The sequence below is a fragment of the Cherax quadricarinatus genome, chromosome 20 (assembly GCF_038502225.1).
Source record: "Cherax quadricarinatus isolate ZL_2023a chromosome 20, ASM3850222v1, whole genome shotgun sequence".
NCBI lineage: Eukaryota > Metazoa > Arthropoda > Malacostraca > Decapoda > Parastacidae > Cherax > Cherax quadricarinatus.
The window spans coordinates 14250678-14322766 of record NC_091311.1 but is presented as its reverse complement, the minus strand read 5'-3'; the positions used below and the strand labels follow the sequence as shown (position 1 = coordinate 14322766).

Below are 72089 nucleotides of genomic sequence, written 5' to 3'. Positions count from 1 at the left end.
TACGAGGAGAGGTTAAGAGAAATCGACCTGACGACACTGGTGGACAGGAGAGATAGAGGGGACATGATAACGACATATAAAATGCTGAGAGGAATTGACAAGGTGGACAAAGACAGGATGTTCCAGAGATGTGACACAGCAACAAGGGGACGCTGTGACACAGATGAATCACAGGGATGTTAGGAAGTATTTCTTCAGTCACAGAGTAGTCAGGAAGTGGAATTGTTTGGGAAGCGATGTAGTGGAGGCAGGATCCATACATAGCTTTAAGCAGAGGTATAATAAAGCTCATGATTCAGGAAGAGTGACCCAGTAGCGGCCAGTGAAGAGGCGGGGCCAGGATCTATGACTCGATCCTTGCAATCACAACTAGGTGAGTATACACACACACACACACAATACACTCTTTGAGGGCTGCCTGTGGTACATTCCCTATCTCAGATCCCGATTTCAGATAAAGATGTCAGATCATCCCAATGAAGCGCCTGAGGCCATGACCTGCACTCTACTGCCACACCCTCACCTCAGTTAATTTTGTTCGTTCCATTGATAAGCAATTTCGTAGGAATCCTCATGTAATACTGGCATAGAGAGAATTAAAGCCTAGATACTGTAAAATATACACACTCATCCCATTCACACACGATCCGAATTTTCATTAAAATTTACACAAAATCCTCATTATTTCATTAAAATTCACACAAAATCCCACATTTATTTTGCTGAGCGAATTTTAGTTACATTCTCTGGACTTAATGAGCATACCTCATCCCAGGAGGAGGCCATCACATCTTCTCAGAACACAAAATCGTGTTCACCAACACCATGTTACATTCACCAACTCCATTTCATGATTATCATTATCTAAGAACACTTATGACAAGACACTAAGATCACCAGAAACTAAGATCATCATCAACTAACACATTTTTTACACATTCCTTCAAAACATTATAACCAAGATGATTAGCAAATTCCATTATCACTCATCTCAAAAACCACTAAGATCACAGAGCACACTCGTTTTTATAAACATTTCTTTCCCAAGTCACATTGAAACATTTCCGAATTACATTGGAACATTTCCAAATTACATTGGAACACTTCCAAACAACATTGGAACATTTCCAAATTCCATTGGAATATTTCCAAATTACATTGGAACACCTCTAACTCATCCACCAAATTACATTCTCAATCACACTTACACATTTTTATTAACTGGAAATTACAAATCATCCACCAAACTACACACTCATAATAAAGTTTACGCACTCATTCTCCAGACTTTACAACATAAACACAAAAAAACTAAGACATACGCATATGACATGAGCTCACGATCATCATTAACTAAAACATAACATGTACACAAAAAAAATCTAAGACAAAGTGTACATTTTGTAAATACCAGCTTGTCTATTTGGTGAAGGAAATAAAAGTCAAATACTGTTGTTAAGTTTTGATTGCTCCACTTTGATCCAAGTACGACCAGGTGTGCAGGCCATACTACACCTGTTTTCGTAATGTGGGGGCTTTGTCCGGGAGCTGGAGCTAGTCTTAGTATCGTGCAGATTGTCTCTTGCGTCGCATTCGGCAGTACATATCAACCTTATCACTTTCAGCATTGTGCGTATTCTGCAAGTCGTACTGTGCTGTTGCTGCGTGTTACGTGTATTGCAAACAACGTTTTCGCTAAAGTGGGTTATTCCATCAGCACGTGTTAGGCGACTGGTGTCTGAGTATACCCTACAAAATTTGCCCAGACTATCTGTGCAGCGCTGCTGGTGAATTGCTCGTTCCATTGGCATAGAATATCAACGAACTCGGACTGCTGCACAGCTTCGTGAAAGTATTCAAAACAAATTAAAGGCTGAAGCAAGTAACATAGCGTACCAAAACGAGATCTCTACTGCTACAGGGGCTATTAATCGCCGATCCCCACTTCGGTTCCTTTGTAATATGGGAGGGTTAACTCAGACCAGCAATTTCGTGAAGCAGGTGGGGAATCAGGTTTGTCTCAGGGCGATTAATTAAGCTTCGTTGGCGCTCGAATTGGCCAAACTCAACTTTGAAACGACCAGAGAACAACGCGCATCTGCCGAAAAGGAAAGGATGCAGTTTCAGTAGAATGCTATTGGCAAGTTTAATGTGCAAAAAGAGGTGCCGCTGATACCTCGTTTTGTTGACACTGAGCGTGAATAATTTTTCGAAGCTTTCGAAAATCAAACTCGTGCATTAAGTGGAGCATTAGGCAGCACTTGTACACACAGTGTTGTATGGAAAAGCGAAGGAATTCACAGCTGGTTTGCATGGTAAGGATTTCGCTAATTACAACATTATCAAAACTGTTCTTGTTGCATATCAGTATTCCCACCAAGTATTGGAGAGAATTCAAATTTTGCAAGAGTCAGCTCTGTCAGTCTCATGTAAGGTTTGTTTGCGAGCAGGCAAAGAATTTCACAAAGTAGTATGAGGCCGGTGGTGTCACTAACTCTAGTGAGTTAGTGCAGCATATCCTACTGGATAATTTATTCGAGTCTGTTGGACCAGAGGTTCGCATATTTTTGTAACGCCATTCATTGGCAACTGCATTAGAGGCAGCCAGGTTTGATGACACATTTGAGGCCAACCACTCCTTGTCCAAGTGGTCTAATCTTTCTTCCCAACAGACTGATATGAATAGAGATCGTCGTGGACGTCTCTCTGACAGGAGAACGAAGTGGGAGGCTGGAAGTGAACAACAACGACGCTAGTCACAAAAATAGAGTGAATGGCGTCAGTCACAAAGTCAACAGGGGTACGAAATTCAAAGATTTGTTTCCACTGCCTCAAAACTGGTCGTATAAAGCCCCATTGCTCCAAGTTAATTAACCTAGGTACGTTAAATAGGCCCCAACCTTAAGGAAAAATCAGTGTTATAAATAACCAGCAGAAGACCAATGGCCCCCTTTTATAGTAAGTGCTCTTAATGAGACTGACAGCAAAATTTGAGGTATCCACCTTCAGCGGTACTGGGGCTTATTGTTCCCTCTTAAGAGAGGGAGTACCTCTAATTTCTAAGGAAACCTCATTAAACTCCTCTGTGTCATTATAAGCTTTTGTGGGAGCTGTAGTCTCTTTCCCATCACTTAAAATTTTTGTTGGTAGTAAATATTACAGTAGATCGTTATTTAACACGGTGGTTACGTTCCTGAAAACACCGTGTTAGGTAAAAACCCGTGTAAGATGAACTAAAGAACTTAGGGGAAAAATAGGGTTACGTTCCTGAGAGCCCCAAGAAAGCAAAACAACTTTTTTTTATGTCTCCATATCTTACAAAAATAAAAGTGAATATGTAATTGCAGTTCATTGTTGTGATGTATTATGTTGTTTTTACTGCTAAGACTACAAATATAACAGAAATAATAGTAGTTCTTACCTTAAATTCTGGGTGCTGATGCTTGTGGATGATTGTGAAGAGAGTGGAGAGTTATGTTGTGGTCCTACTGGGCTGAGGTGGATGGTAGAGGTTCTGGTACTGAAGTTGATGGTTGTACTGGAGTGTTTAACTTTGTCATTCAGTCATTTAAGTCGTTCAGTAAGTCAATCAAGTGATTCATTAATCAGTCAAGTCGCTCAGAAAGTCAGTCAATTCATTCAGTAAGTCAGTCAAGTCATTCAGTAAGTCAGTCACTTCATTCAGTAAGTCAGTCAAGTCATTCAGTAAGTCAGTCAATTCATTCAGTAAGTCAGTCAAGTCATTCAGTAAGTCAGTCAAGTCACTCAGTAAGTCAGTCACTCAGTCATTCAGTAAGCAGTCAGTCAGTCAGTCAGTCAGTCAGTCAGTCACTAAATCAATCAGTCACTAATTCAATCAGTCACTAAGTCAGTCACACAAACTTATGTTTACCTTTTTTTATGTGTACAAAGTAACATTTCATTATGGCCACAGGATGTCTTGTCTAATATCTTTGTTTCCTTTGTTAATTCTAAAACTTAAATGTTTGCACTTTTTCTTGCCACTCTGAGCAACACTGGTATGCTTACTGGGTGTCATGATTGCTTAGTAGATACAAGATATAGCAATTAAAAGATCAAAACACAATTCACAATCACAAGCTTGAAGCAGAGAAGTTGGACTGGACACGTACGAAGTACGAATGCTAGGATGGTGGGGTGGTGTTGGGGTGGTGGCTGGAGATGGCGGGAGGTCTCCACCGCTGAACTACAACAAGGCGGCTGCTTGAAGAAAAGGGAAGTTTGTTTTTACCGTCCCGCAAACTGAACCGTGTTAAATTCATCATAAGATGTGTTACATAAAATTGTGCTACAATTCTTCAATCGTGCTATGCTCAAATCCTGCCAAATAAACTCATGCTAAATAATGGTCTACTGTATTCTGGTGGCCTGGTGGCTAATGCTCTTGCTTCACACGGCGAGGGTCTGGGTTCGATTCCCAGCCAGAATAGAAACATTAGGAGTGTTTTTTCCACCTTTTGTCTATATTTCCCATCAATAAAATGGGCACCTGGGTGTTAGTCGACTGGTGTGGGTCGCATCCTGGGACACTGACCTAATTTGCCCGAAATGCTCAGCGTAATAAGGGGCTTTCTATACAGTAGTATGTCATTGAAGCCAGCTAGGCCTGTATACCATGTACATGTACTTGTAGTAAAATAAAGATATTATTATTATTATTATTATTATTATTATTATTATTATTATTGTTGTTATTATTAGCACACTGGCCGATTCCCACCAAGACTCCATCACTGTCTTGCCAGAAGGGTGCTTTACACTACAGTTTTTAAGCTGCAACATTAACACCCCTCCTTCAGAGTGCAGGCACTGTATTTCCCATCTCCAGGACTCAAGTCTGGCCTGCCAGTTTCCCTGAATCTCTTCATAAATGTTACTTTGCTCACACTCCAACAGCACATCAAGTATTAAAAACCATTGTCTCCATTCACTCCTATCAAACACGCTCACGCATGCCCGCTGAAAGTCATAGCCCCTCGCACATAAAACCTCCTTTTGCCCCCTCCCTCCAAGTTTTCCTAGGCCGACCCCTACCCTGCCTTCCTTCCACTACTGACTGATACACTATTGAAGTCATTCTGCTTCGCTCCATTCTCTCTACATGTCCAAACCACCTCAACAACCCTTCCTGAGCCCTCTGGACAACAGTTTTGGTAATCCCGCACCTCCTCCTAACTTCCAAACTACGAATTCTCTGCATTATATTCACGCCACACATTGCCCTCAGACATGACATCTCCACTGCCTCCAGCCTTCTCCTCGCTGCAACAATCATCACCCATGCTTCACAACCATATAAGAGCATTGGTAAAACTATTCTCTCATACATTCCCCTCTTTAGCTCCAAGGACAAAGTTCTTGGTCTCCACAGACTCCTAAGTGCACCGCTCACCCTTTTCCCCTCATCAGTTCTATGATTCACCTCATCTTTCATAGACCCATCCGCTGACTCGTCCACTCCCAAATATCTGAATACATTCACCTCCTCCATACTCTCTCCCTCCAATCTGATATCCAATCTTTCATCACCTAATCTTTTTGTTATCCTCATAACCTTACTCTTTCCTGTATTCACTTTTAATTTTCTTCTTTTACATACCCTACCAAATTGCTCTGTGGCCTCATGACTCCAGTCTCTTCCAACCTTTTCTTGAAGCTCTTAATAATCTCGCCCCTTCCATTAAATTTAAAGCTGAATGGGAATCTAATTCCTTGCTTCCTTTCCTTGATGTCCATGTCCACCGCTCAGATACAGGTTTTTCCTTTTCCGTTTACCGAAAACCTATGCACAGTGGCATGTACATTCACTACTTTTCTTATCATGCTTCCCCTGTCAAGAAAAGTGTTCTTATCTCCCTCTTTCTCCGTGCCCTCCGCATCTGTGATCCTCAGTTCCTTCCAGCAGAAATTTTCACTCTTCATAACTCGTTTTCCCTTCTTGGCTACCCTTCCCATTTCATAGACTCTGCCCTCTCACGTGCTAAACGTAATTTCTTCTCTCCCAAACTCTCTACTCCTGGGAATTCTTCTATCCTCTGCCTTCCCTACATTTCCGGTCTTTCTAATCTCAACAGTTCTCTACGTCCCTTAGACATCAAGCTTACCTTCCGCCAGACTAACACTCTTCGCACTAATCTCGTTCATACCTCTCCTCCCTCTACAGATGTTCCTGGTGTCTACTCTATTTCTTGCTCCTCCTGTCCTCTTCAATACTTCGGAGAAACTGGTCGATCTCTTTCTGACAGACTTAGGGGGCACAAAAATAGTGTTAGGCTTGCCGACACTAACAATGCTCTTTTCTGTCACGTCAGAGATCATAGCCATCCTATTGACTGGTCTTCTGCTAAAACTGTCTTCCCTACTTCCAACTCGAACAGTCGCCGTCTAGTTGAATCCTCTCTAATACACAACTTTCCTTGTATGAATCTTAGCCCTGGCTTCGTCTCTGTAGATGCCTTCCACTCCCACTACATTGTAAAATGCACCAAACTTCAGAACACCCGTAACTTAACCTGACTCCTTATTTTTTTCTTTTTCTTTTTCTTCTCCCTCTTCCCCTTTCCTCTTTCCTTTTTCTCCTCTGGGTTGCCTTTCTTTCTTCTGTCTGGTGTTTCTGTTCCTTCTTCATTTATTTCACCACTTCCCCTTTCACGCACCTCTTTGCGCTTGCTCTCCCTCTGTGGGCACCTAGCTTCCTTGCAGTGCTCCCCTTCCTTTGTATTTGACTGGCTCGTCCTCCTTGTTCCCCACTTCTACCACTACCACTACTACTACCTCTTCTACTACTACTACTACTACTACTGATGAAATTAAGACACATGTGCGGCGTCTGGGTGTCTTTGTTGCGGACGTTTCGCCATCCAGTAGCTGGCTGGATGGCGAAACGTCTACAATAGGGGTGCCCGGGTGTTGCACATGTGTCTTAATTTCATCTTGTCGGTATTATATACCATTCTTGTATTACTACTACTACTACCACCACCTCTTCTTGCCTATATATAGCCGTCCTGCTCCACTTCTGGTTAGTGTGATTTTGTAAATGGTCCAAGTCGGACCGAAACGTCGTCGTAAGCTTCTCTCTTTTATGTGCGGGTTATTTGTGTATATTAATCAGATTAAAGCCTATACTCCCAATAATATCTTTGTCCCTCGCCTCTTTAGACGACCCTGATTCCTTGCACATAATTCTGGCGATTCAAATTTTAAGCTCTCTGACTCAGTCCTCCTCCAGGACACTGACTCCTTAATGTTGGGACTTTCTGAAGATCAAATAGAAACGTTAACTACTCTGCTACAAACTTATCCTGACATCTTTTTAGATGTTCCTGAAAAATGCACCCTGGGATATTATGATGTTGGAACTACTAAGCCTATTAAACTCTCTCCCTGCAGAGTTAATCCTGAAAAAACAGAGGATTAGAAGAGGAAGAGTCCAGTACGCAAGCGTCACCCTGCATACTTGTTAAGAAGTCTGATAGAGGATTCAGGATGTGTACAGTGAATGAGGTCACTGTTCTATATGCTTGTCCTCTGCCACGTTTGGATGATGTAGTGGACCCTGTGGGTGAGGCCCCTTTTTATTGGCAAACTAGACCTCCTTATAGGTTATTGGGTACCTTTAACTGATTAAGCAAAGGAGATCTCTGCCTTCATAATTCTAGGATGACATAATTTATATACTGTGACCCCATTCAGAATTCAGAACTCGTCTGCCATGTTCCAAAAGCTGATCCATCAGGTTATTAAAGGAAAGGAATTGAAGGCAAGACAGCTTATCTGAACGATATAGTTGTAGTTTCTGACATTTGGAATCAACATGTTTCCCGACTTAAAGCTCTCTTTGAGAAGTTCAGAAACTTTCAGCTAACAGTTAACCTGTTTAAATCATTTTTTGGCCAGTCCATTATTACTTTCTTGGGCCTTGAAGTGAGTAATGGTAAAGTCGCTGCCGAATTTGCTGAACTCCAAACTATTAAGCATTACCCAGTACCTAATGATAGGAAATCCTTACAAAGATTTTTAGGAATGACAAGTTTTTACAGGTACATGTAGGAACTTTGCAGATGTAGCAGCTTCCCCTCATCTCACTAATAAAACGACAAATATTTTTGTAGACCCCAGATTGCCTAGAGGCATTTAATCATGCTAAACGTTTATTATGTACTGCACCCAGTATTCTGTCTCTGGATTTTTCAAAACCTTTTATGTTGTAGGTTGATGCCTGTGAGTCAGGAGTAGGACAGTATTATTACAAGCATCTGAGAAGGAATGTTTGCAGCCTGTGGTATGGGGAATTTACCCAGCTAAGTCTATTTAAAGACAGAATGAAATATACAGAGCTTCAGTGATGATTCGATCTTCTTGCAGCTGCATCCAAGAAGGCCCGTTCACTGTGAATCATTGTATCTTTACAACGAAGTTGTAGAATGTCGAATAATAATATTCGGCGTTTCCATTATTGTTCAATGCCATGGTGGCACACTACCCATGGAAGGGAGTCCTAGTCCCGGATATTATAAGAGCCCTTTAAGGGTGAGGGTGTGGCATGCTACAAGTATGTTTAATTTTATTTGGCGTATGTCACACTCCCATATAGGCTGCCTCCTGACCAGGAAACCAGGTGCTATGGTTTTAACGATCAATAGCGGCCTCGTCGTTATATTAGCAGTTTGGTTCATCAGCCAATCACAGACAAGCCTGCCAAAGCTGGGAAGCAATGTGGTTCACTTGTGAAGCTAGCATTGGCAGACATGACTGAACTACTGGTCTAACACGGTGCATTCTCTAGCTCTTGCATTTTGCTTCCTTTGTTCAGTGTTGTACACTTATTCCTTCATTACTGTACATAGTGTAAATAGTGTATTTTTTGGAAATACCATCTTGTCTATTTGGTGAAGAAAATAAGTCATTTACTGTTGTTAAGTTTTGATTACTCCACTTTGATCCCATTACGACCAGGTTCACAGGCCATACTACACCTGTGTTTGTAATAAAATGCAGACAGGAGAGATACATGATTATACTATAAACTTGCACGATAAAATCACTCCCTGTGAAAGCAAAAGACTCGGCAGACGATGCAACATTCCCCCAACGAAAAGCAGGGGTGCCACCAGCATGATAAGAGACAACACAATAAGTGTCAGGGTCCCAAGACTGTTCAACTGCCTTCCAGCATACATAAGAGGGATTATCCTGGCTTTCTTCAAGAAGGCACCAGACAGGCACCTAAAGTCAGTACCTGACCAGCCGGGCTGTGGTTCGTTCGTCGGATTGCGTGCGGCCAACAGTAACAGCTTGGTTGATCAGGTCCTGATCCACCATGAGGCCTGGTCACAGACCGAGCCGCGGAAGCGATGACCCCCGGAACCTTCTCCATGTATACTCCAGGTATAGCTTACAGTCAGGCAGGCTGCCTATTGTTATGAGGCGTCTGTCGTACTGTAGATTTATGTTAAGAATTGTAGTGTTATATTAATATACATCCGAAAGATATAATTATCTTATTGAATAATACAATACATATTAGTCCTGAATGGTACATGCAACACCAGTATGGAACCCACACCTTAAAATTAATGTTATAAAACTGTGGAGAGTTCATTAGTATGCAACAAGACTTGTTCCTGAGCAAAACGCCGTGAGCTACGATGAGAGGCTAATGACATTGGACCTGACGAAATTGGTGGACAGAAAATTCAGGTAGGACATGATAACAACATACAAAATATACAAGGGGAATTGATAAGGTAGGATAGGCTGTTTTAGATGCGAAAAATGGGAACTCGGGAACACCGCTGGAAGTTGAAGGCCTAGATAAGCCACTGGAATGGTAGGAAGTATTTTTTTTGTCTCGGCGGTGGGAAGTGGAATAACCTTGGTAAGAAAGTGGTGGAAACTGACTCCATACATGCCTTTAAGAGCAGATGTGACAGGGAACACGAGGCTAAGAGGGAGTGGCATGCTAAGAGGCGGGGCCGGGAGCTGAGAATAGGCCCTTGTAATTACAAATAAATGAACGCACACACACTCCTGCATAACATACACTCACTGGGCCAACTCTTGAAGATTATAATAGTAAAGTTTTTCATAATTCTTGCCAAAAATTAATGATATAACAAAGGTCCAGTGAGTATCCGAGAAAAGCTTTTGCTTATTAACAAACCTCTCCAGATGTGTATCAAGTTTTTCTTGCATTTTACAGTCCGTATTATCAACACTAGCATTGATCAGCCAACACATATTGTCTGTCGTAGAACACGATTTGCTTTTCTTGCATTCTAATCTCGGTCTACCTGGAGGGCATTCCGGGGATCAACGCCCCCGCGGCCCGGCCCACGACCAGGCCTCCCGGTGGATCAGGGCCTGATCAACCTGGCTGTTAGTGCTGGCCACACGTAGTCCAATGTACGAACCACAGCCCGGCTGATCCGGCACCGACTTTAGGTATCTGTCCAGCTCCCTCTTGGAGACAACCAGGGGTCTATTGGCAATACCCTGTCTGGCTAGTGGCTGGCTGTTGAAGAGTCTTGGGCCCTGGACATTTATTGTGTTTTCTCATAGTGTTCCAGTGGCGCCCCTACTTTTCACTGGGGGTATGTTCCATCGCCTGCCAAGTCTTTTGCTCTCGTAGGGAGTGATTTCTGTGTGCAGATTAGGAACCAATCCCTCTAGAATCTTCCAGGTGTAGATTACGATATATCTCTCTCGCCTACGCTCCAGTGAGTACAGGTCAAGTGTATCCAGGCGTTCCCAGTAGTTAAGGTGTTTGGTGGAATTTACACGTGCAGAAAAGATTCTCTGTACACTATCTAGATCTGCAATTTCACCTGCCTTGATGGGGATTTTAATATACAGCAGTATTCCAGCCTAGAGAGAACAAGTGATTTAAAAAGGATCATCATTAGTTTAGCATCTCTTGTCTTGAATGTCCTCAATGGATGACACTCTCATGCAGATCCTAGTATCGTCTGCAAAGGATGACACAGTGCCATGGTTTACATCTGTCTATGTCTGATATGAGAATGAGGAACAGGATAGGGACGAGTACTGTGCCTTGTGGAACAGAGATCTTCACTATGGCAGCTTCCGATTTAACTCTCTCTACCACTACTCTTTGTGTTCGATTGTTTAGAAAGTTAAAGATCTATCTGCCTACTTTGCCACACATTTTGTGTTCTGTTACACCATGATTGCACTTGTCAAAGGCTTTTGCAAAATCTGTGTATATTACCTCTGCATTATGTTGCTTTCCAGTGCATCTAAGACCATATCATAATGGTTCAATAGTTGTGAGAGGCAGAAGCGACCTGTTCTGAAACCATTTTGCCCTGGATTGTGCAATTTTTGGGAGTCCAAGTAGTTTGCTATCCTGCTTCTTAGTACTCTTTCAAAGATTTTTATGATGAAGGACATTAAAACTATTAGTTCTTAGCTACTGCTTTGGTGCCACCATTATAGAGTGGGGCTATATCCATTGTTTTTAGTAACTGGGGAAAATATTGTATATTTTCTGAAAATACAGTGTATTTTGCATGTAAATTAGTGAAATACATTGTAGTTAATAAAAATTAATTTGTAAATAAAAAGGAACCAGCGACAGTGTTAGCGTCGCTTGGGGAGAGACGCCATGTTTTGAATGGGGCTAGAAGGAACCCTAGTGAATGGGAAGAATTTTCGTTGCTCTGAAGGTTAAAATGTGGTTGAAAACTCTCAAATAGGAGCAGAAATTGTTGGAGTTGCAGTCCTGCAGAATGTGAGAAACCAACGACTGGACAAAACTCTGAAATTAGAAGGGAAAAGAAATAAGAATTACACCATCCCTGGATAAGTAATGTCTTTATATGTTGAAATTTCTGGCCAGTAATTTCTTCAAAATTTAGGCAGGGGGTTTTGGTTTTGGAAGACACACCAAGTAATCTCCAGACAAATTGGTGAGTGTTATTAATATAAATTCTCCTTCTGATATATAAATGTGTATATGTAATCATTAACTCAATTTAATATACTGTCCATATAATTTATATTAATAGTTTACCAGAATTACTGGTGATGTATTTCATTTGGAATTAATATAGGTCCAGAGTGACTTGTGGAAGTATGAGAGTAGTAGGTATTCAAAGGGGGACATTTTTTGCGACCTAGAATGTTTCAAAATTCCAACATGTCTATAACATTTGATAAGGAATAATTATCCATGTTACCAGTTACTGGTATGTATCTAATGAGATTCATCCAGGTAATTTTAATATTCCACAGTTGTCTGTTGGTCCGTCGAACCGGATGTAATTTGTGAAGTCATTAATTAGTGAATTAATTACTTAATTACAGTGGACCCCCGCATAGCGACCTTAATCCGTGCAAGACGGCTGGTTGTTATGCGAAATGTTCGGTATGCGAATGAATTTTCCCCATAAGAAATAATGGAAATCAAATTAATCCGTGCCAGACACCCAAAAGTATGAAAAAAAAATTTTTTTACCACATGAAATGTTAATTTTAATACACACAAACTGAAAAAGGCATGCACAATTACATGACACTTACCTTTATTGAAGATCTGGTGATGATTGATGGAATGGGAGGAGGGGAGAGTGTGTGTTAGTGTTTAGAAGGGGAATCCCCTTCCATTAAGACTTGAGGTGTCGAGTCCTTTTCTGGGGTTACTTCCCTTCTTCTTTTAATGCCACTAGGACCAGCTTCAGAGTCACTGGACTTCTTTCGCACAACATATCTGTCCATAGTGGCCTGTACCTCTCGTTCCTTTATGACTTCCCTAAAGTGTTTCACAACATTGTCAGTGTACAGGTTGCCAACACGGCTTGCAATAGCTGTGTGAGGGTGATTTTCATCCATGAAGGTTTGCACTTCAAGCCACTTTGCACAGATTTCCTTAATCTTTGTAGTAGGCAACTTCTTCAATTTCTCTCTCCCCTCCTCTGAACCAGTTTCCATAGGTCTGGCCTCTTGCTGTTGAAGTTGATCTATCAGCTCATCAGTGGTTAGTTCTTCATTGTCCTCCTCCACCAACTCTTCCACATCATCCCCACTAACCTCCAACCCTAAGGACTTTCCCAATGCCACAATGGATTCCTCAACTGGCATAATCCTCTCAGGGTTAGCCTCAAATCCTTCAAAATCCCTTTTGTCTACACATTCTGGCCACAGTTTCTTCCAAGCAGAGTTCAAGGTCTTCTTAGTCACTCCCTCCCAAGCCTTACCTATAAGGTGTACACAATTGAGGATATTAAAGTGATCTCTCCAAAAGTCTCTTAGAGTCAGTTGAGTTTCTGAGGTCACTACAAAGCACCTTTCAAACAGAGCTTTTGTGTACAGTTTTTTGAAGTTTGCAATAACCTGCTGGTCCATGGGCTGCAGGAGAGGAGTGGTATTAGGAGGCAAAAACTTCACCTTAATGAATTTCATGTCCCCATAAAGTCGCTCTGCCACGTCTGTAGGATGACCAGGGGCATTGTCTAACACCAGGAGGCACTTAAGTTCTAATTTCTTTTCAGTTAGGTAATCTTTCACATTGGGGGCAAATGCATGGTGTAACCAGTCATAGAAAAAGTCCCTAGTGACCCATGCCTTACTGTTTGCCCTCCACAGCACACACAAATTCTCCTTGAGGACATTCTTTTGCCTGAACGGTCTGGGAGTTTCAGAGTGATGCACTAATAAAGGCTTCACTTTGCAATCACCAGTAGCATTGGAACACATCAACAAAGTAAGCCTGTCTTTCATAGGCTTATGTCCTGGGAGTGCCTTTTCCTCCTGAGTAATGTAGGTCCTGCTTGGCATTTTCTTCCAAAACAGGCCTGTTTCATCACAATTAAACACTTGTTCAGGTTTCAGTCCTTCACTTTCTATGTACTCCTTGAATTCCTGCACATATTTTTCAGCTGCTTTGTGGTCCGAACTGGCAGCCTCACCATGCCTTATCACACTATGTATGCCACTACGCTTCTTAAATCTCTCAAACCAACCTTTGCTGGCCTTAAATTCACTCACATCATCACTAGTTGCAGGCATTTTTGTAATTAAATCCTCATGCAACTTCCTAGCCTTTTCGCTTATGATCGCTTGAGAGACGCTATCTCCTGCTAGCTGTTTTTCATTTATCCACACCAATAAGAGTCTCTCAACATCTTCCATCACTTGCGATCTCTGTTTCGAAAACACAGTTAAACCTTTGGCAAGAACAGCTTCCTTGATTGCCTTTCTGTTGCCCACAATAGTAGAGATGGTTGATTTGGGTTTCTTGTACAACCTGACCAGGTCGGCGACACGCACTCCACTTTCTTCACCCTTATTGCTGTAGGGTTGGAACTAGAAGCTTTCTTGGGGCCCATGGTCACTTATTTTCCAGATAAAGCAGCGAAAACACTGTAATAATACGAAATATTCCGATTGTATGCTTGGATGTTACCGCGGAGGCTGGCTGGTAAACAATGCCACCGGCGGAACATATGAGGCTGGCTCAGGCCGCACATTGGACGCGTCTCGGACGAAGGGCGGTGAGCGGGTTTTTGGGCGGTATGCGAGGCAAAATTTTTGCGATCAAAGTGACCGGTATGCGGATTGTACGGTATGCGATGCGTACGGTATGCGGGGGTCCACTGTATAAGTGACATGACAGAAGGAGGTGGATGTTATGTCCACAAATTTACTTAATGTGTAGTGGATTATAATTACTATAATATTAATTTTGCTAAGCAAGTCTGGCTAAGATTTATATTAGTATGTATTTGTATAATATTAATTTTGTGAAGACAAGTCTGCCTAAGATTTATATCAGTGTGTACAATATTAGTTTTGCTAAGCCAAGTCTGGCTAAGATTTATATTAGTGTGAACAGTATTAATTTTGCTAAGCCAAGTTTGGCTAGGATTTATATTAGTGTGTATTTGTATAATATTAATTTTGCGAAGACAAGTCTGCCTAAGATTTATATCAGTGTGTACAATATTAGTTTTGCTTAGCCAAGTTTGGCTAGTATTTATATTAGTGTGAACAGCATTAATTTTGCTAAGCCAAGTTTGGCTAGGATTTATATTAGTGTGTTGTACAATATTAATTTTGCTAAGCCAAGTCTGGCTAAGATTTATATTAGTGTGTTGTGCAATATTAATTTTGCTAAGCCAAATCTGGCTAGGATTTATTCAAAGGTAAGCTGTAATATTTACCTTTATAAAGTTCATAATTAAGTACATAGTCATTGTTATTAATTAAGTTGAATTTAATATGTTGCACCATGAAGAAATTAATGTAGATGACAAGCCCATGGAATTTAGAGAAAAGAAAGCACCATTACAGGCTTGAAAGGGCCATGTAACAAAGGCATACAACAAATGTTTGAAATTAATGAACCAGAAAACTGTGAATACTGATGATTTAAAATTGTATTTAGATGCTTTAGGGAATAGATATGATTCATACAAATTATATTATAAAAAATATGAAGGAGATTTGTTAGTAAATTGTGCAGATGAGACAGAAATCGACATTATGATTTACCAGCATTATGAATTAGAAGAGAAAATTCTTGTAAAAGTCATTCTTTGAATAAATTAAAAGGTGCAAACCAGGCAGTTAGTCAACCTATACAAGTAAATAAGATGTCTTTGCCAAAACTCCCAGAATTATGTTTACCTGTATTTAATCCTGGAGAAAATTGGGAGGAGTTTTGGTCATTTTTTAAAGCAGCTCTGCATGATAGGAATGACATAACCAGGCAGTTAGTCAACCTATACAAGTAAATAAGATGTCTTTGCCAAAACTCCCAGAATTATTTTTATTATTATCACACTGGCCGATTCCCACCAAGGCAGGGTGGCCCGAAAAAGAAAAACTTTCACCATCATTCACTCCATCACTGTCTTGCCAGAAGGGTGCTTTACACTACAGTTTTTAAACTGCAACATTAACACCCCTCCTTCAGAGGGCAGACACTGTACTTCCCATCTCAAGGACTCAAGTCCGGCCTGCCGGTTTCCCTGAATCCCTTCATAAATGTTACTTTGCTCACACTCCAACAGCACGTCAAGTATTAAAAACCATTTGTCTCCATTCACTCCTATCAAACACGCTCATGCATGCCTGCTGGAAGTCCAAGCCCCTCGCACACAAAACCTCCTTTACCCCCTCCCTCCAACCTTTCCTAGGCCGATCCCTACCCCGCCTTCCTTCCACTACAGACTGATACACTCTTGAAGTCATTCTGTTTCGATCCATTCTCTCTACATGTCCGAACCACCTCAACAACCCTTCCTCAGCCCTCTGGACAACAGTTTTGGTAATCCCGCACCTCCTCCTAACTTCCAAACTACGAATTCTCTGCATTATATTCACACCACACATTGCCCTCAGACATGACATTTCCACTGCCTCCAGCCTTCTCCTCGCTGCAACATTCATCACCCACGCTTCACACCCATATAAGAGAGTTGGTAAAACTATACTCTCATACATTCCCCTCTTTGCCTCCAAGGACAAAGTTCTTTGTCTCCACAGACTCCTAAGTGCACCACTCACTCTTTTTCCCTCATCAATTCTATGATTCACCTCATCTTTCATAGACCCATCCGCTGACACGTCCACTCCCAAATATCTGAATACGTTCACCTCCTCCATACTCTCTCCCTCCAATCTGATATTCAATCTTTCATCACCTAATCTTTTTGTTATCCTCATAACCTTACTCTTTCCTGTATTCACCTTTAATTTTCTTCTTTTGCACACCCTACCAAATTCATCCACCAATCTCTGCAACTTCTCTTCAGAATCTCCCAAGAGCACAGTGTCATCAGCAAAGAGCAGCTGTGACAACTCCCACTTTGTGTGTGATTCTTTATCTTTTAACTCCACGCCTCTTGCCAAGACCCTCGCATTTACTTCTCTTACAACCCCATCTATAAATATATTAAACAACCACGGTGACATCACACATCCTTGTCTAAGGCCTACTTTTACTGGGAAAAAATTTCCCTCTTTCCTACATACTCTAACTTGAGCCTCACTATCCTCGTAAAAACTCTTCACTGCTTTCAGTAACCTACCTCCTACACCATACACTTGCAACATCTGCCACATTGCCCCCCTATCCACCCTGTCATACGCCTTTTCCAAATCCATAAGTGCCACAAAGACCTCTTTAGCCTTATCTAAATACTGTTCACTTATATGTTTCACTGTAAACACCTGGTCCACACACCCCCTACCTTTCCTAAAGCCTCCTTGTTCATCTGCTATCCTATTCTCCGTCTTACTCTTAATTCTTTCAATTATAACTCTACCATACACTTTACCAGGTACACTCAACAGACTTATCCCCCTATAATTTTTGCACTCTCTTTTATCCCCTTTGCCTTTATACAAAGGAACTATGCATGCTCTCTGCCAATCCCTAGGTACCTTACCCTCTTCCATACATTTATTAAATAATTGCACCAACCACTCCAAAACTATATCCCCACCTGCTTTTAACATTTCTATCTTTATCCCATCAATCCCGGCTGCCTTACCCCCTTTCATTTTACCTACTGCCTCACGAACTTCCCCCACACTCACAACTGGCTCTTCCTCACTCCTACAAGATGTTATTCCTCCTTGCCCTATACACGAAATCACAGCTTCCCTATCTTCATCAACATTTAACAATTCCTCAAAATATTCCCTCCATCTTCTCAATACCTCTAACTCTCCATTTAATAACTCTCCTCTCCTATTTTTAACTGACAAATCCATTTGTTCTCTAGGCTTTCTTAACTTGTTAATCTCACTCCAAAACTTTTTCTTATTTTCAACAAAATTTGTTGATAACATCTCACCCACTCTCTCATTTGCTCTCTTTTTACATTGCTTCACCACTCTCTTAACCTCTCTCTTTTTCTCCATATACTCTTCCCTCCTTGCATCACTTCTACTTTGTAAAAACTTCTCGTATGCTAACTTTTTCTCCCTTACTACTCTCTTTACACCATCATTCCACCAATCGCTCCTCTTCCCTCCTGCACCCACTTTCCTGTAACCACAAACTTCTGCTGAACACTCTAACACTACATTTTTAATCCTACCCCATACCTCTTCGACCCCATTGCCTATGCTCTCATTAGCCCATCTATCCTCCAATAGCTGTTTAATCCTGGAGAAAACTGGGAGGAGTTTTGGTCATTTTTTAAAGCAGCTCTGCATGATAGGAATGACATAACATGTGTTAATAAATTATTTTACCTCAAAGGGCAGATAAGAGGAGATGCTCACATGCTCATACAAGCCTTTCCCAATGTAGATGAACCTTACAAGGAAGCAGTTGACTTGTTGAAGGTCACTTATGCAATATAGAACAAATTAGGTTGGATCTAATGACTATCATTGTTAATTTAAAAACTCCAGATCACACAGTTTAGAGTTAAACTGGAGAGCACTCTCAAAACTTTAAGTAATAAATATAATTGGAATGAATCAGACTGGCTATTGAGTGCCATTCTACAGAATAAATTAAGCTGTAAAACGGTTGAATGACTCTCAAACAAATATCACAAAGGTTAGTTTTCTTAAGAAAATATGCCTTGAACATATTTCGGCTACCAGGGGATTGATAGTTTCAAAGTATTGGTTAGGATCCATGTAATTTAAGATATCTTCCCAACGTGTTTCATTTAGGGCATAGTTTACCTGATCCCAGTTGAAGTTGAATTTGGTAAAGGTACCCTAACAGCCGTATGCATTTTGCTGATCAGGACCCCTGTGTATGTAAGTCTGTACTTTGATTAGATTGTGATCAGAATTAGTTGTTTTTTATATTTTTTTTATTTCTTACCAGGTCCTCATTATTTGTGAAAATAAGGTCTAGTGTGTTCTCTAGTCTTGTTGGCTACACTATCTGCTGACTTAGTGTGTGTTTATTGAGGAAATTCAGCAGCTTATGTGTGTGTGTGACTGCTGCCTCCAGAGATTATTTCTGCTGCAACATTATTTGCTATATTCTTCCATTTTGTATGTCTTAGTTTGAAGTCACCAAGCAGCAAGATGTTTTGGGGAAGGGGCTGGAAGGTTTTCCAGACAGGAGCCAATTTTTGATAGCTGTTCTTCGAATTGTTGAGAAGTTGCATATGGCGGCTTGTATACAAGTACAATGACTAAGTTTTGGTTCTCGATTTTTATTGTTAGAAATTCAACTACATCATCTGTGATGTTCAGTATCTTCGTGTGAATGAGCAACTCTTTGACATACAGGCCAACCCCTCCTTGTTGCCTGTTCTTTCTGTCGCATCTGAAAAGGTTGCATCCAGGTATCCACATTTCACTGCCAAAGCAATCTTTTGTGTGGGTCTGTGTGAAGGCTGCAAACATTGCATTTGACTCCCCTAAAAGTCCACTAATGTAAGGTATTTTGTTGGTTGTGGATGGCTTATTAAGGCCCTGTATATTAGCAAATATAAATGAGGTTGTGGTGCATGTTTGTTGGGGGGACTTCATTGTTGGCATCAGTAGTTGTGAGTCCAGAGGGGTCACTGGTTGTGCCTTCAGTCCAACAAGACTCCAAGGTGGTGGACTATTTTGGTTATCTCTTTCCATTTTCTTTCTTTATTTCCTACCACTAAAAAATCACTTGGAGTGGAGTTGTCATAGCTACCAAAACTACTATGATTTATTATATGTGGTGTGTGCCTCCTGGTCCCTTTTAGGTGGTATGCCGGGCAGTTGGTATTGCAGCATTGTTTTTCAAGGACTGAAGAATGACACATCTCAGAGTGGGAAAATTTGCAAGAGGTAGAACGAGACACTCCTTTAGACAGCAGGTTGTGGCATTTTTTTGGGATGCTCAAAATCGCATGTCACATTTGTTTTCCCTGATATTCCATGCTCATAGATGCTCCAAACGTAGAATTTGCACCATTTTGTTTTTGGCTGGATACAGTTTGTACTGGATGTATTTCTAATCTGTGCAGATCCTAAAACTGCACTACAGTCCTCCATAGCCAAACCAGAGACACCACTATCCATTGTCAGGTAGCCAACATTTTCCCCAGAAGAGGACTCCTCAACCACATCTGTACTAGGGGCTATGGCTGTGGTGGCTGTAGCAGGGTCTTTAGCTGAATCTAGATTTGCACTTTGGCTGGGGACTGGGTCTGGGTTAGCCCTAGTGCTGGGGACTGAGGTAGCTGATGTTTTTGTTACCTGTGTGTTTTCCAATGGGTGTCTGTTTGTTTTTGGGTCTACTGCTGTAGACTGGGCATTCTGTGTGTTAAATTTTACTCCTCTCCTATCCTCCCATGTTCTTTATATTCTGGGTTGACTATCCAATAGTGCCTCTTTTTTTCATGTATATTGTTTATTAACGTCCTGAGTGCTTTCCTAATATCTGTCCATAGTTCCACATCCTTACTGCAGATCCAGGAACACCTTTCTAGATGGATGTCGTTTTTGATGCAGTGTTTATTCTTGCACAGGTAACATGACGTTTTGAAAAGCAAAGGTTGCATGTGATTCTGGATTTTTCCCAAGAGTCTTTTCACATGTCCCACAGGTATATACCTGCCCGACTCCTATTTGCAACTGGGTACCACAAGAACCTGATTTTCACTTTATCTTTCAGCTCTGCACTCAGGTGTGAGGTGTTAGAGGGTCAATGCATGAGTACGTGGGATGCAATTATTATGGAGACTTATTACACATTAAAAGCTTTTATGGTTTATAACATCATATATCATACAACCTACAACAGATCTTATTTCTGTCAAAATCACTGCTATTTATCTTATCCTAGGCAGTTTATGTGATGCTGTGGGTTGTTTTGGGCGGTGATTGAGCGATGGCTGGGTTTAAGTGATGAGAGGTGGGTCAGTGGTCATAGGGCATGGGTACCCGTGGGAGGGAGGACCATCATCCCCACTGTTTGGGGTGGTTGCAGGAGAGAAGTTTGGTGTGAGTGCAGGGGAGGGAGGGCCTTCCCACTGGGTGAGGGGATCGGTGGTAGGAGTTATGGGAAGGACACTGCACAGTAGGTCATTTGGCTTATGCCTTTTCCTCCATCTTATGTTCACTTTATGTTCACTGTTTCCCTGCACACCAATGCCACTATCACTTGCTTTATTACTTACAGTACAGATTAATTTAATATTTATCCAGTTGTGTATCTCCACTTCTCTGTCACATCTGGCAATAATTTGCTAGTGCCACTCGCCTGTAATTTCCATATGTTACACCATATATATACTCTATACTGGGGATTAATTAAGATTACTCTTAGCTGTAATTTTCGTTCATTATATCACTGTATATACATATCCTTATCACTCGCTGTATTACTTATATTACTTATACGATAGTTCAATATCTGTTTGTTTATTTTTCACTTCTCTGTCAACATCTGGCAATAATTCCCTAATGCTGGCTATATACATACATATATTACACTATGCACTGGGAATTTGCATGATTTTTGAAAGCTACAATTTAATATCACAATATCACTGAAGGCCAATACCCTCATCACTCGCTATATGACAATATGTGTAGCAATCCTTCGGTATACAATGACGTGACCCACTAAGGCCTATTCCCACAGTAACAGCCGTTATTCAAGGCCGGGCATTCTCCACTTGACACTATGATCCACATTTTTTCTCTTCTGCAGTCGCTGATTTTTCTTTCATGTTTGTTAAAATGAGTAAATGCACTTTATGGTTGCACACGCCTATTTTCCGCACTCTGTCCCCTCTGGGACTAGCAGGGAAACGCAGTTTTGACGGAGCTCAACCACACGAGACTTCCCCCTACGACGAGGGGAGGAAAGGCCCACGAACAATTTAATTATTGACATCTTGTAAGCACATTTTCACAGACAGCGCAGACTACATGTGTATCAGCTCAGTCAATGCAGACAGCATAATAATTTATATATATATATATATATATATATATATATATATATATATATATATATATATATATATATATATATATATATATATATATATATATATATATATATATATATATATATGTCGTGCTGAATAGGCAAAACTTGCGATCTTGGCTTAAATAGCAACGCTCATCTTGCCATATAACACAAGTGAAAATTGTTGTATGCAATAATTTCGCCAAAATCATTCTGAACCTAACGAAAAATATATATTTGAATATGTTTGTTTAGTACTAAATTATTGTAAACGTATTTAAAATGCATTTAGTTGGGTTAAGCTAAAATAAATTGCTATTGTTATAATAAGTTTTCTAAGATTCTTTTGGTGCAAAATTAAAAAATTTTACATTAACATTAATGAAAAAAATATATCTTTAAACGTATAAGAGAAAATTTTGGAAAGGACTTAATTTTAAATGAGTTCTTGCTAATTGACCATATATATTTATATATATATATATATATATATATATATATATATATATATATATATATATATATATATATATATATATATATATATATATATATATATATATATATATATATATATATATATGCAAAACAACCACTCTGAAAGAATAGAGAAATTCCAAGCGCTTTCGTGACTAAAATATGTTGGTTCTCCCTTACCATGAAAACTTGGTTGATATGCCTTCTCTTCTTAAGACTTTTAATATTAAAGTTGTATTCAAAAATCTTGATACAGTAAAAAAACTTTTGATTAAGAATTCCCCCCAAAATGCTGATGGATGTGTCTATAAGATTCCTTGTAAAATTTGCGATAAAGTTTATTACGGTCAAACTGGTAAAAATCTCGAACTAAGATTAAAACAACATAAATATAGCATTAGAACTGGACAAGATTCCAATGGTCTATTTATTCATGTAAGAGATTTTAACCATCCAATTGATTTTCAAAAAGTTGAGAAAGTAGTATCAAGCAAGTCCATGGTCGATAGGAATATAATTGAATCTTGTTTCATAAAAAGCAGTTTTGACAATAATATGAATATTTCCTTTGGTTTATATAAATTAGATCCATTTATAATTAATAGAATTTGGGTAGAATTTAATAATACACTGGACAAATAAATAGCTTGGGGGTGAGTTTTGCAAAGGACCTGTCCAAGTTGGCTCGCCGCGCGTCACGTGTTTAACCGTTGTGGGATCTGATAGTGAGGTGCTGGCCGACCCCTTATATAGCTTCCTTGGATGCTTCACTTTCATAGTTCCTTGATAATGTGAGTAGTCACGAAAGCGCTTGGAATTTCTCTATTCTTTCAGAGTGGTTGTTTTGCATAATTTGAAATCACCTGTTTACTGTGATCTTATTGCATATATATATATATATATATATATATATGTATATATATATATATATATATATATATATATATATATATATATATATATACATATGTATATGTCGTGCCGAATATGTAAAACTGGTCAATTAGCAAGAACTCATTTAAAATTAAGTCCTTTCTGAAATTTCCTCTTATACGTTTAAAGATATATTTTTTTCGTTAATGTTGATGCAAAAAATTATAATTTTGCACCAAAAGAATCTTAGAAAACTTACCTAACCTTATTATAACAAGAGCAATTTATTTTAGCCTAACCCAACTAAATACATTTTGATCTGTTTACAATAATTTAATACCAAACAAACACGGTGGAATATATTTTTTTCGTTAGGTTCAGAATGATTTTGGCGAAATTATTGCATACAAATTTTCGTTTGTCCTATATGGCAAGATGAGCGTTTCTATTATATATATATATATATATATATATATATATATATATATATATATATATATATATATATATATATATATATATATATATATATATATATATATATATATATATATATATATATATATATACATATATATATATATATATATATATATATATATATATATATATATATATGATGTATATATTAATATTATTATTATTATTATTATTATTATTATTAAAGATTCGCCGGTATTCTCCCGGCCCGGGCCTTGTCCAAGTGGTGGCCCGGCCTTGGCTCCCTCTTTAGGGAGTGTCTGAGACCTAAGTCTCCCATGGGAGGAGGCACAAGTACCTCCTCATCTTTGGGACCAACTGTCCCCAGGCCTAGCCACAAGCTAGGCCTCTCTGGTCTGCCATCCCCGCCCCAAGGGGGCAAATGGGAATGACAGTCTTATGAGCTAAAGGCTCGGGCTCAGGCACCTACCCTACCCTAGAAGGGTTAGGCATGGTGTCGATGTATATATATATATGAACATCAAAATGGTATACAATACCGACAGGTTGTTAGGTAAGACTGTTGCATATGTGTCTTATATATATATATATATATATATATATATATATATATATATATATATATATATATATATATATATATATATATATATATATATATATATGTCGTGCCGAATATGCAAAACTGGTCAATTAGCAGGAACTCATTTAAAATATATTTAGTTGGGTTAGGCTAAAATAAATTGTTCTTGTTATAATAAGGTTAGGTAAGTTTTTTAAGTTCCTTTTGGTGCAAAATTCTAAATTTTTACATTAACATTAATCAAAAAAATATATCTTTAAACGTATAAGAGAAAATTTTAGAAAGGACTTAATTTTAAATGAGTTCTTGCTAATTGACCAGTTTTGCATATTCGGCACGACATATATATATATATATATATATATATATATATATATATATATATATATATATATATATATATATATATATATATATATATATATATATATATATATATGGTGCAACGTAGCAACATTTGGGAAACTTTATTCTGGAAACGTTTCGCCAGCTAGTGGTTTCTTCAGTTCAGTGCAGAGAAAGGTGGAAGATGAGGAGTCTGATGTGATCAGTCCATCAATCTTGATAAAAGTGCAGCATATCCGTGGAGATGGAGCTTATATACTGATGACAGATGAGGTGGAGCAGTTGTAGACGGCGTCACCAGCGGATAAAACCGCTAGTGGAAGTAGATCGTGTCCTCCTCGTCTTCCACCTTTCTCCTCATTGGACTGAAGAAGTCACTGGCTGGCGAAACGTTTCCAGAATAAAGATACTCAAATGTTGCACAAATGTCTCCTTTATCATACTAGATTATCCTATAATTTGAAATAATCCCACATTTAAACAAGATTTTCTCCATGTGCCAAAATTACTTTCCTAAAGAACAATAAAATGATGTCACCTCATAATAAAGCTTGAATCGTAGCTACAAGTGCAAAAGCGATAGCATCCCCTGGCTTCAGCTTTACTCCTGATCACTGATCCTAGCCGCGAGCTTGACTTTCTAAGATTAATGTGAAATTAAAGTATACACACACGTAGAGATATACACAGCTGTACACTTCTTGGTGCATATTCACATGCTGTCGAAAGATAATTGGGTTTAAAGTCTTTCTACTATACATGCATGACATCTATTCACAAATGGTCAAAATACTTTAATCCCTAAAATGAGGATTAAAATTAACTCAAGTGTACATACACTGAGAGAGGCACACACACTCTTCTCTCAGTGTATATATTCACTGTCGAGAGTATGGCTAGCATTCAAACAGAGAGAGTTGGCAACTGATAGCAGAGGAGAGTGACGGTGTTGTTCCAACCACACACCGCTGGAGACAGTTCTGATCGACAGTAACCTCGCTACCTTACTCCTCATACTTCTCTTGTTCTGTGTCGATTACTTCATCCCAGGTAAGCTAATTCTACACTGTATGTAAATAAGACACAAATGCGAGTTATGACATTTTATTGTGAAGACGTTTCGTCCACCAGGGACTCCGACAGTTCATGGTGCACACTACCATATTTTTCTACACAATCATTTACTAGCGTTAGCAATGCAAATTAATTAGTAACTGCCATCGTCAACGTCGTCTCTCAATATTTATCTTCATCCTCATCACGTCAAGTGTTATTAGAGATAAAGTTTAGGAACAATATGATAAAGTGAAGGTCAGCGTGAACTCGTACCCAAATGTTTTTTGGGAGTGAATAACTCACCTACTTCAAGGATGGGGAGAAGCGAGTCTCTAAATGCCGTCGAAGGCCTCGTGAATCAAATAATTGAGTTTCCCAGTTACCTTGATCAAATTTACTTGTCTCCCATTCCCCATGCGCTGTATGACCCATGATGCAGATAATAATGTATTATAAATATAAATATTACGTTGGAAATAAATGGTATAAAATACCGACACAATGGAAAAATAAACACATAAAGCTCACTGTGTGGGCGAAACGTTGTCAATAAAGCATCACATTATACTGTTTATGTGTTTATTTTTTCATATATATTACGTAAATATTATATAAAAATATTAATTATAATATAGAATTTAAATAAAACTTACATATAATGCTTTAATTGTACTAATCTCGCCATTTATAAATAGCCATAAACAAGTTATATAACTAAACAAACGTCATCTATGTTTAGGACATGTATCGGAAGACGTTTGTCCTGACGAATATTATAACAGTTTCCTCTCAAGGTGAACTTAAGAAGTTTACAAGACAACAATGGGTGGAATGAATGGTGGTGTTTATTACTGGTCAGGAAAAAAACATTGTCCTGACATGGATATTAATCATATGACGACCTGTCACAGGTTAACAATTCTCTACCATACACCCCCCCTCAAGGAAGGTTCCTTGATGTTGGTGAGGGGCTCTTGATTTAGGGAATTGGATCTGTGCTCCAGTTCCCCGAATTAAGCCTGAATGCCTTCCACATCCCCCCCAGGCGCTGTATAATCCTCCGGGTTTAGCGCTTCCCCCTTGATTATAATAATAATAATAATAATCTACCATACACCAGCTAGGTTTTATACTCCATTTTAAAAACAGGAATTAGTATAAGGTTGAGTATCCCAAGGTAAGATGACAGAGTGAAGTGAGAGTAGAGTGAGGATGGGTATTATTATTATAATCATGGGGGAGCACTAAACCCGTAGGATTATACAGCGCATGTAGGGGGGGATGAAAGGTATTCAGGAACAATTCAGGGAAATGGAGCACAGATCCAATTCCTTAGATTACGAGCCCCTCACCAGCGTCAAGGAACCTCCCTTGAGGGGTGAAGATTGGTAGACTACGTTAAGGTGACAGAAATGATGGAGGGAAGGTTAGCTGGCAAACACCAATTATTTTGATTAATGTTATTATTACCCTATAGTTTTATATATTTAACTGCTACTCGCTTATACTAAAGGCATGGTCTTCCGCATCAGTAATCCAGGATGTCATGTTCAGTCATCGACCCAGCTGTCACGCTCACAAATGGCTTGTTTACTGAAGTGTAAACTACACTAATTTTTTTGTTGCGACGCTCTATTGTCTTGTTAGTGCTTCGTCACGAGTGGTTCATATATGGCAGCAACCTTTGTCAGACGTGACTCCCGGGGTCCATGATGGCAGCACTTTCGCAAGTTTGTAACTCCTGGAGTCCATAGCAGAACATTTGAGTCAGGTTGACTCACGAGGTTCATAGATGACAGCTTCAAGATATATACGCCATAAGATGCATGACTCTCAGTGTATATAGGCTGAAGTTTACATTAATCCCTGTTTTAGGGATTAAAGCATTCGTGACTGGTGTTGAACAGGTTACATGCAGCCTTAATGACCATACGACGGGTGGGGATAGAACCCGCGATCAGAGTCTCTCATGTTGGCGGCTTTGAGGGGACTTGAGCTAGAGTTCGTCACGGCCACGCTAGCTGGAGATTCGTCTGTAAAAACTTGCATTTGTGGTCACAGTGGTGCCTATGCTAACCTTCCTATGGTATAGAAATAAACCTATTTGGATGAATCTTATTGTGGCTAGCTGGTCCAGTGGCTGACGCGACGGTCTGGAGTTTTGAGACTCTGATCGCGGGTTCTATCCCCACCCGTGATATGTTTGGTGGAAATCGTATCATTACGATCTCGTGAGCCTTAATGACCCTCGTGTAGTATTTTGCTAGTCAGGACAAGAGGAAAATTTCTTCTGATAGGACCCGTGTGGGGAATCTGTCCCTACACGGGTCCTAATATCATGATGGCCCATATATTATATTTCTTCTGATGCAGGCTTTGTCATATAGATGTCCACTCAGTAGGCCGTTCGGTCATTTAAATGAGGCGTTCATTAGCATATTGGTCAATCCCCAAAAAATATTAAATATCACATAGATGTGATATTAATTTTCTTCACATCACTTGAAGAAAAAATTGCACTTCTCAGTGTTTAATGATGTGTTGTTTGTCTGTCAGTCGTGTGAAAGGCGCAGAATGACGGAATATTCTTTTTTTCTCTTTTTTTTTTCTTTTTTTTAACACGAGTTCCAAGTTAAGACGAATAATTTTCTAGTCATATTTATGCACTTTATGAGGTAATTTACCACTATGTGCAAATTGTCTAACAAAATCCTTTTCAATATTTCCGGTGTACGGTCTCAAGAACAATGTATAATTTCTTCCCAGAGGTCGGATTTGACCAAAATATATCTCAAAATAAATTGATCCATAAGCCAAGTAACTGAAACCCCAGAATGCAAACAAATACTATATATATTTTTTTAATTTCTCGGTGGTGAGGTGCAGAAGATCAAAAAGTGTTAAAGATGTTGGTATTGGTGGTGGTGGTTCTGCTGGTCTGGTTCCTCTACCTGGCCTCCCGCAAACCTCGAGGCTTCCCTCCAGGTGAGTGTCTCATTGTTAGTGACATCTGCTGCCCAAGGTGAGTGCCTCATTGTTAATGACACCTGCTTCCTCTGGTCAGTACCTTATGTTAGTTACAACTGCTTCCTATAGTCAGTATTTCATATAATTGTAAAACATAATTGCTTGTTAACACGTGTTTCTACACAAATCTAACCCCTCGAGGAGTTGAAGGAGATCTTAATCTAAGGACTCAGACCTGTGCTTCATTTCTTTGTATAGTTCAACTTCGTAATTGCCCTCATATTGAAAAACTTATTTCGGCTAATTACGTGACACTCATCCGTCGTCGTCAAACGTCTTATGGTCAACTTCCAGCCACTAATTGATGTAAAATTTATTCCACCGGCTAAATACCTTCTACCCCTCCCTTGAGAAGAAGATGGTAATCCCGTAATCCCAGTAATCCCGTCTGTTTTTGTGCTGATGGTCACGGAATGACTTTGGATGCACAAGAAACTAGCCACATAGGCGACGTGAACAATGGTCACTTCCCTGTACTCATGTCCATGAGTAACAAGAACTACTAACCGTTTCCGGAGAAAAAAGTGTGGGGCCTGTGGGAGGTGGTGACGCAGGGGCGGGATCGGGAGGAGGGAGGTGCAGGGTCATGACAAAAACTGGACATGAGGGGATGGGGAGAGAGAACATCCACCCATAACAACAAGCTCTCCGACTGAGGTTGACTGAGGGATTATGAGTATTATAACCCTGACGGGCGCCTGTCATTGTTCTAAAATAATGTACTTAATCTTTCTTTCTGACACAGTGCTGGAGTGTGACTCCGAGAAGTCACACATTATAACTAGTCAAGTACAGTGGACCCTCGAATTTCATAACCCCTTTTCTGAATGTAAAAAAATTCTTCTGATAGGACCCGTGTGGGGAATCTGTCCCTACATAAGACTGATGTGTAAAAAAAATGAAAATCCCTGTACAGAATCAAGTAGTGGCGACTAATCGTTTTGCATATTCGTTATGAAAATGAATGCTCTCTCTCTCTCTCTCTCTCTCTCTCTCTCTCTCTCTCTCTCGCTCTCTCTCTCTCTCTCTCTCTCTCTCTCTCTCTCTCTCTCTCTCTCTCTCTCTCTCCTTTTTTTTACACAGGGTTTGACAAGGTTATGTTAAAGGATCCCTAGCTTTATTGACAAGCTAAGAGCTGTTACCTACATCAGCTAATTTGAAAGCATTTTTATTGTTATGAGACATGCAAATAAGGAACAGGATGAAGTTGGAGCCATCTGTGGGCAGCATTTTCATTTGATCAACTTTATCTCGTTGACATCATAATAACGTACGAATGTGTTCCATACCCGAGTCATCCTGGGGATAAATGATCTCAGATGAAGTGATGTTCTGGAGAAGGGTACAGCCAGAGTGAAGTTGCTGCTTTCTGCTCGTCTTGTGATATAGAAGCTTGCTTTACGCTGTCCTCGAAGTGGATCCAAGTGTGGTACTCCGACAATATTGGCCTTGTACGTAACAGTAAGGCCACCCACATCCCTCCTGTGTTGAAGGCTCTGCTGAAATGACAGACCTATCCAGGATTGGTCCAGGCGGGAGATGAGACGTCTTGCTCTGTTCTCTACTCCGTCAAACAGTCGCAGATGAGAGGGGGGCTCTCTCTCTCTCTCTCTCTCTCTCTCTCTCTCTCTCTCTCTCTCTCTCTTTCTCTCTTTCTCTCTCTTTCTCTCTCTCTGTTACACAGGGTTTTACAAGGTTAGGTTAAGGTTCCTAACTGTATTTATAGCTAAGAGCTCTTACCCATATCAGCTCATTTATATAAATAGAGAACGAGATGCAGATGCAACTATCTATAGGCCAGCGAATTCATTTGGTCAACTGACTTTATTTCCTTTATGTCATTTTCCTGTACGAACATGTTCTAGACACGAGTCACCCTAGGAATAAATGATCTCAGATGATGTGATGTTCTGGAGAAGAGTACAGAGTGAAGATGCTGCTTGCTGCCCGTCTTGTGTAGAAGCTCACTTCTCGTTATCCTTAGAATATACCAGGAGAGGGTTTCGGGGATCAACGCCCCCGCGGCCCGGCATGTGACCAGGCCTCGTGATGGATCAAAGCCTAATCAACCAGGCTGTTACTGTTGCCCTCACGCAGACCGACCTACAAACCACAGCCCAGCTGGTCAGGTACTGACTTTAGGTGCCAGTCCAGCGCCTTCTTGAAGACAGCCATGGGTCTATGTGTAATCTCCCTTATGTATGCTGGGAGACAGTTGAACAGTCTTGGGCCCCTGACACTTACTGTGTTGTTTCTTAGTGTACTCGTGGCGCCCCTGCTTTTCATTGAAGGGATGCTGAATCTTCTGCCCAGTCTTTTGCTTTCGTAGGGAGTGATTTTCGTGTGAAAATTTGGGACTAGTCCCTCTAGAATTCTCTAAGTATATATTATCATATATCTTTCTCGCCTGCATTCCAGAGAGTACAAATTAAGGGACTTCGACCGCTCCCAGTAATTCAGGTGCTTTATCATACTTGAAGATTGAGTCACTTCTGCAATATACGCGAATCTTCATTGAAGAAACGTTACGCCACACAGTGGCTTCATCAGTCCAATGCAAAGCAGAAAGATGTAAGGAGAGGAGGAGTTCGAGGGAATCAGACCCTCAGCCTGAAATCGATGCGTTCAATCCATCACTCTTGTAGAAAGTACAGCATAGGGCCAGAGAAGTGGTTTATATACTGTAATCTGGTGAGTCGAAGCAATATTTGCTATTTATCTGACCAATGCCTCCTTTCGTATTTCAGATATACTGAGCCCTTTCAGCAGCTCTGTGATTCTTCGTCTTTGTCTGTATAGGGAGCGTCTCTTTATAGTTAACATCTTCTCTTCATTTTTCTTACAGGAATGCGCCTTGAGCACACCTCAAGTGCCACACAGGTAATTCTATCTAGGCAAAGGTTCGGATCTGTGTTGTTTAGGATATCATCCCAGTTTATTTCATTTAGGACATGGTTGGCTTGTTCCCACTGTATATTTTTGTTATTGACGTTGAATTCCGTGAAGGTGCCTTTATAACTGGTCACCTCTATCTGTGCATACGTGTCTGCACCTCTGTGATGTTGTGGTCTTAGTGTATTGTCTTTGATGCTCTTATATTCCATATCAGATCATTGTTGAAGATGAGGTCTAGTGCATTTTCCAGTCTTGTTGGCTCTATTATTTGCTGGTTTACAGTGAATTTGTTGCAAAGATTTAATAGCTCATGTTTACATGGAGTTTACCTGGAGAGGGTTTCGGGGGTCAACGCCCCCGCGGTCCGGCCTGAGACCAGGAGAATGTTGCATCTCCTGCCAAGTCTTTTGCTTTCATATGGAGTGATTTTCGTGTGCAAGTTTGGTACCAATCCCTCCAGGACCTTCCAAGTGTATCATGTATCTCTTTCGCCTGCGTTCAAGGGAATACAGATCAAGGACCTTCAATCGTTCCCAGTAATTTAGGTGCCTTATCGCACTTATGTGTGCCGTGAAAGTTCTTTGTACACTCTCCAGGTCTGCAATGTCGCCAGCCTTGAAGGGGGCCGTTAGCGTACAGCAATATTCCAGCCTAGAGAGCACAAGCAATTTGAAGAGAATCATCATGGGCTTGGCGTCCCTAGTTTTGATGGTTCTTATTATCCATCCTCTCATTTTCCTAGCGGATGAGGTAGATACATTGTGATCTTTGAAGGCGAGATCCTCTGACATTATCACTCCCAGGTCTTTCACATTACTTTTCCGCTCTATTGTATAGTTAGAATTTGTGGTATACCCTGATACATTTTTAATTTCTTCAAGTTTCCCATATATGAGTAGTTGAAATTTCTCCTCGTTGAACTTCATATTGTTTTGAGTGGCCCATTCGAAGATTTGGTTAATGTGTGCTTGGAGTCTCGCGGTGTCTTCGATGGAGGTCACTGCCATGGTAATCCGGGTGTCATCCGCAAAGGAAGACACGGAGCTATGGCTTACATCTCTGTCTATGCCAGAAATGAGGATGAGGAATAGAATGGGAGCAAGAACTGTGCCTTGTGGAGCAGAGCTTTTTACCGTGGCTGCCTTGGACTTTACTCTGTTTACTATTACTCTGTGTGTTCTATTTGTCAGGAAGTTATAGATCCATCTGCCAACTTTTCCCGTATTCCTTTATCACGCATTTTATGTGCTATTACACCATGGTCACACTTGTCGAAAGCTGTGTATACTACATCTGTATTTTGTTTATCATCTACAGCATCCAGGACCTTGTCATAGTGGTAAGGTTGCTATGACAGGCAGAAGCGACCTGTTCTAAACCCGTGTTGCCCTGGGTTGTGTAATTGATGGGTATCTAGGTGGGTGGCGATCTTGCTTTATAAAACCTTCTCAAAGATTTTTATGATATGGGTAATTACCATTAGTGCTATCGGGCTGTAGTTCTTTGCAATTGCTTTACTGCCACCTTTGTGGAGTGGGCCTATGTCTGTTGTTTTTATAGTGTGTGGGATGACCTCTGTGTCCATGCTCCCTCTCCACAAAATGCTGAAGGCACGCAAGTGGGGCTTCTTGCAATTCTTGGTGAACACGGAGTTTCATGAGTCTAGGCGTGGGGCAGAGTGTATGGGCATGTCATTTATTGCCTCTTCAGTCTTATGGAGTTAGAATAATATCCGAGATTTTTGAGATGACCAAATTTTGGGTTTCGTTCATAAAGAATTCATTTGGATTGTCGACCCTTAGTCTGGGCAGCGGCTCGCTGAACACTGAGCCATATTGGGACTTTATTATCTCACTCATTTCTTGGCTGTCATCTGTGTATGTCCCATCCTACCTAAGCAAGGGCCCAATACTGAATGTTGTTTTTTCCTTAGATTTGGCATAAGAGAAGAAGTATTTTGAGTTTTTTCCAATTTCCTTTATGGCTTTTAGTTCTTCCTGTGATTCTTGTCTCCTGTAAGTTTCCTTAAGCTTAAGTTCGATATTTGCAATTTCATTGAATAGTGCTTCCCTTCGTATTTCAGATATTTAGGCCCCACTCAGTAGCTCTGTGACTCTTCATCTTCGTCTGTATAGGGAACATCTCTCTCTTTCACATCTTGTCTTTCTTTTTCTTAATGGATTGTGTCTTGAGCAGATCTCAGGAACTACAGAATTCATTTTTTTTTTCAAGGCAAATGTTCGGATCCGTGTTGTTTAGGATATCTTCCCAGCTTGTTTCATTTAGGACATGATTTACTTGATCCCACTGTATGTTGTTATTGAAATTGAATTTCGTGAGGAGACCTTTATGACTGTTCACATTTTGTTGGTCAGGAGCCCTGTACATACATGTCTGTACCTCTATTATGTTGTGATCTGAGTGTATTGTCTTTGATACAGTTATATTACGTATTAAATCGTCATTGTTAGTGAAGATGAGGTCCAGCGTATTTTCTAGTCTTGTAGGCTCTACTATTTGCTGGTTTAAGGTGAATTTGGTGCAGAGATTTAATAGTTCGTGTGTGTGTGAATTTTCATCTGAGCTGCCTCCCGGGGTGATCTCTGCTAAAACATTGTTTGCTGTATATACAAGTAGTAAGATGTTTGGGGCAGGAGCTGGGAGATTTCCAGACAGTGGTCAATTTTCTCAAGCTGCTCCTGGAATTGCTGGGAAGTTGCATCTGGAGGCTTGTGTACTGCCACAATGACAAGGTTTTGGTTTTCAGTCTTTACCGCCAAAACTTCAACTGCATCATTTGAGGTGTTTAGTAGTTCTGTACAAATGAGCGACTCTGTGACATACAGGCCAACCCCTCCATGTTGCCTGTTTAGTCTGTCACATCAGAATAGGTTATAATTTGGGATCCATATTTCGTTGTCATAATGATCCTTTATGTGGGTCTCTTTGAATGCTGCAAACATTGCATTTGACTCCATAAGCAGTCCCTTGATGTAAGGAATTTTGTTGTTTTTTGAGGGTTTTAAACCCTGTATGTTTACAAAGACAAATGTCGTTATATTGGTGGAATTTAGGGGGGTTTTATTTGCTGGCTCTAATATCTGTTGTTCTGGAGTAGAGGCCAACGTCCGTGCCTCTGCTCCAGAAGTGTTTTCAGTTGGTGTAGGATTATTTTCATTTCTTGCCAGTCTTTTTTTCCTCCTGGCCCTAAAAAACCTCTGTCCCTGAAGAGGTTGTGACTCCCCTCTTTTGTTTCCCATAGTCTGGTCTGGTTCTCTTTAGATGATGTGCCTGGCAGTATGCGTTGTAGCATTTTCTTTCATGGATTGATGAGTAACACATTTCTGGTTGAAATAAACTGCAAGAGAGGAAGTTGCAGTCTTCTGTTGTCATGTGGGTGTGGCATTTTTGGGATGGTCAAAGGTGCATATCTCACCTGTTTTACTAGATATACCGTGCCTGCAGATACCCAAGGCATAGTATTTACATAAATTGTGAGTCTGTTGCTAGGATTTATTGTAGCTGCGTTTGCTACTGGCGCATTTATTTTTCCTGTTTCCTCCCTATCTTTGACCCCTGTATGGACATCAGTGCTCCCACCAGGTTTTGCTGGTAATGTGGTGACACTATTCCCTGAGGTATCATCCCATTTTGATCCATCTGCAGCAGAATCTCTATTTTGAACCTCTGTGGACTGAATAACGTTGCTCTCACTGTCGTCCAGGACAACACTAGTACCCTCACGAGCACTATCTTCTAAGACATCACTAGAACCCTCTGGAGCACTTTCCTCCAGGACAGCACTAACACCCTCAGCACTGTCCTCCAGGACAGTAGTAGCTGTGTGAAATTTTATCTGAGCTGCCTCCTGGGTTGTCTATGCTAAAATATTATTTGCTACACTCTTCCACTTTAGGTGTCTTAAGTTGAAATCACCCAGCAGCAAGATGTTTGGGGCAGGAGTTGGGAGGTTTTCCAGGCAGTGGTCAGTTATGAAAAGTTGTTCCTGGAATTGTTGGGAAGTTGCATCCGGAGGCTTGTATACAGCCACGATGACAAGGTTTTGGTTTTTGATCTTTACTACCAAAACTTCAACTACATCATTTGGGGGTTTAACAGTTCCGACCAAATGAGCGACTCTGACATACAGGCCAACCCCCTTTTGTTGCCTGTTTACTCTATCGCATCTGAGTAGGTTTTAGCCTGGGATCCATATTTCGTTGTCAAAGTGATCGTTTATGTGGGTCTCTGTGAAAGTCTCAAACATTGCGTTTTCGTTGTCGATGGCTTTAGATCCTGTATGTTTACGAAGATAAATGTCGTATTATTCGTATGTAGGGGGAACTCTTTGTTTGCTGGCATTAATATCTGTTGTTCTGTGGTGGAGGCCAATGACTGTGCCTCCGCTCCAGAAGTGATGGAGTGGAGCCAAATGTGGTACTTTGACAATATTGGCCTTGTGCATTACAGTAAGGCCACCCACATCCCTCCTATGTTCAAAGATCTGCTTAAACAGCAAATCTATCCAGGCGAGAGATAAGCCATCTTGCTTTGTTCTCTATTCCGTCACCGAGTCAGATAAGACGGAGGGTAGGCCATCCATGACAGTAGAATGGTAGGTAAGACACATAGGCAACAGTTAGGCAACTTTATTCCGAAACGTTTCGCCTACACGGTAGGCTTCTTCAGTCGAATACTGTTCCTGCCTACTTTCTGTATTCGACTGAAGAAACCTACTGTGTAGGCGAAACGATTCGGAATAAAGTTGCCTAACTGTTGCCTATGTGTCTTACCTACCAACCTGTCGGTATTGTATACCATTTTGATGTTCATGATAGTAGAATACATTCAAGGTGTTAGCGTACTTGTGCCTCGTTCTTCAGTGTTAGTTTGGAGTCACATTTCACCTCAAAGATATCAGCTTCGTCCCCGGTTATCAACACTCTCCCATTCATTCTTACCACTGCTCCAGCATTACCATCATAGTGCCTAGAGACCATCATCATTCGTATTTTCTCAGGAGCAAATATGAATTGCCATCGTTTTCCCCAAGATGATATGGTTGTAAGCTGGTGATTGATGTAACTTTGGATAAGTAAGTGTCAGAGTACAGTCGTCTGCGTATGCATGGGATTCTGGGACGAGATGAAAAAGGGTCATTGAAGTAGACATTCCATAACAATGACCCAAGTACACTGCCCTGTGGAACACTTGCACTAATAGGAGGTCCTGCCGACTCGGTCTTGTTGAGAACTACGCTTAGTGATCTACCTTGAAGGTTATCGCTAAGGAGGCATAGTGTTGAGCTTGAGGTTCCCAGTGCTTGTAGTTTTGCCTAGAGTCCTTGGTGCCATACTCGATTGAAAGCACCAACAATGTCCAGTGCTACTACACAGCTAACTTAGGATTCATCCAGTGACTGGTGACACTTAGTGGAGAGGTTTAACAGCAAATCGGCAGAAGAGTAACCTTTTCTGAAGACATATTGACGGTCACAAAGAAATGAAAGGTAGTTGAAAAACGCTATAATCTGCCATAAGAACATAAGAACATAAGAAAGAAGGAACACTGCAACAGGCCTACTGACCCAAGCGGAGCAGGTCCATGTTTCACCCCCCGGATTAGACCAATGACCCACCCAGCCTGGTCATCTCCACTCATGGATGGAGCACTGCACCAGACCCAGCAGCACAAGCTAGTCAGGTCAACTCACACCCACTCATGTATTTATCTAACCTATTTTTAAAACTACACAACGTTTTAGTCTCAATAACTGTACTCGGGAGTTTGTTCCACTCATCCACAACTCTATTACCAATCCAGTGCTTTCCTATATCCCTCCTGAATCTGAATTTTTCCAACTTGAAACCATTGCTACGAGTCCTGTCATGGCTGGAAATTTTCAGCACGCTATTTACATCCCCTTTATTTATTCCTGTTTTCCATTTATACACCTAGATCAAATCACTCCTAATTCTAAGTCTTTCGAGAGAGTGCAGTTTCAGGGCCCTCAGTCTATCCTCATAGGGAAGATTTCTGATACATGGGATCATCTTTGTCATCCTCCTTTGTACGTTTTCCAGAGCATTTATATCCATTCTGTAATAGGGTGACCAGAACTGAGCAGCATAGTCTAAATGAGGCCTAACCAAGGATTATTGTCTCAAGAATCGTGCCAGTGACTGACAGGATTAACACTGGTCTGTGGTTGCTGATTTCCTCTCTGCTATTCTTTTTGTGAACAGGGACTACATTAGCCTCTTTCCACTTTGGAGGCCATTTACACTGGTAGGCAATAGTGTTAGCTGTTCTCTCTCTCTCTCTCTCTCTCTCTCTCTCTCTCTCTCTCTCTCTCTCTCTCTCTCTCTCTCTCTCTCTCTCTCTCTCTCTCTCTCTCTCTCTCTCTCTCTCTCTCTCTCTCTCTCTCTCACACACACACACACAATTCCGGTGTCAACCCTGTATGAGCCATAATCCATCTCTGTTATATACCGAGACTTTAAGGAAATTTACAAATTACTTATGAATTAAGTGTTGAACTAAGAATTTTTCAATGTCTTCATATTAAATACATTAGAAGTTTAAGTTAGGTTAGGATGACCATATACGCGCCACACATAACTTAATGAATATAACTGTTATATGCAAAATATTACTTGTATATAAATAAAAGAATCCTGTGTTTGTAAGAAAATTTTTAATGGTTTTGTAATTATTTTTTACTGGTTAACATTAAGTAAAAAATAGTTCTTATGAGAAAAAGAAGAGATAGAAGCCCTTGTGTTGCCAACCTAAACATTGCTTCTGTTTTTCTAGTTAGTGTTGCTTGTTATAATGAAATGTATTACCATCATCAGTCTTTGGTGACTCTTTTTTATAGGTCCATCTCGGCTTCCTCTGTTTGGGTTTCTACCATACATGGATGCTAAGAATCCTCACAAACAGCTGTGGAAACTCTCTTCCACCTTCGGCGACGTGGTCGGACTGTTCCTGGGCTCCCAGCCTACCGTCATCGTCAACGGCTGGGAAGCCGTCAAGGAGTCACTCCTCAACGATGACCTTAATGGCCGCGCAGAAAACTCCTTCATCAAACTTCGTGACGGTGGTGAATACCTAGGTACAGAAACGAAATGTGAAGAGCATTGTGCGGGTTTTCATATGAGTGTTTGTGAATACGTGTGCATTTATGTGTCTGCAATTATATATATTTAAAAATAATATATATATATTAATATATATATATATATATATATATATATATATATATATATATATATATATATATATATATATATATATATATATATATATATATATATATATATATATATGTCCAGAACTTTTGTGTTTGTCGTAATATTATTAAATTTACCAGTGCTTGTAACATTTACCACACTCTTGGCTACCACATTCCATTATTCTACCAATTAGTGTCATTTGAGAACAGCTTTTACTCAGTTTACAACTGTGGCTTCATGTTCGTCTGATGTCAAGAAATCTTTTTCTCGTATACATTAATGATCTTAATATGTGTGTGTGTGTGTGTGTGTGTGTGTGTGTGTGTGTGTGTGTGTGTGTGTGTGTGTGTGTGTGTATGTGTGTGTGTGTGTGTGTGTGTGTGTTGTGTGGATCAGTGTAATCTTAAGAACAGTGTACTCAAAGTAATAGACATTATAGCAATGGCCAACAGGTATTTACGAAGATAGTTTTTTTGTTTATTTGGACCATATACAATCACCATAAATTACCTCTGTGGCACTTAAGGTGAGTTCAAAACCCATTCCCCTAAGAGAAAAGAAGTGACGATGTACATCAGAAATAGAGAGACGCTCCGTCGACATGCGATGGCAAAGAAAGAGACGCTCCCCATACAGACAAAGAATCACAAAGCTGCTGTAAGGGGCCATTATATCTGAAATACGGAAAGAGGTACTGGCCAGAGAAGTAGAAAATATTTAACTTAAGCTTAAGGAAACATACAGGAGACAAAAAAACAGGAATAACTTAGAGCAATAAATGAAACAGAAAAAAAATCCTATGCCAAATCTAAGGCAAAAACCACATCCAGTATTGGGCTCCTGTTTAAACAAGCGGGACTTACACAGATGACAGCAAAGAAGTGAGTAAGATACTGAAGTCCCAATATGACTCAGAGTTTAGTGAGCCTTTAATCAAACTAAGGGTCGACAATTTAAATAATTTTTTTTATGACCGTGATCCAAAAATTGGTTAATTCAAGAATCTTAACACCACAGGACTCTGAAAAAAGCAATAAATGACATGCCATGCACTCTGCCCCAGGCTCGTGGAACTCAGTGTTCATTAACAACTGCTAGAAACCACTTTTACTTGCCTTAAATATTCTATGAAGCGAGAACATAAACACAAGGGTCAACTCAGTCACTACAAACAACAGATGTAGCCCCACTCCACAAAGGTGGTAGTAAAGCTATTGCAAGGAATTACAGACCGGTACCACTAAAGTCATACATCATAATTATCTTTGAAAGGATTCTAAGAAGTAGAATCGCCAATCGCTTGGATACCCATCAGTTGCACAACCAAGGACAGCATGGGTTTAAAACAGGTCCTTCCTGCCTCTCACAGCTACTGGATCAATATGACATGATCTTGGCTCCACTGGAGGACTATCAAAATGCAGATGTATTATACAAAGACTTTGGAAGCCTTCGACAAGTGCGATCATGGTGTAATATCACACAAAATGTGTGATAAAGGAATAACAGGAAAAGTTGGTAAATGGATCTATAACTTGTTAACAAACAGAACAAAGAGTAATAGTAAATAAAGTCAGAGGCGGCTACAGTGAAAAGCTCTGTTCCACAAGGCACAGTACTCGCTCCCATCCTTTTCCTTATCCTCATATCTGATATAGACCGAGATGTAAGCAACCACGACTAGGTGTGTATAACTAGGTGAGTACAGCACCGTGTCCTCCTTTGCTAATTATACCAGAATTTGTATGACAGTGTTTTTCATCGAATACACTGCAAATCGCCAAGCGAACATGAAGTCTTTAAACGGGCGTCAGAAAACAATACGAAGTTCGATAAAAACAAATTTCAATTACTCCGCTTAGGAAAACTCGAGGAGATAAATGCTGAATCGGAGTATAAAACAAATCTGAACCACACAATAGAGCGAACAACTAATATGAAGGACCTGCAGTGATAATGTCAGAAAATCTCACTTTCAAAGATTACAACAGTGTGTCTACCACATATGCTAGGAAAATAATTAGGTGGATAGTGAGATCTCTGAAAACTAAAGATGCCAAGCCACTGAGGATTCTCTTCATATCGCTTGTTCTCTCTAGGCTGGAATATTGCTGTACGCTAGTGGCCCCTAAGCGAAAGTTCAAACCGAGAGAATATACCGAGAACTTTCACAGCACATAAGTACAATAAAACTCACAAATTACAGGGAACGGTTGAAGTCCCTCGACCTATACTCCTTGGAACGCAGGTGAGAATGATGCATGATAATATACACTTGAAAAATCACTCCATACGAAAGCAAAAGACTCCGGAAGATCCCCCAATGAAAAGCAGGGGCGCCATGAGTACATTAAGAGACAACACAATAAATGTCATGGGTCCAAGACCATTCAGCTGCCGCCTGGCTGTCTTCAATAGGGAGCTGGACACTTAAAGTCAGCCGGGCTTTTGTTCTTACGTCGGTTTGCGTGCGGCTAGCAGTAACAGCCTGGTTGATCAGGTCTTGATCCAACGTGAGGCCCGGTCATGGACTGGGCCGCGGAGGCGTTGATCCTTGGAATACCCTCCAGGTATACCATCAGGTTATCATATCTTCACCTACGTCTTTACCAAAAAAAAAAAAAAAATAAGCTTGGGTTGCAGCCTTGTACCTTTTGAATATTTCTGTGAGCCGTTTAACTCCCTTACCTCTAACTTTCAATACATTGTAGTTTAACGAGTGTCGTTTCACTCGTTAGGGGTAATGTTCACGCAGAAAGACTACTGGAAGGAGCAACGTCGCTTCACCCTCCATCACCTGCGTAACCTGGGTATCGGCAGGCGCTCCCACGAGGCGGTCATCCATGAGGAAGCTCAAGATCTCATCTCCGAGATTCAGGAGACTGATGGAAGCGTAAGCCTCAAGGTAAGATTTTGTTTATACTATAGCCACAAAATATGCGCTGCCATCTTATCGATATTATTAATTCAAGGAAAATAGACACATCCGCAGTGCGAAGCTGCACTATTATGTGAGAGTTACATGGGAGCAATAGTTAGTTAGTGTACCATATATTCCATCACATGGAATCTATCATGAGCTGGGAGACTTTAGTAGAACGATGGGAATATTAAACATTCCTCTGTGGGTGCAGTACCTAGGTTAGGTTAGGTAAGGGTCGTCAGGAAACAGGACAAGTGTTTTCTGACGGGGGTTTTGGTCAGATGTTGGAGCTTCTGGTCATCTGACCGAGGCCTTCCTCCGGCTTACCAGTCCACTCCTTTCAAAATTATGGTCATAATTACAACCATTTAATGAGTGCAATATCTATGGCAGCTGTAGATGTATTGTTCTTGTAGTACTTAAGTCACTATTACTTGAAAATTACCATTTTTCTGGATAGTACTTGAGTTTGTTGAGAAAGGAACAATCTGTAGATGAGGTGATGCATATGTGATAAAAGTCAGTAGCTGCCTAAAATAAGCACAAATAACTCATAAGAAACTCTGTTGTTTACATACGTGAAAAGTTGTTAAAACATCTGTCATAATGTTATCAACACTACTTTCCCACAGGACATGTTAGGTGTGTCGAGCATCAACATCCTGTGGGCGGTGATGGGCGGCACCAGGTTTCCTCGCCACGATCCTGTCCTCCTGAACCTTGTGCAGAAACTCACCTTCATGTTCAGTGCTGGCGAGGTATTGTGTTTCTTCCTAGTGACCTCCGGTCATGTACTGTGTTGGTCAGGTAACCTTCCCTCCTCATATTCAGTACAGTTCACTTGAATCTCCATCTCATGTTTTGTGTTGACAACTGAGCGTCCACACATATAGGTAACGTATCAATACATATTAAATTATCGGAAATAAGGTAAATTCTGCTTTGATGAATTCTGACAGTGCAATCTTGGTAAACTCGATCATGTTACTATCACAGATGTTTACTGTCAGTATAAAATAAGAAGTGGATGGTAAAATAATAGTAATAATATTATTATTATTACAAAGTGCTAAACCCATAAGGGTCATTAAATACATTACATTCTCTGTATAATGTTCGCGGATGGTTCAGAAACTACGTCGACTGATACTCAAGTGCTGTGTTAATCTGGAGTTTGACAAATTTTATGTCGAAGAGGAAGTAAGTTGGCATTAACATTTTGCAAGCCGTTTAATACTGTTTACTTCTACATAATATATATCTCTGAAAGATCTAAGAAATTTATCCAATAACCTCACTATGAAGATTGACCTATCATGATTTAACATTACCCAGCCTATACATATTATCCTTCTTCCAAGTGTTCAAGTTTTGAGTGCCGAAATCTACGAATATTTACTGTTTTGTGATAGTTGAGTGAGAAAACCACATGTCTGAGGAGGCAGGAAAGCCTGCACTCACGTGTCATGACAGTCATACAGATTGTAAGTCTTCCAGCGTTATTTTATCAGTTAATATCTGCAGCAGACTATATCAATGTGCAGCCCTACAAATTTAATAGAATAGTAAGTGTAAGAAAGTGTCTTAGCAACAACAGATGTTATCTCTATTTTTACCTCTGCTCATATATATGAAGTGCTCATAAAAGTTGTTGACTGCACCACTCGAGGTGTGTCGCTGTAGGAACGTGTTGAGAGAAAAGTGGCTAAGTACTTTATCCCAAGTAGCTGCCAAAAATATTAGGTAACTACTTTTGACCACTGATCTCACGTCTACCACCAGTGATCTCACTTCTACCACCACTAATATCACTGGTATCACCACGTATCCCACTGTTGCTACCACCTATCGCGGACTCTCCGAGAAAGGTGTCTAGATACCTGGACTATACGTGGAGGGCATCCCGAGAGTCAACGCCCCCGCGGCCAGGCTGTTACTGCTGGCCGCAAGCAGACCGACATACGAACCACAACATGGCTGGTCAAGTACTGACTTTAGATGTCTGCTCAACTCCCTCTTGAAAACAACTACGGGTCTATTAGTAATCCCCCTTATGCATGCTGGGAGGCCGTTGAATAGTCTTGGGCCCCTGACACTTATTGAGTTGTCTCTTAGCGTACTCATGGCGCCCCTTCTTTTCAAGGGGGATATGTTGCACCGCTTGCCTAGTCTTTTGCTATCGTGGGGAGTGATTTCGGCGTGTAGATTTGGAACTAGTCGCTCTAGGATTTTGTAAGTGTATGTTTTCATGTATCTTTTTCTCCTGTGTTCCAATTTCAGTAATTTTCAGTAATTTAGGTGTTTTATGGTACTTATACATACAGTAAAGATTCTCTGTATATTCTCCAGGCCTGCAGTTTCGCCTGCTTTGAAAGGGACCTTTTGTGTGCAGCATTATTCCAGCCTAAAGAGAGCAATCGATTTGAAGAGAATTATCAATGGCTTGGCATCCATAGTTTAGAACGTTCTAATTATCCATCCTAACATTTTCCTAGCAGATTTGGTAGATACACTGCTGTGGTCTTTGACATTGAGATTTGCTGACATTACCACTCCCAAGCCGTTCACATTAGTTTTTCGTTCTATTGTGTGTTTGGAATTTGTTTTATACTTCGATACAGTTTTTATTTCCTCGAGTTCTCCATAGTGGAGTAATTGAAATTTGTCTTCACTGAATTTCATATTGATTTCTGGCTTCCATTTAAAGATTTGGTTAATGTCCGCTTGGAGACTTGCAGTATCCTCGATGGATTACATTGTCATGCAGATTCTGGTATCGTCAACAAAGAAGGTCATTCGTCTCTCAACCCGCTGGCTGGAAGGACGCACTCTGAGCTTGCTCCGGCTCACACCTGGTGGCGGCCTGAGTACTACAATTCACAAGATGGCGGACCGTCAAGGCCGGAGAGTAAACACGGTCTGTGTTGCATTCACACAAGGCTCCCTCAGTGGTTCTACAATGCATACATTAATGCCATGCATCATACGCGACGTCTACGGCTTCCCCAATGAAGAATTATTTGGCGTAGCTCTGAATGGGATGTCGAGGATATTTGTGAAATTCGTGAATGCCGGTTTCTACAACAAGATTGTGCAAACTTTTCAAGAAAGGAGAATGGTGGTGAATTCAGCTGTGGAGGTTTGTCTACCTGGGTCAAGGTGAGAAACGTGCCTTTCGTGGCTGAGGAGTACGATCTGCGGGATGTTTTTGGTCGATACGGAACGGTGCATGCAGCGACCAAGGGAGTGTGGAGAGAGGGCCCATACGAGGGGTTCCCGGAGGGCTCCTTCACCATCAAGATGACGCTCCGCCAGCCCATTCACTCTTACGTACGTCTAGAGAAATATAGGACCCAGGTGTTTATTCATTACGCTGGTCAAAGGAAAACATGCAGACTATGCAACTCTTATGAGCATATGGCTGCCCAGTGCCCACGTAGACTGGTTGTCCACTCCCGAGACCATTCACCTGTGGGCCTACGAGCTGAGGCCCTCGTGCCTGAGGCTGGTACCTCAGCTGGGCAAGGTCCCAAGCTTCGGAGTGACGAAATGCAACAGGAGGACACACAGTCTACAATGTGTGCCACCCTGTCAGTGGATGCATCGACCGTGCCCACGCTTTCTGTGGATCCTCTGAGGCCTGAGGATTTGACACAGGATAAGTTGCTGGAAGACGTGTTGTATGACCTTCTGGATGGAACAAAGCGTGGTCCTGTTGTTTCAACGGCGTGTCGTGAGTTAACGACCGAGGAATCCCCTAACATGGAGATGCAGGACAAAACCACGTTTGTACGGACGCATGAGGTGGTGGTGGAGGTTCGTCTAGCGAGGAGAAGTATGTGGATGGCAGCTCCCGCAAACGATCGGTGGGAGCGTCGGATATGGACGAGGTCTTGACACCAGGACAGTGCCCGGGGAGGAAATCGTGGGCAAAAGTGGCTAAGACACCTATCACAGAAGGGGTAGTTGCAAGGTCCCAGCATAAGGGTAGAGCACGGGGGAAGGGGGGTCTCGAGAAGCCGAATGACAAAGCCTAATGTACGTGTGGGAAAGGGAAAGACCCAAAAACATTGAAGTAAACCACCTTTTTTTGTAAATTCAAGTGTGTCACCATCAATGCCAATGGCCTAAGGACAGAAGTTAAAAGAGTGTGGATGGAGTGGTTTTTGCAACGTTACGATGTGGATGTATGTTTTATGCAAGAACACAATTACAAGTTTGGTAGAGTGTTACGGTTGAAAGGCTACCGAATGTATGTGAGTAATTCTTTAAACTTCAAGGGTGGGGTGGCTATAGCAGTGAAGGAGTCTAGCCCTTGGTGCGTCCTGGGATGGGAGGAGGGGGGAGGTGGGAGGGTGGTAAGGGTGGATGGGTATTGGGGTGGGGTTAGAGTTTGTTTTATCGGAATTTTTATGCCAGTGGACAGTAACTCTAAAGTTAAAATAGATTTTGTGAGGGAGACTTTAACGTTTCACTTTCGGGGTTTGCCTTTAATTTCGGTCTTGGGTGGGAATTGGAATTGCGTTGCCCGCCATGGTGATGTTGAGCCGAGGGGGGCGGGGTGCGTTTTACCTGTCCTAAGAAATTTGGTGGGGGATGCAGGGGTTTATGATGTGGTGGGGAGGGGTGGGTGGGGGGTGGAACATACGTTTGAGGCTACGCCGCCCATCTGGATAGGATTTATGTAACACAAGGAATTCGAGTTGGGCGCATACAGACCTTTGATATGGGGTTTTCCGACCACCGTGCAGTGCTAGCAGATTTGGACTGGGATGGAATGATATGGATTTATCCAGGTTATTGGAAACTAAATGTGCGGCTTCTGGAGGGGAAGGGGGATGGGTCTACTTTTCAGGTTTGGTGGAAGAAGCTCTGGGAAACTCGGAAGAATGGTGAATGTTTGTTGGATTGGTGGGAAATGTGCGCCAAACCCGGGATAGCGAATTATAGGAAATGGGGTAAGGAAGAAGCGCAGTGGAGGTATGGGCTACAAAATTACCTGGAGGGGCAACTGAATGATTATGTTGGGGGCGGAAGTAGTAGGTATGAAGACATTGAACATCTTCGCAAACAACTTGCCGAAATTCACAATGAGCGTTTCGATGCGGTTAGAATCAGGGCGGGTATGGAAGAGGTGCTATGGGGTGACAAACCTTCGGGTTGTGTCTTGCGGAAATTTAGGGTTAGACAACAAGCAACATCCCTCCTGCATTTGGAAGTATGCACGGGTTTGGGTGGATACCTGCGTGGTCAGATGCCCACTAATACGGACAGCATGAGTTTCTATTCTGATCTTTGGTTCGAGGAAAAGCTCCAGCGGAGAGCAGGGGGGGTTCACGAGGGTGTTCTGATGGGGGGGTATTCAAAAAGGTCATAAGTGAAAGGGATCGGAGGGTCCTCGAGGATAGGATTCATGTGGAGGAGGTCGAAGAGGCGATTTTTCAGATGAGTAAAGGGAAAGCACCAGGTATAGATGGCATATCGAATGAATTTTATAGGACGCATTGGGGAAGCATTAAACAATGCTTGGTTGAGGTATTGAATTGCATGCTCATGGAGGGGAGGTTAGGTACATCACAGAGTACAGGGGTGGTGGTGTTGGTACCCAAGAGGGGAGTGGGGGAGGGATCTGAGCGCATATAGGGCTATCTCTCTTATGTGTTCAGACTATAAAATATTTGCAAAGGTCCTAGGTAACAGGATGAGAACAGTCATGGAATCGGTTATTCATAGGGGACAGCTAGGCATACCTGGTAGGAGCATGAGGGAAGGACATGGACGTATTAGGGAGTTTTGGGGGGAATGTCAAGGGGGGGGGGGTGTCCTCGGGCTTGACTAGCAAAATGCTTACGACTGTGTTGACAGAGATTTATTAAGGCTTATTTTATTGAAGCAGGGTTTTGGGGAGGGAATAGTACGATGGGTTGACACTTTGTATGCCTCTGCAATGGTAAGAATACAGGTAAATGGTAAGTTAGGGCAGCCTGTACGCATGGAACGGGATCTGAAGCAAGGGTGCCCCCTCTCTCAACTGCTTTTTGCCTGTGTGCAAAATCCATTTTATGACCTGGTGGATGGCGGTTTGGGATATGGGGTACTGGGTAATATTCGTGCAGCGTGCATAGTCGGTTATGTGGATGATACTTCGATTTTGTTAAAAAGGGAGGAGGATTTGCAGATCCTAGGCAGGGTTGAGTTTTTTGGGGCAGCAACTGGTACATGCGTTAACAGAGCAAAATCAAAATTATTGGAGGTAGGTTCGTGGGTGGTGGGGGGTTTGGGTGAAAGGTATGGGTGGTCAGTCATGAAGCAGCTTAAAATATGTGGGATCGTGTACATGGCGGAAGAGATGGAAGGTCGAAGGGTAAATTCTGAATTGGTGGTAAAAAAAACTTTAGACCGTCTCAGAGGTTTAAGAGCTTGGGATGTCTCCTTGCAACAAAGGGCAGTGGTGGTTAAACTCTCTTGTTTACAGCAAGGTATGGGGAGTGGCTGAGGTATACCCATTACAGGACGTGGATATTCAGGAGCTGCAGAGAAGGGTCTTACGTTATGTATGGGGCTACGGGAGAGCTTGGTTGAGTTGGGAGGTTGTCATAACACACGTACGTCTTGGGGGTTTAGGTCTCTTGGCATTGGGGCCACGAGCTAAGGCTCTATAAGTAAAGCAGCGGTTCCTTAGGGAAGGCGGGGAGAAGGGAGTCCGGGTGGGTCGGGTTATGGTAGATATGCCCAAATGGTGGAGTGGCAGAGGATTAATAGAGTGTGAGGACATGTTGCGTTTATTGTTAAAGTTGAAAAATGTTCAAAGGATTAGGGCGGGACAGATGGTGCGGAGATGTTGTCATAGGGAAATTATGCAGGGAGTGTCTGTTTTTACGCTGTATAATTGGGAGAAAATATGGGACGGTTTTTGTAGGCTTAAGTTGGCGCCGAGGGTTCGCGAATTAGTGTATAGATTCATCATGGGTATTTTAGCATCAAAATCAGTTTTAAGTAGAATGGGTTTGGTAAGGGAGGCGAGTTGTTTAAGTTCTGGTATGGAAGAAACTGCGTTTCATGCGGTTTATTTTTGTGAAACATTGGGAGAAGTTCGTATGTGGCTGGGGAGGGTTTTAGGGTTTCTTAGTGGAAGACGTATCTCAATTATACGGGCCTTTACCTTGGAAGTTAGCGGAGTGTCAAGGGAGGTAAGAAGGGCAATACGGTAGGTGGTGGCTGATTTCCTATATATCTCATGGGGTATGAGGGAAACCGAGGGAGCAGTTAGGGTTAGGGCGATTGCAGCGGGTATTTATAGAATAGCTTGTAGGTATAAACTCCTTTACGGTGGGAGGTGGGGTACCGTTTTCCCTGCAAGGTATTGTAGAAGTCTTACAGTACAGGGGTTACTGCAACTGAGAGGCGGGTAAGGCAGCGAGGGGTTGGACTCATCCCGTGGTAACACCCTAAGGTATGTTAGGACTTTTAGGGTTGGAAGCGGGAGTTACTGAGTTGCGTGTTTGTAGTTAAGGTAAGTTACGTGTGCTTGAGGGTGTATGATGTGATGCGATGTGCGACTGAGATATTGATTTTTTTTTCTACTTCTTGGACATTACAGCCTAGCAAGACGGACAAAAAGTTTTTGTTCGGTAAATGTTTTTAACTTTTGTGCCATACTGGACTAGTTACCAGGCTATGGCCGAGTATGTATTTTTTGCTGATGTTTTTTGGTGATGCAGTGAAGTCTATGTGGGTCTTTCCCAGTGTCCTCTTAGGTATTTTTCGTGACATGTAGCACACAGTCAACGTGCTGATGTCACCACCAATAGTATAGTGGTTTAATAATTGCCTTTTTAGGGGTTATTTTAAGCATTATAAGTGGTGTGTAAATGAAATATTGTATTTTGGTTATCCTTTTGCAAAACGACCACCTCATAAGGTTTGTCGTTATTTTTTTCTGAAGGATGACATAATGTTACAACTTTCTACGATTTAGCATGTTAAGTTTATCACTAGACCCCCAATTAACGTTTTCATGGATACGATGACAGGTAACATGTGTATGGCGTGACCGTTGAACAGCATCCACTGGATCTATGCAGTTTTGATGCCTTACGTTAGGATTTTGTCATTTGTATGAGCTGTTCTTGCATATATAATGTTATCTTTTAATTGCGGGTTTTCCTGCTCAGTGTTAATGTGAGGGTTACACTGGGATATGTACCAATTGTAATGTTTATTGTAAGCTTTGGTTTGCCTAAGCTTTAAATTAATGTTCTGTATGATCAACTTTTGTATGTTGTATATATATTTACTGTGCACTTTGTGCACGGGATCTAATTGTACCAAGCGTGGGGGATTTGTGAGTTGCTAAATTATTGTGGTATGTCTTTGCACTTTTATTGTAGGTTTAGGTATGTCTTTTGTTTAATTATTGTAATGTTTAATTTTATCCTTGGTATGCTGTATAATATCTTCTGTGTACTTGGTGCAAGGGGCCTTATTGTATAGTGTTACAGGCATGAATTAAAGATTGGACTTTGTTAATGTATTTTCTAAGCAGGTTTATCCTGTTCTTTTCATTCTGTTAGGTGCGGGTATATCTTTTAATACATTATGAATGTAATACTTAGGGTATGCTATGGGGTTATTGGTACCTTTTTTTTTTGCACATGGTTAATTAATAAATTATTTTATTTATTTATATCTGTGCCTTTTAAATAAAAATAAAAACACAAAAACAAAAAAACAAAAAGGAGGACACAGTGCTGTGCTTACATTTCTGTCTATATCAGATATGAGGTTGAGGAAAAGGATGGGGGCGAGTACTGTAGGTTGTGGAACAGAGCTTTTCACTGGAGTCGCCTCTGACTTTACTCTGTTTACTATTACTATTTGTGTTCAGTTTGTTAAGAAGTTATATATCTCTCTACCCGCTTTTCCTGTTATTCCTTTATCACGCATTTAGTGTGCTACAACTCAATAAGGATGAAAAAAGGCTTACCACCTTTTGATTGGCTGAAGGCCTAGTGGCACTTATATATGAATATATGGATGGTTGAAGCTTGGCGCGCTCTTACCAGGAACAGGGTAGGGCGAGAGGTAATGTGTTGGGGTGGTAATGGAAGAGAAAGGGATGGATAGAGAGGTGTTGGGGTGGAGTGGTTATGTATCAGGAGGAGAATGGGATGGAGGAATAATTGGTGGGGGTGGTAGCGTGACGGGAGGGATCTAGGGTGCATGGATAATGGGTAATTATGGTGATGTGTACTAACTCTGGCTCTGGTGTGCAGGTCTCGGGTGGTCTCGTCAACTACTTTCCTCCACTGCGTCACATTCTACCCAAGAGTTCCAACTTTCATAGGTTCATGGACGCTTTATTCTCTGTCAAGAAGTTTATAAAGGTCGGTATTTTCATTTTAATTAATACAAATACAGTGTTATATTGTAAAAGATTATTGATTTTGGCATGAAAGAAAATCCATACTCTTCATGTTATGACTTGCCTCTGCAATTTTGAGTTCATTTACTATAGGCATTTCATATGTCTAATTTTGAAATCCCAGACACTTCTGCCAGTAAATGATCTAGCAGTTTCTTAAAGCATTTCGTGAAGTTCTTTCTTTGAAGTATTGAAGGTGTGTGTTCATACTGGAAATTTTCACATAAGTTTAAATGAGTCATTCTGAGTTACCAATGAAAAAAAATGTAAGCAAATAGAAAACTTCACCCAAAGGTGAAAATGGTTCACTGTTACTCTCTCAGGCCCTGAAAGTCAGGTTTACCATGGGAAATTCAGGAGAATACCGAAGGAAAAGATTACTGAAGTTTCTGGTTCGGTGTTGTTTAGTTTGCGCAAACTTAGTATCTTTACAGTTTGTTTAATGTTTGCAAAAGTTCAATAAAACAAGAACCACCAGTGATTAATACAGATATGGATATATACATATATATATATATATATATATATATATATATATATATATATATATATATATATATATATATATATATATATAGGGAAGTACCATCTCTATGGCTGGAATGGGACCCTCATCCTCAGAGAAGACAATAAACGTACCTCAGGGAAAACTCAAGATTCTCCCCGGAGCTGTTTGAATATTTCCTTCTCGTACCACCCCCTATAATTAGATATTCTATGTGAACATTTATTAATAAACAGAATACAATTACAGAAAAACATAAACATGAATACAATGGCACAATGTATCAAAGATCATGAATTTCCTCCAGCTCCTCCGAGGCTGGAAGCGAGCCAAGTTTGCAGCAAGCATTTCCCCTCCGGATGGCCATGCTGAGGCGCTGGAACATGAAAGTGGCTGCCCTTGGGTCCCTGGTGGTGTCGATGAGTCTGGAACCCAATTCTTTAAGGAAATGTGTGCCATTTTTTCCCCATGATCCCAAGGCCTCTGATCCCACTGGCACAAATTGATACTGTTGGCTTATGTCCCTGTACTTGCTGATCTTGTACTCCTCCCTGTGGTCAGCAGCTCCTCCCTGTCGCCCCACACTGTGATTGATATAGGTGTCAGCCAGTGTGGACACACAGTTATAGTCCCATGCTAAGAGCTTGCCATTCTTCCAAGGATAGATGGTGATCCCATCGGGGCAGTTTGCTGGGTTGTGGGTATTGTTAGCTGCTAGTGATCGGGGCTCCCTCTCGGCTGGGCATCCAGCTGTAGCAAGGGTTCTCTTAATAATGTCGTTGACCTCATTGTGTCTTGCATGCCATCCCTTGGTTTTGGAACAGTTAAGACCATGTAGACCATATTGGTCTGCTTGTGCGTCGCCTCAAATACACGTATATTCTGTGTGAATTGGGGCAGCAAGGCGCAGAGCCACTGCAATAAGGAGGGTCTTAGGTCGAGACGCGTTCCCATTGCCGATATGGGAACTGTTTGGAGGAAGTCCCCGGAGTGATGTGCGCTCACAGCCTGGAGACGGGCAATCTCTCTATCTGATGTTGCAGCCCTGAGCATGTTGGCAAGCATCTTTTCAGTGATCGGGCCATCCCAGCTTGACTCTTTGTGAACCAGTGCTGCACTAGGGTTTGGTGCTGGAGCAGCAAGAATCTCCCAGTCAGTGATGGCACTGGCATAGCTAGGGTCTTCTATTCCTGCTGAGTCACTGAGGGTATCAGGAAGAATTTGTCTTATCAACTCGCTTGATGCTATGGAAGATGACAGGAAAGCTGGTAGAGCAATCTGGGAGGATCTGCGTACTCCTAGCCCTCCAAGCCTGACCGGAAGTGAGGCTTGCAACCACTGTCCATCTTAAAGGGAAAGATTAAATACACTCTCTAGCATGGTCTTAAGGAGAGAGTCATATTCCTTGAGTTTTGGACTGCTGAAGGCTGGGGAGCATCTAAGAAAGTACGTAACTTTTGGGATTGACAGGCACCTGGTGAGTAGGTAGAAGGCATCGTGTGTGTCAATGTCTTTCATATATATATATATACATATATATATATATACATATATATATATACATATATACATATATATACATACATATATATACATACATATATATACATATATATACATACATATATATACATATATATATATACATATATATATACATATATACATATATTTAGGTAGTAGGTTGGTAGACAGCAACCGCCCAGGGAGGTACTACCGTCCTGCCAAGTGAGTGTAAAACGTAAGCCTGTAATTGTTTTACACGATGGTAGGATTGCTGGTGTTTTTTCTGTCTCATAAACATGCAAGGTTTCAGGTACGTCTTGCTACTTCTGCTTACACTTAGGTCACACTACACATACATGTACAAGCATATGTATACACACCCCTCTGGGTTTTCTTCTATTTTCTTACTAGCTCTTGTTCTTGTTTATTTCCTCTTATCTCCATGGGGAAGTGGAACAGAATTCTTCCTCCGTAAGCTATGCGTGTTGTAAGAGGCGACTAAAATGCCAGGAGCAAGGGGCTAGTAACCCCTTCTCCTGTATATATTACTAAATGTGAAAGGAGAAACTTTTGTTTTTCCTTTTGGGCCACCCTGCCTTGGTGGGATACGGCCGATGTGTTGAAAGAAAGAATATATATATATATATTATTTTAATATTATCACACTGGCCGATTCCCACAAAGGCAGGGTGGCCCGAAAAAGAAAAACTTTCACCATCATTCACTCCATCACTGTCTTGCCAGAAGGGCGCTTTACACTACAGTTTTTAAACTGCAACATTAACACCCCTCCTTCAGAGTGCAGGCACTCTACTTCCCATCTCCAGGACTCAAGTCCGGCCTGCCGGTTTCCCAGAACCCCTTCATAAATGTTACTTTGCTCACACTCCAACAGCACGTCAAGTATTAAAAACCATTTGTCTCCATTCACTCCTATCAAACAGGCTCAAGCATGCCTGCTGGAAGTCCAAGCCCCTCGCACATAAAACCTCCTTTACCCCCTCCCTCCAACCTTTCCTAGGCAGACCCTTCCCCTCATGGAAGGTTCCTTGATGTTGGTGAGGGGCTCTTGATTTAGGGAATTGGATCTGTGCTCCAGTTCCCCGAATTAAGCCTGAATGCCTTCCACATTCCCCCTCCCCTGGGCGCTGTATAATCCTACGGGTTTAGCGCTTCCCCCTTGATTATAATAATAATAACTAGGCAGACCCTTACCCCGCCTTCCTTCCACTACAGACTGATACACTCTTGAAGTCACTCTGTTTCGCTCCATTCTCTCTACATGTCCAAACCACCTCAACAACCCTTCCACAGCCCTCTGGACAACAGTTTTGGTAATCCCGCACCTCCTCCTAACTTCCAAACTACGAATTCTCTGCATTATATTCACACCACACATTGCCCTCAGACATGACATCTCCACTGCCTCCAGCCTTCTCCTCGCTGCAACATTCATCACCCATGCTTCACACCCATATAAGAGCGTTGGTAAAACTATATTCTCATACATTCCCCTCTTTGCCTCCAAGGACAAAGTTCTTTGTCTCCACAGACTCCTAAGTGCACCGCTCACCCTTTTCCCCTCATCAATTCTATGATTCACCCCATCTTTCATAGACCCATCCGCTGACACGTCCACTCTCAAATATCTGAAAACATTCACCTCTTCCATACTCTCTCCCTCCAATCTGATATTCAATCTTTCATCACCTAATCGTTTTGTTATCCTCGTAACCTTACTCTTTCCTGTATTCACTTTTAATTTTCTTCTTTTGCACACCCTACCAAATTCATCCACCAATCTCTGCAACTTCTCTTCAGAATCTCCCAAGAGCACAGTGTCATCAGCAAAGAGCAACTGTGACAACTCCCACTTTATGTGTGATTCTTTATCTTTTAACTCCACGCCTCTTGTCAAGACCCTCGCATTTACTTCTCTTACAACCCCATTTATAAATATATTAAACAACCACGGTGACATCACACATCCTTGTCTAAGGCATACTTTTACTGGGAAATAATATATATATATATATGTCGTGCCGAATAGGCAGAACTTGCGATCTTGGCTTAAATAGCAATGCTCATCTTGCCATATAAGACTAGCGAAAATTTGTGTATGCAATAATTTCGCCAAAATCATTCTGAACCTAACGAAAAAAAAATATATTTCACTGTGTTTGTTTAGTATTAAATTATTGTAAACAAATCTAAAATATATTTAGTTGGGTTAGGCTAAAATAAATTGTTCTTGTTGTAATTAGGTTAGGTAAGTTTTCTAAGATTCTTTTGGTGCAAAATTATAAATTTTTAAATCAACATTAATGAAAAAAATATATCTTTAAACGTATAAGAGAAAATTTTAGAAAGGACTTAATTTTAAATGAGTTCTTGCTAATTGACCAGTTTTACATATTCGGCACGACATATATATATATATATATATATATATCTATATATATATATATATATATATATATATATATATATATGCAATAAGATCACAGTAAACAGGTGATTTCAGAATATGCAAAACAACCACTCTGAAAGAATAGAGAAATTCCAAGCGATTTCGTGACTACTCACATTATCAAGGAATGTGAGTAGTCACGAAAGCGCTTGAAATTTCTCTATTCTTTCAGAGTGGTTGTTTTGTATATATATATATATATATATATATATATATATATATATATATATATATATATATATATATATATATATATATATATATATATATGTAGTTATTTATTTATTTATTTATTTTTTATTAACACATCGGCCGCTTCCCACCAAGGCAGGGTGGCCCGAAAAAGAAAAACGTTCATCATCTTTCACTTCATCACTGTCTTTGATGAGGGATGCTTTACACTACAGTTTATAAATCTGCAACATTAACACCCCTCCTTCACAGTGCAAACACTACTTCCCATCTCCAGGACTCAAGTCCGGCCTACCGGTTTCCCTGAATTCTTTTATAAATGCTCACACTCCAACAGCACGTCAAGTATCAAAAACCATTTGTCTCCATTCACTCCTATCAAACACGCTCATGCATGCTTGCTGTAAGTCCAAGCCCCTCGCACGCAAAACCTCCTTTACTCCCTCCCTCCAACCTTTCCTAGGTCGACCCCTAGCCGCCTTCCCTCCACTACAGATTTATACACTTTGGAAGTCATTCTGTTTCGTTCCAATCTCTCTAAATGTCAGAACCACCTCAACAACCCTTCCTCAGCCCTCTGGACAACAGTTTTGGCAATCCCGCACCACCTCCTAACTTCCAAACTACGAATTCTCTGCATTACATTCACACCACACATTGCTCTCAGACATGACATCTCCACTGCCTCCAGCCTTCTCCTCACTGCAACATTCATCACCCATGCTTCACACCCATGTAAGGGCGTTGGTAAAACTATACTCTCATACATTCCCCTCTTTGCTTTTCTCCACAGACTCCCAAGTGCACCGCTCACCCTTTTTCCCTCATCAGTTGTATGATTCACCTCATCTTTCATAGACCCATCTGCTGACACGTCCACTCCCAAATATCTGAACACATTCACCTCCTCCATACTCTCTCTCCCTTCAATCTGATATCCATTCTTTCATTACCTAATCGTTTTATCCTCATAACCTTACTCTTTCCTATATTCTTTTAATTTTCTTCTTTTACATAACCTACCAAATTCATCCACCAACCTCTGCAACTTCTCTTCAGAATCTCCCAAGAGCACAGTATCATCAGCAAAAACCAATTGTGACAACTCCACTTTGTGTTTGATTCTTTATCTTTTAACTCCACACCTCTTGCCAAGACCCTCGCATTCACATCTCTTGAACAACCACGGTGACATCACACATCCTTATCTAAGGCCTACTTTTACTGGGAAATAATCTCCCTCTTTCCTACATACTCTAACTTGAGCCTCACTATCCTTGTAAAAAATCCTTCACTGTTTTCAGTAACCTACCTATACCATACACCTGCAACATTTGCCACATTGCCCCCCTATCCACCCTGTCATATCGATTTTTCCAAATCCATAAATGCCATAAAAACCTCTTTAGCTTTATCTAAATACTGTTCACCTATATGTTTCACTAAAAACATTTGGTCTACACACCCCCTACCTTTCCTGAAGCCTTCTTGTTCATCTGCTATCCTACTCTCCGTCTTACTCTTAATTTTTTCAACAATAACTCTAACATACACTTTACCAGGTATACTCAATCCCTAGGTACCTTACCCTCTTCCATACCCACCTACCGACCGCCTCAAGAACTTCCTCTACACTCGCAACTGCCTCTTCCTCACTCCTACAAGATGTTATTCCTCCTTGCCCTATACATGAAATCACAGCTTCCCTATCATCATCAGCATTTAACAATTTCTCAAAATATTCCCTCCGTCTTCCCGATACCTCTAACTCTCCATTTAATAACTCTCCTCTCCTATTTTTAACTGACTAAATCAATTTGTTCCCTAGGCTTCCTCAACTTGTTAATCTCACTCCAAAACTTTTTCTTATTTTCAACAAAATTTGTTAACATCTCACTCACTTCATCATTTGCTCTCTTTTTACATTGCTTCACCACTCTCTTACCTCTCTTTTTCTCTCAATATACTCCTCCCTCCTTGAATTACTTCTACTTTGTAAAAACCTCTCATATGCTAACTTTTTCTCCCTTACTACTCTCTTTACATCATCATTCCACCAATCGCTCCTCTTCCCTCCCGCACCCACTTTCCTGTAACCACAAACTTCTGCTGAACACACTAACACTACATTTTTAAACCTACCCCATACATCTTCGACCCCATTACCTATACTCTCACTAGCCCATCTATCCTCCAAAAGTTGTTTACATCTTACCCTAACTGCCTCCTCTTTTAATTTATACACCTTCACCTCTCTCTTACTTGATGCTCATATTTTCCTTGTATCCCATCTACCTTTAACTCTCACTGTAGCTACAACTAGAGAGTGATCTGATATATCTGTGGCCCCTCTATAAACATGTACATCCTGAAGTCTACTCAATAGTCTTTTATCTACCAATACGTAATCCAACAAACTACTGTCATTACGCCCTACATCATATCTTGTTTACTTATTTATCCTCTTTTTCTTAAAATATGTATTACCTACAACTAAACCCCTTTCTATACAAAGTTCAATCAAAGGGCTCCCATTATCATTTACACCTTGCACCCCAAACTTACCTACCACACCCTCTCTAAATGTTTCTCCTACTTTTGCATTTCGGTCCCCTACCACAATAACATAAGTCTTCTTTCAACAAACCGGCCTTATCCCACCAAGGCAGGGTGACCCAAAAAGAAAAACGAAAGTTTCTCTTTTTAAATTTAGTAATTTGTACAGGAGAAGGGGTTACTAGCCCCTTTCTCCCAGCATTTTAGTCGCCTCTTACAACACGCATGGCTTACGGAGGAAGAATTCTGTTCCACTTCCCCATGGAGATAAAAGGAAATAAACAAGAACAAGAACTAGAAAGAAAATAGAAGAAAACCCAGAGGGGTGTGTATATACATGCTTGTACACGTATGTGTAGTGTGACCTAAGTGTAAGTAGAAGTAGCAAGACGTACCTGAAATCTTGCATGTTTATGAGACAGAAAAAAGGATACCAGCAATCTTACCATCATGTAAAACAATTACAGGCTTTCGTTTTACACTCACTTGGCAGGACAGTAGTACCTGTCTACCAACTTACTACCTAGAACAATTATAATATATATATATATATATATATATATATATATATATATATATATATATATATATATATATATATATATATATATATATATATATATATATATATAGATGTTGTGCCGAATAGGCAAAATTTGCGATCTTGGCTTAAATAGCAACGTTCATCTTGCCATATAGGACAAGTGAAAATTTGTGTATGCAATAATGTCGCCAAAATCATTCTGAACCTAACGAAAAAAATATATTTCACTGTGTTTGTTTAGTATTAAATTATTGTAAACAAATCCAAAATATATTTAATTGGGTTAGGCTAAAATAAATTGCTCTTCTTATAATAAGGTTAGGTAAGTTTTCTAAGATTCTTTTGGTGCAAAATTAAAAATTTTTACATTAACATTAATGAAAAAAATATACCTTTAAACGTATAAGAGAAAATTTTAGAAAGGACTTAATTTTAAATGAGTTCTTGCTAATTTACCAGTTTTACATATTCGGCACGACATACATACATATATACACACACACACACACACACACACATTATATATGACTTAAGAAATCGTAATGACACGATTGCAAATAAACCATACCCCCGGCCGGGATTGAACCCGCGGTCATAGAGTCTCAAAACTCCAGCCCGTCGCGCTAACCACTAGACCAGCTAGCCACAATAAGATTCATCCAACTAGGTATATTTCTACACCATAGGAAAGTTAGCACAGGCACCTCTGTGACCACAAATGCAAGTTTTTACAGACGAATCTCCAGCTAGCGTGGCCGTGACGAACTCTAGCTCAAGTCCCTTTACTGCCGTCAACATGACTTAAGAAATCGTAATGACACGATTGCAAATAAACCATACCCCCGGCCGGGATTGAACCCGCGGTCATAGAGTCTCAAAACTCCAGCCCGTCGCGCTAACCACTAGACCAGCTAGCCACAATAAGATTCATCCAACTAGGTATATTTCTACACCATAGGAAAGTTAGCACAGGCACCTCTGTGACCACAAATGCAAGTTTTTACAGACGAATCTCCAGCTAGCGTGGCCGTGACGAACTCTAGCTCAAGTCCCTTTACTGCCGTCAACATGACTTAAGAAATCGTAATGACACGATTGCAAATAAACCATACCCCCGGCCGGGATTGAACCCGCGGTCATAGAGTCTCAAAACTCCAGCCCGTCGCGCTAACCACTAGACCAGCTAGCCACAATAAGATTCATCCAACTAGGTATATTTCTACACCATAGGAAAGTTAGCACAGGCACCTCTGTGACCACAAATGCAAGTTTTTACAGACGAATCTCCAGCTAGCGTGGCCGTGACGAACTCTAGCTCAAGTCCCTTTACTGCCGTCAACATGACTTAAGAAATCGTAATGACACGATTGCAAATAAACCATACCCCCGGCCGGGATTGAACCCGCGGTCATAGAGTCTCAAAACTCCAGCCCGTCGCGCTAACCACTAGACCAGCTAGCCACAATAAGATTCATCCAACTAGGTATATTTCTACACCATAGGAAAGTTAGCACAGGCACCTCTGTGACCACAAATGCAAGTTTTTACAGACGAATCTCCAGCTAGCGTGGCCGTGACGAACTCTAGCTCAAGTCCCTTTACTGCCGTCAACATGACTTAAGAAATCGTAATGACACGATTGCAAATAAACCATACCCCCGGCCGGGATTGAACCCGCGGTCATAGAGTCTCAAAACTCCAGCCCGTCGCGCTAACCACTAGACCAGCTAGCCACAATAAGATTCATCCAACTAGGTATATTTCTACACCATAGGAAAGTTAGCACAGGCACCTCTGTGACCACAAATGCAAGTTTTTACAGACGAATCTCCAGCTAGCGCCGGGGGTATGGTTTATTTGCAATCGTGTCATTACGATTTCTTAAGTCATGTTGACGGCAGTAAAGGGACTTGAGCTAGAGTTCGTCACGGCCACGCTAGCTGGAGATTCGTCTGTAAAAACTTGCATTTGTGGTCACAGAGGTGCCTGTGCTAACTTTCCTATGGTGTAGAAATATACCTAGTTGGATGAATCTTATTGTGGCTAGCTGGTCTAGTGGTTAGCGCGACGGGCTGGAGTTTTGAGACTCTATGACCGCGGGTTCAATCCCGGCCGGGGGTATGGTTTATTTGCAATCGTGTCATTACGATTTCTTAAGTCATGTTGACGGCAGTAAAGGGACTTGAGCTAGAGTTCGTCACGGCCACGCTAGCTGGAGATTCGTCTGTAAAAACTTGCATTTGTGGTCACAGAGGTGCCTGTGCTAACTTTCCTATGGTGTAGAAATATACCTAGTTGGATGAATCTTATTGTGGCTAGCTGGTCTAGTGGTTAGCGCGACGGGCTGGAGTTTTGAGACTCTATGACCGCGGGTTCAATCCCGGCCGGGGGTATGGTTTATTTGCAATCGTGTCATTACGATTTCTTAAGTCATGTTGACGGCAGTAAAGGGACTTGAGCTAGAGTTCGTCACGGCCACGCTAGCTGGAGATTCGTCTGTAAAAACTTGCATTTGTGGTCACAGAGGTGCCTGTGCTAACTTTCCTATGGTGTAGAAATATACCTAGTTGGATGAATCTTATTGTGGCTAGCTGGTCTAGTGGTTAGCGCGACGGGCTGGAGTTTTGAGACTCTATGACCGCGGGTTCAATCCCGGCCGGGGGTATGGTTTATTTGCAATCGTGTCATTACGATTTCTTAAGTCATGTTGACGGCAGTAAAGGGACTTGAGCTAGAGTTCGTCACGGCCACGCTAGCTGGAGATTCGTCTGTAAAAACTTGCATTTGTGGTCACAGAGGTGCCTGTGCTAACTTTCCTATGGTGTAGAAATATACCTAGTTGGATGAATCTTATTGTGGCTAGCTGGTCTAGTGGTTAGCGCGACGGGCTGGAGTTTTGAGACTCTATGACCGCGGGTTCAATCCCGGCCGGGGGTATGGTTTATTTGCAATCGTGTCATTACGATTTCTTAAGTCATGTTGACGGCAGTAAAGGGACTTGAGCTAGAGTTCGTCACGGCCACGCTAGCTGGAGATTCGTCTGTAAAAACTTGCATTTGTGGTCACAGAGGTGCCTGTGCTAACTTTCCTATGGTGTAGAAATATACCTAGTTGGATGAATCCTATTGTGGCTAGCTGGTCTAGTGGTTAGCGCGACGGGCTGGAGTTTTGAGACTCTATGACCGCGGGTTCAATCCCGGCCGGGGGTATGGTACATTATATATATATATATATATATATATATATATATATATATATATATATATATATATATATATATCAATAACACTGCAACTAGCCGAGGATTCGAACCCGTGTTGTTTTAGCCCGCCTCATGGTAAGCGAAACTTCCAAGACGCTCTAACCGTGGCTAGTCGCAGTGTTGTTTATATATATATATATATATATATATATATATATATATATATATATATATATATATATATATATATATATATATATATATATATATATATATAAATATATATATATATATATATATATATATATATATATATATATATATATATATATATATATATATATACATGTATATATATATATATATGTCGTGCCGTATATGTAAAACTGGTCAATTAGCAAGAACTTATTTAAAATTAAGTTCTTTCTAAAATATATATATATATATATATATATATATATATATATATATATATATATATATATATATATATATATATATATGTCGTGCCGAATATGTAAAACTGGTCAATTAGCAAGAACTCATTTAAAATTAAGTCCTTTCTGAAATTTTCTCTTATATGTTTAAAGATATATTTTTTTCATTGATGTTAATGTAAAAAATTTTACTTTTGCACCAAAAGAATCTTAGAAAACTTACCTAACCTTACCATAACAAGAACAATTTATTTTAGCCTAACCCAATTAAATATATTTTAGATTTGTTTACAATAATTTAAAACTAAACAAACACAATGAAATATATTTTTTTCGTTAGGTTCTGAATGATTTTGGCGAAATTATTGCATACACAAATTTTCACTTGTCCTATTTGGCAAGATGAGCGTTGCTATTTAAGCCAAGATCGCAAGTTCTGCCTATTCGGCACGACATATATATATATATATATATATGCAATAAGATCACAGTAAACAGGTGATTTCAGAATATGCAAAACAACCACTCTGAAAGAATAGAGAAATTCCAAGCGCTTTCGTGACTACTCACATTATCAAGGAACTATAGTATTTGTTTTGCATATATATATATATATATATATATATATATATATATATATATATATATATATATATATATATATATATATATATATATATATATATATATATATATATATATATATATATATATTGTATATGCGCACACTATACTGTTGATATATTTTTCAATTTCAAAGAGAAGTGTTGAGAAGCACAAGTCGTCGCTTGACCCAGACAACCTGCGAGACTTCATGGATATTTACATCAATGAGATCAATAACAATAAAAACGAAAAATGTACTACTTTTACAGGTATTTTTATCGTATTTTTTCATTCCAGTTGAAATTTTGACATTCAGAGATACCTAAAGAATACAAAGTCGTACATCAAAATATTTATTGAAAGTTTTTATTTGCTTCACCAGAGAAGCAGCTGGTTGGGGTGTGTGTTGACTTGTTCACCGCTGGTTCTGACAGCAGCTCTGCTACACTCTGCTTTGCCGTGTTGCTGGTGGCCCACCATCCTAACATAATGCATAAAATACACAAAGAGCTGGATCATGTTGTGGGCCACACCCACCTACCCTCTTTGGACGACCGTACCAAGTAAGGATCAGTTATCGATTCAGTAGTCGCCAGTCTGACACATTTACAATTGCAGAGAGCAAAAAGTGGTGATTGTGGAAAATTTATAAGGGGTTACCTGTATGAACCTCAACATTACAGTCATACAAGTAATCTCATTGGGAGGAGACAACCATATATTGTTTACAGTAGTTACAGTAGCCACCCCTGGTCGCTGCATGTGGCCCCTTCGATAACCCACACAAATCTTACCCATATCTATCCTAGACCAGTATAGAAGTGGATAGCACCCACAAGTACGGCGCTACTAAATAGTTGTCGACTGTATGGATTACATTAGATTGAAGGAAAAGGTGGGGTGGGTTACACACATGTATATCCATCAGGGAAAACACTTGTCTAATACCACCAGTTTCCAGATTTTCTCTGGTGGTCACTTGATGCAGCTGGATCACCCACAACACCTATCATATTATATCATGCCCAACTGGCCAGTATCAGTTTGCTATAACTAGAAAGGTTACTTAACTGTGGGTGGTTGAGGTTCCTTATTTCCTCCATTCACTATCTCATTTCGATATCCTGCTAAACTGATACAGTTCGTCTTTCAGCAGGATTATGATATCACTTGGATAGGTCCGGCTTCAGAAGACAAAACTCCGAACAGCACCGTGTTCTACGCACACTTACATGTGTTCACTCGGAGAACGGCGACTCATTTCACTCCACACATTCCCTTAACTTACTGTTATTATCACTGATTTCACTACAATTCACAAGACCACTTAGTGTCTTGTTAATTTTACAAACGTTAGAAATACATACATTAAGATCCGATCTCGGTGAGTGATAATTGAATCACGGGTATTTTCCTCTGAACACTCGTCATGGCCTCGCGCCATTTCCCCCTAGGCATCTACCATTATACACTAATTTTACCACTGTATTACAGTGGTCCCGTAAATCACGTTCCCTCACTCTTCACCGGGAACAGTTACAACACTTCCTATTACGATGTGAGGCCTATATTAATCCTTAGGCCGCCGTGGACGCCAATTTCATGGTCCCATTTTTGACCAGCCTGTTAATTATTATTATTATCAAGGGGGAAACGCTAAACCCGGAGGATTATACAGCGCCTGGGGGGGGGAGATGTGGAAGGCATTCAGGCTTAATTCGGGGAACTGGAGCACAGATCCAATTCCCTAAATCAAGAGCCCCTCACCAACATCAAGGAACCTTCCTTGAGGGGACCAGCCTGTTAAAACACATTCCAAACACTCCCCCGCCTCTCTCTCCCTCGGCGCATGCGCAGCTTCTCTGATGGTTCTTCTCTTCAAAATACACTTCAGATCAACAGTAATGCATTAATCATCTATATTTACATTATACAAAATATACAATATAATTTTGGGAAATTATTTTCCACAATGATCTTAAATTGGTGTTGCTGGTATAATTTAAATCAGAGATTTTATTTTAACTTGGAGAGTATTTTGGATATTGTATATAAGATGTTTGAAGACGTGTGTGTGCCACTGTGAGCCGGAGGTGGGACTGCTACTTACATGTCCAAGCAATGTTGTTCCAAGAATTTAAAACTAACTTTATTATCTAGTCAAACCTGATTGCCTCATTCATTGGAGAAGCTGTATGACCTTTACGGGTTTAGCGCTTCCCCATCAACATAATATTAAAACCGATAATAACAAATATAAGCATGAATAACTCAAAACTAATTATAAATAAAGCCAAAATGTAAGCATCTTTATATTTCACTTGTAAATTTAATCTTGTGTGTGCGTGCGTGCGTGTGTGTGCGTGTGTGTGTGTGTGTGTGTGTATGTGTGTGCGCGTGTGTGTGTGTATGTGCGTGTGTGTGTGTGTGTGCGTGCGTGCGTGCGTGTGTGTGTGCGTGTGTGTGTATGTATGTGTGTGTGTGGGTGCGTGCGTGCGTGCGTGCGTGTGTGTGTGTGTGTGTGTGTGTGTGTGTGTGTATGTGTGTGCGCGTGTGTGTGTATACCATACCTGCAGATTGGTCTACATGGACGCGACTCTGACTGAGGTGCTCCGCATGCGCAGTGTGTCGCCCATCCCTGTGCCGCACTGTGCTCTCAGGGACACCTTCATACAAGTACGTCCTTCCCTGGCTGTGTTAACCTTACTCGTAACCTCAGACCCTGCTCCAACCCTCGGCCTGCTCCAGCCCTCGCCCTGCTCCAGCCCTCGGCCTGCTCCAGCCCTCGCCCTGCTCCAGCCCTCACCCTGCTCCAGCCCTCGCCCTGCTCCAGCCCTCGGCCTGCTCCAGCCCTCGGCCTGCTCCAGCCCTCACCCTGCTCCAGCCCTCGTCCTGCTCCAGCCCTCGTCCTGCTCCAGCCCTCGTCCTGCTCCAGCCCTCGTCCTGCTCCAGCCCTCGCCCTGCTCCAGCCCTCGCCCTGCTCCAGCCCTCGTCCTGCTCCAGCCCTCGTCCTGCTCCAGCCCTCGTCCTGCTCCAGCCCTCGTCCTGCTCCAGCCCTCGTCCTGCTCCAGCCCTCGTCCTGCTCCAGCCCTCGCCCTGCTCCATCCCTCGCCCTGCTCCAGCCCTCGCCCTGCTCCAGCCCTCGTCCTGCTCCAGCCCTCGGCCTGCTCCAGCCCTCGCCCTGCTCTAGCCCTCACCCTGCTCCAGCCCTCACCCTGCTCCAGCCCTCGCCCTGCTCCATCCCTCGGCCTGCTCCAGCCCTCACCCTGCTCCAACCCTCGTCCTGCTCCAGCCCTCACCTGCTCCAGCCCTCGCCATGCTCCAGCCCTTACCCTGCTCCAGCCCTCGTCCTGCTCCAGCCCTCGCCCTGCTCCAGCCCTCGCCCTGCTCCAGCCCTCGCCCTGCTCCAACCCTCGGCCTGCTCCAGCCCTCACCTGCTCCAGCCCTCACCTGCTCCAGCCCTCACCTGCTCCAGCCCTCACCTGCTCCAGCCCTCGCCCTGCTCCAACCCTCGCCCTGCTCCAGCCCTCGCCCTGCTCCAACCCTCGCCCTGCTCCAACCCTCACCTGCTCCAGCCCTCGCCCTGCTCCAACCCTCGCCCTGCTCCAACCCTCGCCCTGCTCCAGCCCTCACCTGCTCCAACCCTCACATGCTCCAACCCTCACCTGCTCCAGCAGGTCTTCATGTTTCCCCACACTAAACCTTGCCTCAGCCTAAATCCTAACCCAACTTAAACCTTGCCCCAGTCTAAATCCTAACCCAACTTAAACCTTGCCCCAGCCTAAACCCTAACCCAACTTAAACCTTGCCCCAGCCTAAATCCTAACCCAACTTAAACCCTGCCTCAGCCTAAATCCTAACCCAACTTAAACCTTGCCCCAGCCTAAATCCTAACCCAACTTAAACCTTGCCCCAGCCTAAACCCTAACCCAACTTAAACCTTGCCCCAGCCTAAACCCTAACCCAACTTAAACCTTGCCCAAGCCTAAATCCTAACCCAACTTAAACCCTGCCTCAGGCTAAATCCTAACCCAACTTAAACCTTGCCCCAGCTTAAACCCTACCACACCATATACATGTAAAGTTGACAAAGTGTTGCAGCCTCAGACCAGCGTCAACTCTCCCGCACTCTAGTTATCTTGCTCTTGTCTCCAAACAAACTTAGGTAGACTTGAGGATATTTACTAAAGAAAACTTATCACTGTGAGTATCTTCTTCATAACTAAAATGTCTTTTTTTTTCTACATTTTGTCGGTATCAACAATGACCATTCACTTTAACCATTGATTGTTACGTAAGCTTTGATAATTCAATATTCGAGAACAGTGGTGCCCAATAGCTGTTATTTGGGCACGTAACCACTGCAATATATGGTATACATGGTATTCTGTCACTTCAGTGATCCTCCACTGTGACACTTCACCACTGTAAAACAATCACTATTATTATCTTCACAAAAATCGTTAAATCCACATCTGCGCATAACGCTCCGGCAGCGTGGCATCCCATGACACAGTAATGTGGCATACCATGACACAGTAATGTGGCATCCCATGACACAGTAATGTGGCATCCCATGACACAGTAATGTGGCATCCCATGACACAGTAATGTGGCATCCCATGACACAGTAATGTGGCATCCCATGACACAGTAATGTGGCATCCCATGACACAGTAATGTGGCATCCCATGACACAGTAATGTGGCATCCCATGACACAGTAATGTGGCATCCCATGACACAGTAATGTGGCATCCCATGACACAGTAATGTGGCATCCCATGATACAGTAATGTGGCATCCCATGATAGAGTAATGTGGCATCCCATGATACAGTAATGTGGCATCCCATGACACAGTAATGTGGCATCCCATGATACAGTAATGTGGCATCCCATGATACAGTAATGTGGCATCCCATGATACAGTAATGTGGCATCACATGACACAGTAATGTGGCATCCCATGATACAGTAATGTGGCATCCCATGATACAGTAATGTGGCATCCCATGACACAGTAATGTGGCATCCCATGACACAGTAATGTGGCATCCCATGATACAGTAATGTGGCATCCCATGATAGAGTAATGTGGCATCCCATGATACAGTAATGTGGCATCCCATGATAGAGTAATGTGGCATCCCATGATACAGTAATGTGGCATCCCATGACACAGTAATGTGGCATCCCATGATACAGTAATGTGGCATCCCATGATACAGTAATGTGGCATCCCATGACACAGTAATGTGGCATCCCATGACACAGTAATGTGGCATCCCATGATACAGTAATGTGGCATCCCATGATAGAGTAATGTGGCATCCCATGATACAGTAATGTGGCATCCCATGACACAGTAATGTGGCATCCCATGATACAGTAATCTGGCATCCCATGATAGAGTAATGTGGCATCCCATGATACAGTAATGTGGCATCCCATGACACAGTAATGTGGCATCCCATGACACAGTAATGTGGCATCCCATGACACAGTAATGTGGCATCCCATGACACAGTAATGTGGCATCCCATGATACAGTAATGTGGCATCCCATGACACAGTAATGAGGCATCCCATGACACAGTAATGTGGCATCCCATGACACAGTAATGTGGCATCCCATGACACAGTAATGTGGCATCCCATGACACAGTAATGTGGCATCCCATGACACAGTAATGTGGCATCCCATGACACAGTAATGTGGCATCCCATGACACAGTAATGTGGCATCCCATGACACAGTAATGTGGCATCCCATGACAAAGTAATGTGGCATCCAATGACACACATCCCATGACACAGTAATGTGGCATCCCATGACACAGTAATGTGGCATCCCATGACACAGTAATGTGGCATCCCATGACACAGTAATGTGGCATCCCATGACACAGTAATGTGGCATCCCATGACACAGTAATGTGACATCCCATGACACAGTAATGTGGCATCCCATGACACAGTAATGTGACATCCCATGACACAGTAATGTGGCATCCAATGATACAGTAATGTGGCATCCAATGATACAGTAATGTGGCATCCCATGATTCAGTAATGTGGCATCCCATGATACAGTAATGTGGCATCCCATGATACAGTAATGTGGCATCCAATGATACAGTAATGTGGCATCCCATGACACAGTAATGTGGCATCCCATGACACAGTAATGTGGCATCCCATGACACAGTAATGTGGCATCCCATGACACAGTAATGTGGCATACCATGACACAGTAATGTGGCATCCCATGACACAGTAATGTGGCATCCCATGGCACAGTAATGTGGCATGCCATGACACAGTAATGTGGCATCCCATGACACAGTAATGTGGCATCCAATGATACAGTAATGTGGCATCCCATGATACAGTAATGTGGCATCCAATGATACAGTAATGTGGCATCCAATGATACAGTAATGTGGCATCCCATGATACAGTAATGTGGCATCCCATGATACAGTAATGTGGCATCCCATGATACAGTAATGTGGCATCCAATGACACAGTAATGTGGCATCCCATGACACAGTAATGTGGCATTCCATGACACAGTAATGTGGCATCCCATGACACAGTAATGTGGCATCCCATGACACAGTAATGTGGCATCCCATGACACAGTAATGTGGCATCCCATGACACAGTAATGTGACATCCCATGATACAGTAATGTGGCATCCCATGACACAGTAATGTGGCATCCCATGACACAGTAATGTGGCACCCCATGACACAGTAATGTGGCATCCCATGACACAGTAATGTGGCATCCCATGACACAGTAATGTGGCATCCCATGACACAGTAACGTGGCATCCCATGACACAGTAATGTGGCATCCCATGATACAGTAATGTGGCATCCCATGACACAGTAATGTGGCATCCCATGACACAGTAATGTGGCATCCCATGACACAGTAATGTGGCATCCCATGACACAGTAATGTGGCATCCCATTACACAGTAATGTGGCATCACATGACACAGTAATGTGGCATCCCATGACACAGTAATGTGGCATCCCATGACACAGTAATGTGGCATCCCATGACACAGTAATGTGGCATCCCATGACACAGTAATGTGGCATCCCATGATACAGTAATGTGGCACCCCATGATACAGTAATGTGGCATCCCATGATACAGTAATGTGGCATCCCATGACTAAGTAATGGGGCATCCCATGATACAGTAATGTGGCATCCCATGATACAGTAATGTGGCATCCCATGACACAGTAATGTGGCATCCCATGACACAGTAATGTGGCATCCCATGATACAGTAATGTGGCATCCCATGACACAGTAATGTGGCATCCCATGACACAGTAATGTGGCATCCCATGACACAGTAATGTGGCATCCCATGATACAGTAATGTGGCATCCCATGACACAGTAATGTGGCATCCCATGATACAGTAATGTGGAATCCCATGACACAATAATGTGGCATCCCATGATACAGTAATGTGGCATCCCATGACACAGTAATGTGGCATCCCATGATACAGTAATGTGGCATCCCATGACACAGTAATGTGGCATCCCATGATACAGTAATGTGGCATCCCATGACACAGTAATGTGGCATCCCATGATACAGTAATGTGGCATCCCATGACACAGTAATGTGGCATCCCATGATACAGCAATGTGGCATCCCATGATACAGTAATGTGGCATCCCATGACACAGTAATGTGGCATCCCATGACACAGCAATGTGGCATCCCATGATACAGTAATGTGGCACCCCATGATACAGTAATGTGGCATCCCATGATACAGTAATGTGGCATCCAATGACACAGTAATGTGGCATCCCATGACACAGTAATGTGGCATCCCATGACAGAGTAATGTGGCATCCCATGACACAGTAATGTGGCATCGCATGACACAGTAATGTGGCATCCCATGACACAGTAATGTGGCATCCCATGACACAGTAATGTGACATCCCATGATACAGTAATGTGGCATCCCATGACACAGTAATGTGGCATCCCATGACACAGTAATGTGGCACCCCATGACACAGTAATGTGGCATCCCATGACACAGTAATGTGGCATCCCATGACACTGTAATGTGGCATCCCATGACACAGTAACGTGTCATCCCATGACACAGTAATGTGGCATCCCATGATACAGTAATGTGGCATCCCATGACACAGTAATGTGGCATCCCATGACACAGTAATGTGGCATCCCATGGCACAGTAATGTGGCATCCCATGACACAGTAATGTGGCATCCCATTACACAGTAATGTGGCATCCCATGACACAGTAATGTGGCATCCCATGACACAGTAATGTGGCATCCCATGACACAGTAATGTGGCATCCCATGACACAGTAATGTGGCATCCCATGACACAGTAATGTGGCATCCCATGACACAGTAATGTGGCATCCCATGATACAGTAATGTGGCACCCCATGATACAGTAATGTGGCATCCCATGATACAGTAATGTGGCATCCCATGACTAAGTAATGGGGCATCCCATGATACAGTAATGTGGCATCCCATGATACAGTAATGTGGCATCCCATGACACAGTAATGTGGCATCCCATGACACAGTAATGTGGCATCCCATGATACAGTAATGTGGCATCCCATGACACAGTAATGTGGCATCCCATGACACAGTAATGTGGCATCCCATGACACAGTAATGTGGCATCCCATGATACAGTAATGTGGCATCCCATGACACAGTAATGTGGCATCCCATGATACAGTAATGTGGCATCCCATGACACAATAATGTGGCATCCCATGATACAGTAATGTGGCATCCCATGACACAGTAATGTG

General features: G+C 41.5%; 1 protein-coding gene across 2 annotated transcripts; it reads left to right on the top strand.

Moving 5' to 3' along the window:
- Nucleotides 1-25410: 25410 nt before the first annotated feature.
- Nucleotides 25411-65904, top strand: LOC128700083 (methyl farnesoate epoxidase; the record flags this gene model as incomplete). 2 transcript variants are annotated; one of them, XM_070086887.1, is given in 9 exon segments in its annotated part: nt 25411-25697; nt 28584-28688; nt 38506-38742; nt 41602-41768; nt 42419-42544; nt 51062-51172; nt 63383-63497; nt 63611-63791; nt 65805-65904. In XM_070086887.1, coding segments are annotated over 8 exon segments (1116 nt in total), but the record flags the coding sequence as incomplete, so codon positions are not given.
- Between the last annotated feature and the right edge of the window lie 6185 nt (nt 65905-72089).